General features: G+C 38.0%; 4 protein-coding genes and 1 non-coding gene across 9 annotated transcripts in view; 2 read left to right on the plus strand and 3 right to left on the minus strand.

Moving 5' to 3' along the window:
• LOC137715504 (probable magnesium transporter NIPA6) overlaps window positions 1-1,555 on the plus strand; it is a 4,070-nt gene extending 2,515 nt beyond the window's left edge. The window contains exons 8-9 of the mRNA XM_068454850.1: window positions 383-503; window positions 590-1,555. Coding sequence (XP_068310951.1) covers window positions 383-503; window positions 590-720 — 252 coding nt within the window. The 3' untranslated portion in view covers window positions 721-1,555. The remainder of the gene's footprint in view (window positions 1-382; window positions 504-589) is intronic.
• Window positions 1,556-9,731: 8,176 nt separating this feature from the next.
• LOC137715464 (mitochondrial fission 1 protein A-like) lies at window positions 9,732-12,685 on the plus strand. The gene is made up of 5 exons (XM_068454806.1): window positions 9,732-9,949; window positions 11,440-11,578; window positions 11,818-11,942; window positions 12,284-12,347; window positions 12,432-12,685. The coding sequence occupies exons 1-5, from the start codon at window positions 9,857-9,859 to the stop codon at window positions 12,515-12,517; spliced, it is 507 nt and encodes a 168-aa protein (XP_068310907.1). The 5' UTR covers window positions 9,732-9,856; the 3' UTR covers window positions 12,518-12,685.
• Window positions 12,686-14,751: 2,066 nt separating this feature from the next.
• Window positions 14,752-18,832, minus strand: LOC137715771 (serine--glyoxylate aminotransferase). Of its 2 annotated transcripts, XM_068455118.1 has the most exons (6): window positions 18,725-18,832; window positions 16,927-17,170; window positions 16,427-16,711; window positions 15,793-16,159; window positions 15,485-15,695; window positions 14,752-15,022 (listed from the first exon to the last, which is right to left on the minus strand). In XM_068455118.1, exons 2-6 carry the CDS (start codon window positions 17,129-17,131, stop codon window positions 14,885-14,887), a joined length of 1,206 nt encoding a protein of 401 aa, XP_068311219.1. In that variant the 5' UTR covers window positions 17,132-17,170; window positions 18,725-18,832; the 3' UTR covers window positions 14,752-14,884. The 2 variants fall into 2 exon arrangements, with proteins under 2 accessions (XP_068311219.1, XP_068311220.1); XM_068455119.1 differs by lacking the exon at window positions 18,725-18,832 and having other exon boundaries at window positions 16,927-17,185.
• A 2,688-nt stretch (window positions 18,833-21,520) lies between these two features.
• Window positions 21,521-41,883, minus strand: LOC137716421 (protein CHROMATIN REMODELING 5). 4 transcript variants are annotated; one of them, XM_068455876.1, is made up of 31 exons: window positions 41,576-41,883; window positions 39,888-40,672; window positions 39,669-39,736; window positions 38,804-39,217; window positions 36,742-36,966; window positions 36,491-36,574; window positions 35,745-35,804; window positions 35,550-35,653; window positions 35,281-35,332; window positions 34,574-34,637; window positions 32,584-32,677; window positions 32,391-32,478; window positions 32,114-32,248; window positions 31,843-32,034; window positions 31,690-31,757; window positions 30,495-30,588; window positions 30,256-30,380; window positions 30,104-30,167; window positions 28,906-29,118; window positions 27,625-27,867; window positions 27,392-27,502; window positions 27,151-27,237; window positions 26,666-26,845; window positions 26,319-26,399; window positions 25,989-26,225; window positions 24,073-24,228; window positions 23,764-23,941; window positions 23,482-23,663; window positions 22,841-23,191; window positions 22,663-22,756; window positions 21,521-22,427 (listed from the first exon to the last, which is right to left on the minus strand). In XM_068455876.1, the coding sequence occupies exons 2-31, from the start codon at window positions 40,624-40,626 to the stop codon at window positions 21,985-21,987; spliced, it is 5,226 nt and encodes a 1,741-aa protein (XP_068311977.1). In that variant the 5' UTR covers window positions 40,627-40,672; window positions 41,576-41,883; the 3' UTR covers window positions 21,521-21,984. The 4 variants fall into 4 exon arrangements, with proteins under 4 accessions (XP_068311977.1, XP_068311978.1, XP_068311974.1 ...); XM_068455877.1 differs by having other exon boundaries at window positions 39,669-39,733; window positions 41,489-41,883; XM_068455873.1 differs by having other exon boundaries at window positions 41,489-41,883.
• A 15,955-nt stretch (window positions 41,884-57,838) lies between these two features.
• LOC137716651 (small nucleolar RNA R71) lies at window positions 57,839-57,949 on the minus strand. Its single transcript, XR_011065716.1, has one exon. It is a non-coding gene; the product is annotated as a small nucleolar RNA R71 (small nucleolar RNA).
• Between the last annotated feature and the right edge of the window lie 14,140 nt (window positions 57,950-72,089).

Consider the following 72,089-nt stretch of genomic DNA (forward strand, 5'->3'; position numbering starts at 1 on the left):
GTAATATTTCAACCGGAGTCAAGCAAAGATTACCACCCCAATTAAAAACCCATGCTTTTTGTGAACCTAAGACAAGTTCATTATGTTCGTTGACGTGAAAAAAAATGTTGTTTTTTGAATGGATTGGGATCGGCAAGGGACTTAATAGAAAACCTGCTAAAGGGTACAACAGCAGTGCGCTACTGTCTATACTTCAAAATACCCTATATCAGGATCCTAATTTAGATACTCGGTTTTTTACTGCTGAACTGTGACTCATATCTACACTGTGAATAAAAAAGAAACAGTCTAGCGGAATACTTTTCGTTCTTCTAAAACAACAGGTTATTAATTGCATATTTAGTTGATGATTGTAATTACATGCTACAATTTATGATCTTAGGATTGGGATGACCAAAGTGGGGCAGCCATCATATCAGAAATATGTGGATTTATTGTTGTATTATGTGGAACCATCGTGTTGCATTCGACGAGAGAGTTTGATAGAAGCTCGTCTTTTCGAGGTATAAGACCAATCTGCTATTTATTTTTGTTTTTTCTGTTATCTAGTATGATATATTTCCTAACCACTTTACTCTCTTAAACGCAGGTAGTTATATACCTGTGTCGCCTTCATTATCCGCGCGACTTTGTAATGGGAACGGAGAACTATTGAAGCATGAAGAAGAAAACGGCTCACCTTCTGAGGAAATTTGCTTAAGAAGACCAGAATTGTACTAGATCGTATCTCCTAGGATGACACCATCTCATTCCATCATGGGCAAGGAAGAAGAAAACTAAACCATTCTTTCACCATTGTCCATTAGATAGATCTAAACTTGCCCCGTTCTGGTCAAGTCCAGATATAAAATGGCAGAAGTTGTTCAGGTGGTGGACGTTTCTCAACTGCTAGTGGTTTTGCTGTGTAGACTAGAGGGAGGAAGAATGGAATGACAATTGCTGCTGACTTTCGCCAGGGCTTCATATACAGTTTGTCCAAGATTCCTGGCTTTAATGGGTGGTTTGTTCACTCTATGAAATAAGGAAATATAGCTTTTAAATCAGATGAAGCCCCAACAGACACCTGGATTTTATAAAGGCTGGACATTGTCCTTACCAAGATTATCAACTGCCGTGAAAACTGATTGACGGAGCCCAGGTCAGTTGAGATGTTGAAGTGCCTGCACAATTTTGCAGGTGTCTTCGGAAATGGACTATGGTAGCTTTCGCTTGATTCTTTTTTTCTTTTGGAAGAGCGTGTGGTGCTACTTTCTCTGTTTTTATGTCTTTATTCTTTTATTTATTACAGGACACGTCTATGTAGAGTTGTTATCAGATTTTGATTGTACCTTTCGAAGATTGACTGAGTTGGATCCTCAAATCTTTTTAGGGATACAATATAACTTGATGTTTGTAGGGGCCAAAATATTTGGTACTTGTAAGAACGGTGTTGTAAAATGGGATTAGGATAGGGTTAGGTTACGAGAAGATTTAACCACCATGCAATGCCTCAATAGTTAGGAACGAATTTTAGGTTTATATTTCATACGGCATGTCTTGAATTTGGCCAAGGGGAGATTGAAATGTCTATGTGAGTCTTTTCGACGTCCAAAAGGGTGGATTGCAGTGACGAAGTTACCAGCAGGTCTCTTTGTCTTAAAAAAAAAAATAAAAAAATAAAAAAATAAAAAATAAAAAATAAAAAAAAGAAGCTGATAAAAAGTTACGAGAAGATTTAACTACCCACCCAATGCATGTTGTACAGAAAGAGCAACCATTTCACCAACTCGTCACTCGTGCATGGCGCACAAGTAGTGGGGTGCGTAATTTAGTGACATGTGAAAGGCGCGGTTCATGAACTTTTCCATGACGCAAAGAGGGATGCAAGTTCCGGAAATGGGACTTGCACCCGAACTATTTAGTTACTACATAAATGGAATCAGGTCAATGGAAGAAGGTCAACGATTCACACGATACAGTAGAGGACCTATATACGGAACTGGATTTTCTCGAGACTCAAATATACTAAGCCTATTGAGTAAGGCATTCGGGTCGTTGAAATTTGATTCAACGGTTATAATTATTATAATTTTTAGAGGGCACCCTATTTGTAGCCGTTAGATCAAATTTCAACTGCCCAAACCCTTTGCTCAGCAAGCTCAGTTTTATTGGGTCTAGAGGGGATCTGGTTCTATGATAACTGAGTTGAGCTATCTAGAGTGATTTTTGCAAGTACACCAACCCCCCCCCCCAACAAGAAGTTTCGAAAAGCGTTTGGAGTTCGAACACCCAAAAGGATCTTCTCCAGATCTTCTTTGTGAGAACTCTAAGGATTCGTAAATCGTGTTCGTTCATCGTACATCGTGTGGTCAATTTTTATTAGGTACTGTTTGTGTTTAATTTTAAATAAAAAAATTTAAAATAACTTCTGACCCCACGATATACGATGAACGAACATGATTCATGGATTCTCGAGATTCTTACAAAGATGATCTGGCCAGGATCCGAATTTGTTCCACGAAATGTGTCGACTTCAATCATGATATATGTGGTGGTATTTCATCATGATAAAAAAAATGTTAAACACACAAACCTAGATGTATAAGGAAGAACCAAATGAAAGGAATACAATGATGCTTTCTTTTTAAGGGTAATGTTAGGGAGTCTAAATTTTTTAAACTAAATGATGTGTTACTAATGAAAAATAAGCACGTTAATAACACTCAACACTTAAGTAATAACCTCAAAAAATAATCATTAGTCTATTTAGCATTACCCTTCTTTTTAATAATGGTAATGCTAGGAAGACCAAATTTTTTAAACTAAATTTGTCAACCAAATGACGTGGATATTTACTTAAGTATAGAATAACATGCTTATTTTCTAATTGTGACACATAATTTGTTTTTCAAATGGAAAATGTTATTAGCACTCCAAAAATCTTATTTTGCACTTTTTATAAGTATATTTTTCTTAGACCCGGCAGTTTCTTACACGACACAAAAACAACATGAAAATAACGAGTTTCGAGTCAACACGATAACTAATATGGTCATTATCGGGTGACCCATTAAGAACCCATTAATAATGGATTCTTAACGAGTATACACATTGGTAACACGTGGGTAATCCGTTTTGATCCGTTAAGAAAAATAAATTATAATTTTAAAGTTTAATTACCAAAAAAATTATTATAAAATACAATAGCCATATTGTATATATTGGTATATTCTATATTAAATATATATTTTTGTATTATTATTCTATACAAGTTAAAAAAATTAAGTTTTATTCATTTATTTATTTTTATTATGAGAGTTTCTTATTATCATTAATAGGATAAATTTTACTTAACATGTTGTTGTCCAAAATTAAAATCAACTAGTATAGTATTAGTATATGCAATAAGACATCCCTACAAGTATGAAAAATGTGAAAAAATATATAAACACTCGTGATTCATCATTCCTCCACAAGTAGACAATGGTTACACTTACATTATCGTTTAGATTTTTAAAACCCTTCAAACCGTCATGAATAGTGTGACATCCCACATCGCCCAGGGGAGTGATCCTTAAATGTATATTCTCATCCCTACCTAGCACAAGGCTTTTTGGGAGCTCACTGCCTTCGAGTTCCGTAGGAACTCCGAAGTTAAGCGAGAAGGGGGCTAAAGCAATCCCATGATGGGTGACCCACTGGGAAGTTACTCATGAGTTCCCAAAAACAAAACCGTGAGGGAATGGTAAGCCCAAAGCGGACAATATCGTGCTACAGTGGCGGAGTGGGCCCGGGAAGTGATCCGCTTTGGGCCGGGATGTGACAATTTGGTATCAGAGCATAACCTTGGTCGTGGTGTGCCGACGAGGACGTCGGGCCCCTAAGGGGGGTGGATTATGACATCCCACATCGCCCAGGGGAGTGATCCTTAAATGTATATTCCCATCCCTACCTAGCACGAGGCCTTTTGGGAGCTCACTGGCTTCGGATTCCGTACGAACTCCAAAGTTAAGCGAGAAGGAGGCTAGAGCAATCCCATGATGGGTGACCCACTGGGAAGTTGCTCGTGAGTTCCCAAAAACAAAACCGTGAGGGAATGGTAAGCCCAAAGCGGACAATATCGTGCTACGGTGATGGAGTTGGTCCGGGAAGTGATCTGCTCCAGGGCGGGATGTGACAAATAGTGTTTTTTATTTGAGTGTAAAATTAATAATAATTATTGTAGAAGTGTAAGAAATGTAAAAAAAAAAAAAAAAAATATATATATATATATACACAATCACTCGTAGTGACAAGTTTTACAACTAATAGTCGTTTAGGCTTTATTCTTTATATTGAATTTCATTTTTAAAATTTTCTTTTTTGAAAACATGATCTTCTAGGGGATGTAGGAAAATGAACGGTTCGAATCTTTGATATCACGTCCAGATATTTACGGTTAATAGAAATATGAGTCGATGTTATATAGTTTGTAGAGACTTTATAAACATCAAGCAATATTTTCACTAACGGTAAAACTCTGAACATAATATCAACGATTCGAACCGTTCATCTTCCTATATCCTCTAATAGATCATGTTTTCAAAAAACAAAATTTGGTGAGAAAAATGAAGCATAAATGTAAACAACAATCGACGGTTAAATTTTGATCTATGATTTATATAATTATAGTGGCACATTTCAAAGTTAAGTCTTTCACGAAAGTTGTAAAGCTTGTCATTACGAGTTTTTATATATTTTTTCTATATTTTTGACACTTTTACATTAATTAAAAAACTATTAAAGACTTTACTTAAACAATAGCCATATGATAAATAAGAAGAAAGTGCTAATGTAGAAGGCCTCATTGAAAATATCATCAATATAACTCTTGGAGACAATATATCAAGTCAAAGTTCCAATACCGTTTCCCATGGTGATTGATGAAAATTGAAGAGTTTGATTGTAAGAAAATGTGCAAGGTTCCAAACCTTGAAACATAACTCCCTTAATTTTGCAAATCTTTTGAACATTTGATATTTTGTAATGTTCTAATATTTTTTTTAATGTATTATGCTCTTATTTTGGGTATGTAAATATGTAATACTTGAAAGACAAATGCGTTTTTATGTTTTGAATGTAATAATATGGTATGTATATACTTATTTAGTATTGTGTTTTCCATTTAATTATCTATTGGTTTAAAATATATTTTCCTTAACGGCTAACGGGTTGGGTCATATTACCTATTAATATTATCGGGTCGATTTCGGATCGGGTCATTTTACCCGTTTATTTTAACTGGTGTTACACGACATGACCCATTAAGATATCGGGTATGACATGAAAACGACACGAACACGGGAAACACGACATGAATGCCAGGTCTAATTTTTCTTTCTAAATATAGAAAGATTGGAGTGCCAAGTGAGAATTTTGGAGTGCTAATAACAATTTCTTACAAATTTGGCTTTAAATCTTGATCTTCCTAGCATTATTCTTTTAATAATATTACATAGTTTTATCATTAATTTATAAATTCCTTAAAATGATTTTTATGGTTAGTGGCGAAATATAATTGGATCAGTCAGATCTACACGTGCTAGAAAAATATAGTAATAAAATTTTTGACTAAAATTGACACACCCCAACCTAAATTGAGGCATGCTGGCCGTCACGTGATGGTGACGTAGCCATGTGCGCAAGACAAGTAAACAAGTGCAGGAAGAAGTGTTAGAGTGTAGATACACATAATCAAAGCGTAGGTACCAAGGTGCAGCCCATCAGGCTAAATACTAATTATGCAGGGATTGAAAGAAAACCCTACACTGATGGATGTCTGCCAGAACCGCTGCAGAGTCCTCGTGAGCCACCAACACGCACTTCTATCTAGAACCTGGAGGGACGCAAAACAGAAAACGTGAGTGAGCAAAAACAAAGCTTTTCAAAACCATTTCTCTTTCCAAAAGTAATAACCCCTCACCGTAAAACCTGTATAGTTTCCCAGAAAATAAAAATACATACGTATATAAAAATCACACTCAAGAGTAGTGAAAATCAAATATATGCCATGTCAAGTGTCCCAATATGGAAATAAGTAACCAGGTGAAATAAATCAATCTAAAATGATATGCTAGCCGAAGTCACCTAACGTGACCTGTACGGCTGAACCTATAGCTCATCAGATATGCCTGCACACAAGTCAGAAGCACCTATTATGGTCTGTACAACAGGGCTAGGTGCAAATAAGTACGCTCAAATGTTACGATCACGTGAAGGCTATGCGAATAATCACGTGTCATCTACGAGTCAGAACCACCTAATGTGGTATGTATGACAGAGCTCTGCACCAAACTTGGATCCAAGGTGAGCGTACGGTGAGGGAGGTGAACATCACATGAAGGACTGTGCCCTGGTCACGGGCGGGAGCACTAGCACCGAGGTGCAGGATAATGAGCTTTAAATGCATCTATGTATAACCACAAACAATGCATCCACTATCATCAATATATACTCACCTGAAGCTTACCTGGGCGTCAGCAGCATCAAACAACAATGTGCATATCTATACTAATGCATACTCTAAAGCATAATGCAACTGACATGGCATTTAAAATCGTGACTCCATTCAAAACAAATTTCTGGGAAAATGCAAAGCATATATATGTATATATAGAAAATCAAAAGCCCACTCATTGGCATGTAGCTGGATCGTAACCCCCGAGTCTCACCTGACTGCGCCCGTCCTCCCGAAATGTCTCACCTATATGTGAAACCACTATTTTAACGTTAATTTTAAGTACATAACCAAAACCGTGTAATAGCTTCTCATACATTGCTCAATTGGGGTGTTTGAATATACCATCTTGGCCTACTCAACACCACAAGCATCCCCATATTTTTAGAATAATTTTCCGACGTCCCACAAGCCTTCACGAGCCGGCCAAGGCACGGCCAAGCGTAGGCACGTGCCTAGCCCACTGACGGAATCTTTAACGCCATTAGGGAATATTTCGTTAAATAGTAGCATATACCGTTAACTTTACCTGACGTCGTTAGCATATTCTGTCAAAGTTGATGGAATATTCCCCTTTCATCTCCGGCGGTTCGTCGGATTCCGGTGTCAATCGCCGCTGCGTCGCAGGAAACTGGAAAAATCTTTCAACCTTAATATCTTCGTCGTTTTTCAACCAAATTTCACAAACTTTATATCAATTTGAAGCCCTGAACGAGTAGAACATGTTCTTACCTTTTAGAGGTCCTAAAACTGACGAGAAGTTGTCGGAAAATTCCTCGAAATTCCGCCTAAACCTGGAAACCCATAGTCGAGCTTATTTTGACGCTCAAACTTAACCAAAATTAGTCTAAAACACTAAAGGAGTTGTAGTAATACCTTTATAAGTCTCAAGAAAAAGTAGAACCTCGACGATCACGTCAGGGAAACAGGGTACTCTGTCGGAGCTTCTAAGTTCTCAGGTCCCTGTGAAATGTTCTTCGTCCCAAAAGTGTCACTAGACTTGTGAAGTCACAAGGAATATGATGGTGACCTCCAATCACTCGATCTGTGGGTGATTGATGGTGTTTGAGGGCTGGAGGAATCAGATCGTACGAACGGAACAAATTTTCAAGAGAGAGAGAAAGAACAAGGTTGCACGTGTGCATGTGCGTGTGCGTGTGTGTGTGTGTGTGTGGGGTTTACGAGGTTGGTCACCTAAAACAACCTCAAGCCTTGATTGGGCTACCAAACCCAAGATCCATGTAATTGGATCAAACTAAAAGAACCAACCTAATCTCCCTTATTTCAACATAACATTTTCTCTACATACCTGACTCAGCCTTAACTTGCATCCACGCTCTTGTAACGTCGCCCACGAGGGCAAAATAGTCATTTCCATGCACTCGAGGATAAAATATATTTTAATTCGGGACAGGTCGGCACAAAAATTGGACGGTAGGAATATGCTCAATGAAACTTTAAAACCACATTTCAAGACCAAAATGAGGAGGATGAATTTGAAGGAACAAATTCGAAATGATACTTTGTTTGTATATATTTGTAGGGGTTCGTGAAGAGAACTTAGATCTGGTGTCTATTATCTCGATTCAGAATTTAGTTTTCTCTAAGGATATGATGGCGTCAGGTGTATGCTAATTGAGACTAGGGGTTTTTTGTTGTTTGTTATTGCAACCTACGGGCCTAAGTTTGTGAGGGTCTCCCGTTGTATCTTGGGTTGCAGCTCTCACTTTGCTTGGGCCTTTTTCTGCTATTGTTTATCGAATTCCTTTTGAGCCTTGTACTAGTTTTTTAATATAATGAAAGTTCTAGGGTAAATTACATTTTACCCCATCAAGTATCGATGCAATTACAACTTCATACAACATCTTTAAAACATTTCAATATCATACATTTAGTATTGTTTTGTTTTCAATTTCATACAACCGTTAAAAAATCTGTTAAGTTAACCGTTAAGTGATGACGTAGCAAATATGGGGTCTCCATTTGGGATGACGTGGTTGCCACATTTGTGCCACATGGCTAAACACTTAATAAAAAATTTAAAATATTAAAATAATTAACTACATAAAAGTGTAAAAAAAAAACCAGAAATCGTCTTCCCACCCAAACCTTTCTTCCCTTTGACATCGTATCGCCTTAACCAGGCTCAGATGGACCCTCGAGTTCCAAAGCTCCTCACCTTCTCCACCATTGTTCCTCTCATTCTCCACCATCGCTCTTGCGTTTGCAAGGACCCAGATCCGCCACACCATCGCTCTTCCTTTTCCTCCTTCTTCCTTCTCCCTCATCTTCTCCCTCCAAACCCCCATAAATTTCTGCACTTCTTCCAAAACCCACAAATCAAAATTAGCAAATCTTGAAACCCCATTTGACACGGAGACCTCAAAAGAGAATTGTAAGTCCATACACTACTCAAATTAACCCTATTGAGCTCAAAGAATTTTAACCCTAATTTTGGATCGTTTAACCGTTTAATAACCTCAAAAACAATCAAAGGGGAAATGGAGATCTTGGAGTCTCAAACCCAGAAGGTAAGACAGGCTGTGAAGAACAGGAGAGTCATCTGCAACACCATGCCAGCTAAGCTTGTTTGAGGCGTGCAACGTCGACGGGAAGGAAGGGATGAGTAGGTGTGCTGGATAAGGGTGGTCGAAGGAGAAGGTCGAATCGTTGGAAAACCAGATAGTGGTGGAGGTTAAAGAGAGTTGGTGTTTTGATGGGGAAGATAGGTTTTTGGTTTTTTTTGGATTTGAGAATGAGTTCAGTTTTAATGGGGGAATGGATGGGTGATGGGGATAGGCGAAGGGGTGGTGCTCGGGTGGGAAAGATGAAGACGATTTCTGGGTTTTTTTTTATTTTTTATTTTTTTTATTATAAACTTTTCTTTAGTTAATTATTTTAATATTTTAAAATTTTTATTAAGTGTTTAGCCACATGGCACAAATATAGTAGCCACGTCATCCTAAATGGAGATCTCATATTTGCCACGTTATCACTTAACGGTTAACTTAATAGATTTTTTAATGGTTATATGAAATTGAAAACAAAACAATATTAAATGTATGAGATTGACATGTTTTAAAGATATTTTATAAGGTTGTAATTGCATCGAAATTTAAGAGGATACAATGTAATTTAGCCAAAGTTCTACTGACAAAAAAAATAAAAAAACAAAGTTGGCCCTGAAGTAATTAAATCGATCAAATATCCCTATATGTCAAACTCAACGGAGTCCCTACCAAAAAGAAAGCGAAAGAAAAATAGGGAAAGCGTTTCCAAAAAAAAAAAAGAAAAATAGGGAAAGCTCAATTGTGACGTTTGTGGGTTTTAGTCGCCTTTCTGATCCTCAATCAAAAACCCAACATCGCAGAAGAAACGAGAATGGCAGATAACGTTGGGAAGTTCTTCGACTCGGTTAGCAATTTCTTCTCCGGTGACGATCAGATCCCATGGTGCGACCGCGACCTCATCGCTGTAAGCACTTTCCCTGCTATTTTTGTATATGTATTAATATTTGGTGTTTAATTTTTGGTATACTTGTGATTTGAAATAGGATTGCAGCTTTAGGGTTTCAGAATTCGATCATTTTGTTTTCTCTCAGTGGCTTGCGAGGGCCGTGATTTTTTATTTATTTTTCTATTAAGATTTGTCTGTTAATACAATTCTTTGGTTATTTCTTTGAATTATTTGAAGAATGGAAGAATAGTAATCAGTTGGGGATTAAATCAGATAAATATATTATTAATATTACAAAATCCCCTCTTACTGTTAGGCACCTTTGTGGGATAGATCTATTAGAGTTAAATTCATTTGAAAGGAACTTTCAGCCGCTGATATGCCTAACAGCACTGTAAATCTCCGCCTAGGCGCTAGGTGACTTGCCACTTGCCCAATTAATACCTAGGCCTTTGAAAACCAAGAAAGGCGCTCTCCTTAGTCGTCCGCCTAGCCCACCTGGCGCTCGCCTAGACCCTCCTAGGTCGCGGCTCACTTAGACAGAAAATCGATAACTTTGGTTTTACATTTTATTTTTGTTTAGTGAATTGTAAGAGATTTTTTTAATACTTTGATGAACACTCACTACATGTTTTTTCTCCATATTTTCAATATGTTATAGTACTTCAATCTATATGTCATTTGATTTTGCGATTTAGCATCTCAATACAATTATATATTTTTTTTAAGTATAAATGGGTACTTATTTTATATGAAATATAATACATTTACTTAAATCCGCCTAGGAGCCTGCCTAGGCCTCCCCTAGCCACCTAGGCGCTAGGCCTCAGCCCACCATCCGATTAACGCCTAGCGTCTTTTAGAACCTTCCTAATAGCAAGCAATTTAGGGTCCAAACAGCTTCTACAGAAACCACCATCTTTTGAAGGTGTAATACAAGTGTACAACTTGTGGTACATGATAGCTTCAAATTACTTTACTACTAATAACAGCAATGCATTTCTTTATGTCTGAAGTGCGACGATTACTGTAAGCATCTGAATGTTGTTACAATTTTAATGCTTAAGTAACTACTTCTACCGCTCCATGATCTAGCCATTGAAGAGTAGTGACTGGTTCTTAACAAGTGGTATGAGCCAAATCCCATGTCTAGGGTTGAAGTTGGTATTATATACTATAGTGCTGAGTTGTTGCATACTAATAGATGAGTGAAGCTACCGGTGTAGATGGCTTCCACCTTACCAATGGTAGAGCAGCCAACAGAAACATCAGGATTTAAAATCATAGTGGAATTTTACGATATTAAAGGTTGAGTATTGGATGGTTCATAATAGAGTCCTAATCCGGTCAGATGGGGAAGTAAATAAATGACTAAGAAACATCCTAGAAAGGAAAATGATTTGTTGACAAGTTGATGAATTGATGAGATGGCAGGAATGGTCATGCTGCATACCACACTTAGCAGATGTTTGCACGTGATTTATGTTTTTGAATGCATGCTATGACAGGGTATTGAAAAAGAGGTTGCTGATGCTCAGAATGGTTCCCCTGATCACGTTTTCAAGGAATGTCTCATGCGATTATCATGGGCTCTTGTTCATTCAAGGAATCCAGAAGACGTGCAACGTGGCATAGCAATGCTTGAAGGTTCTCTCTCTCTCTCTCTCTCTCCCCCCGACACACCTATACGCCCTCACTCCCATTAACGTACAATATATACACAAACACTTTTTTCCATAGGTCTTTTTAGATAAGCCAATGTGCTTACCGTGACTCTTTGGACCATATGATGTCTTTTCCTAAGCACTTAACACCGCAACCTCCTTTGTGCTGTTCAATTTATTGCTTTTTGTTACTTTTTATTTTTCTGACTTGATATATTGCAGAGGTTATGAGGGATCCAACTAAAGCCCCACTGGAAGCGAGAGAGCCGCCATATCTTCTTGCTGTTGGGTATTACAGAAGTGGTGACCATACCAGGTGCAGGGAACTTGTGGAACAGAGTTTGATGGTATGATTTTGTTTAGATTTGATTATGCAAACATATCAGAACTTAATGCATGACTATGTACTTTGAAAGTACTTGCTCTGCACGTCTCTTATCGTTGAAAGCATTAATGGTCAATATTAGAAGGAGATGTAGAACTGCTCCTCAGGAGCTATGGGTGGAAAACACTTGGTTATTATCTTCTGTTTACCGTCTCTTTCTATATTGTAGTCCAGATTGCATTAATTATGTTGATGCCAGTACTTATGCGTGCTTAAGGAAGTGTTGGTTTTTTATTTATCTCTTATCCTCGAATGTGCTTGTATGGTCTGCACTAGATTTACCATGATATGGTTCTTTTGTAGATTGCACCTGATTGGAGACAGGCACTGAACCTTAAGAAAATGAACGAAGCCCGGATCAAAAGAGGTAGAAATCAATCATTTCTCTCTCGCTTTCCTCTCTCTGAAAATGAAACTGAAACTGTCAATACTCTCCCTTCTTTGAATGCAGATGGTGCGATTGGCATAGGAATTGCAGCGACTGCTGTTGGACTGCTTGCTGGTGGAATTGCAGCGGCTGTGGCTCGGAAGAAGTGATCCAGTATGCTTGACCTGTGACTTTCCTGTTCATATAACTTTCCTGTTCATATAAATTTTACATTAGATGTAAAATTAATACAAGTGTTCGCTTAAACAAATTATCGTGAAGAAAAACCAGGAGTCAGATAATCATTGTTTTTCTCTCTTTAAGAGAGTTTATGCCTTTTTTTATTTTTTAACGAACGATATTATTTGTTAGTAACAGCCCAAAATTTGTAGTGGGTGAGTATGTGACACGGGTTAGATGTGGGACTTGGATCCTCTCTGGATCCTTAACAAGAAGCCAAACGCGCCTTTCCTCCTCTTTCACGTTGGCGAACTTGTGTCTCCCCTATTCACCGATCTCCCAGATCTCCAGCAAGAAGAAGAAACAGTATAAGCCTCCGTCACTCGGGGAAAGAGTCACAATGGGAAATAGGTTGCGGGATAGTCGGGTTTGGGAAATCAAGTGCAGAGTGGGCAATGGGAAATAGCCTAAGGTCCTATTTGGTGAGCTGGATAAGATAGGTTGTGATCAATTAAAACGGATTGAGTCCAATCCGTTGTTGCGTCAAAATGAGAAATAAACAGGACTAAATATGATATGTTATGAATCCGCAATAAAGTGAATCATCAAACTTATCTTCATACATGAGTTACAAGTCGTTTTCAATTCAATCATATTCTTATCGCCCAATCCCATGTAGCTAACCAAACAAGAGTTTACAATTTTTTTTATGAACAAACGATATTTATGTACACTTAATTCATCTCCAATGAGTGGGACAAGCTTAAAATTTAAGCTTTAAATCCCATCAAACCATCTCCAATTATTGGTCTAAAATAAGCCTTAGAGAGAAAATAAAACTTTGGGCTAGATTTTCCTCAGAAATTATACTTAGCTTAAATCATTTTGGGTCCACCAAACTGTTATATTTCAAATATTTTTTTTTTAACTTATAATTCAACGGTTGTGATCAAATAATATCAAATCTAATAATATAAAAAAGGATCAGAGACCCAAAATTAAATCTAACATCCAGATAATTTAAAAAGGATTATTTAAATCAAATTTCATACAATACCAATGTATTTGTATTTGTGTGATTTTTCATTATTTATTGAAATTTAAATATTTTTATGTTAAAATGTTCATAAAAATAAATTAGGATAATTTGGGCTGGTTCAAGGACTGGATTCCGAACGGAAATTCAAAGTCCGAATCCCAAACAGACTCTCTTCGGGATAGGATTGTGAAACCCGAAACCGAACCAAAATTTCGGTGTTCCCGAATGTCAGGATTCCCGAAATTGTTTCGGTTTTTCGGTTCGGAATCAGGAATGAATGCGGTTTTTCGGTTCGGAATCAGGAATGAATGCAGTCAGATTTAGGAAGATCGAATGAATGCAGTCCCCAAATAACAAATTTCCAGTCCCCTAATCCCAAATTTGCAGACAACCCTCAAAATCAAAGAGTCAAAGATCGAAGAAGCCGTCGATCAAAATTCAAAAGCAGAAAACCAAAAAGAAAGAAATCAAGCAGTAATTGAAATTAGGGGATTTTCAAAACAAAAATCCTAATTTTAATTCTAAATCCCCAAGTTGGAAGTTCAAAATCCTAATCCTCAAATTCAGAATCCAAATCGAAATCAAGGTACAATAATTTCATGAAGTTTGGCACCTTCAGATTTGAGAAGCTTCGATTTGGAGTTTGTTGGAGGTGGAAGCGTGGAAGTCTGGATCTGAAATATGGTGTAGTGGACTCGACGGCCGACGTGTTGAGCATGTTGACAGAGGGAGGAGGAGGAGAGTGCATGGTGTAGTGGACTCGACGGCCGAGAGTGCAGAGACGTTTGGATAAACCATCTCCAATTATTCGCCCGCAATTATGCTGTTATGTACTGCTACCAAATACAAAAGCCATCTTTATGTCTGCAGAAAAACTTTCATAGCTGCTATAAAAACCTTTTTCATTTAGTACTGAGATACTTGTATAAAAGTGAGTATCAAAAAAAGTTTAGCTTAAAAAGGTGTTTGATAAACACTTAAAAACAACTTATTTTAACAGTTTTAAGTGAAAAAAAAGTTGAAAACGTGAAAAAGTAAAAATGAACTTATTCTCACAGCACAGCAGAAATAGTTTTTTTTTAATACCAAAAGCTTGATTTTCAAAGAGGCCTAATTGTACACACTTCACTACGAAGAAAATTCAAAACAAACACAAACAGTAGATTGTACTCGAATTGAATCAGATATACGAACATTCAAAAGACCATGTATTAAGTAGGTAATTTTGTTAGCCTCAAAAGAGTGCAAGAGGAGGAACAAATATGCATTATTTACATAGCATCCTGAAAGAAAATGAATTACACAGATAGACTGTGAATCAAATCCTGGAAGGGATCAGGGGGGTATTGTTCTGGAAGTATGCACTGGCAGCTGCAACTCCGCTTCCGAGCTTAACAGGGTATCCGACATCCTTAAGCACCATCTCCACACCAGCAAGACAACCCAACAGTTGCAACTGGAAACAGAATAATTATCAGATATCAAAAACTGAGAAAGTTACTACGTAAACCTTGTACTTCATTATAACCGTTTCATTTTACTTGCATTGCAAGCTTTCCCCAATGATGTTCATATGTATCGTTAAGTTTAACTTTTGCCCCATTCTCTTTACACAAACAAAAATGCAAAGCATATGGTATATAGCACAACTTCGAGGATGATAAATAAATGAATTGGGTGCTATAAACAAGCCTCATTGAAGTGATGTTATAATTTGTAGATTTTTGTGTTCTCCCATTTTCGTATGGAGCGTAATTGACAGAGGGAGGTCAAAAGGCTAGTTTCTACCTACTTTATTACATGATATCCAGTTTAAGCCAAGAAAAGAGGTCCACTTCCTTTTGTACTTCCATTCCAACTGATGTCGAATGGTGCTTGAAATATGTAAATAATGTAAGATGCAAGGGATTGACATTACCTCATTCAGGTTGCCAAGATGCCCTATTCTGAAAACCTTGCCGGCTATTTTGTTCAGGCCTAGGCCTAAGCTCAAATTGTACCTTTTCCATGCCCTTTTCACAATTTCGGTACTGTCAATGTATGGAGGAACAAGAACAGCAGTCACTGTGTCACTCACCCATTCCTCGCTTTGGGTGCAGTTCTTCAACCCCCATGCCTCCACAGCAAGCCTGCACTTCCAAGTTGTAAACAACGTTCAAATACCCCGTTTAATGCAATACAACAGTAAGCAATTGGGAGACGAATAGTTGTAACCAGAAGCTATACCTTGTTGCTTTGCCCAAACGGCTATGCCTTGCAATCACATTGTCAAGTCCTTCCTCAAAAACAAGATCGAGTGCTGTACGCAGCCCATACAGCAACTGGATGGAAGGGGTGTAAGGCCAGTATGTTCCCAACTTATAGAACTTCAAGTAATCATTCCAGTCGAAGAACACCCTCACGGATTTTGCAGTTTTAGATGCCTCCAGAGCTTTGGGGCTTGCACACACAATCCCAATTCCAGTGGGGAGGGAAAGAGCTTTCTGAGAGCCAGTTAAAGCAACATCTACCCCCCACTCATCCATACGGAAATCAAGAGCACATATGGAAGACACTCCATCGACAAGGAAGAGAGCCGGATGCATGTAGTTATCTGAGAGTTCAATGAAAAAAGCATGAGAAGCATTCCGTGAAGGTAACTGACAAGTAAGAAAAGTAAGTATCCAGAGAAAGGAAGAAAAAATGACTAAGATTAACTGATGCCTGCAAGTACTCTGTGGCTCTGCCTCGGATAGATAATGGAGAGCCACATACATAAGCATATAGACAACCATTTTAGAACTGATAATAGAACATGTACACAAGCAGATTACGGATATAAAATGAAAGCTAAATCAGGCATAGAAGAAGACAAGCCTACCAAGTATTTTTCTGACTTTAGCCAAGTTGTTGGTGACTCCGGTGGCTGTTTCATTGTGAACAATGCATATTGCCTTTATAGTGTGCGCGGTATCTTCTGCAATTTTTGATTCCAGAACGTCAAGGTTGGCACCTTGGCCCCATTCACTTTCTACAACATCCACATTGAACTTAAGGCGCTGCTGCTGATCGATCCACAGTAAACTGAATTGGCCAATCAGGAAAGATACAATCCGGTCTCCAGGAGATAATGTGTTTGTAAGTGCACTCTCCCATGCACCAGTGCCTAAAAAAATTTAGAGAAATGTTATAAAGAACTTAGCCATTCACACTCAATTCACCTAATTATGAACGTAAGATCGCTTCTAGTTGTCCAAACCATGTATAATACTGAGACACTACAAACAACTTTTCACAAGATGTGATAAAAGAAAGAACTGATCTGAAAAGTACATTACAACTGAATGGAAAAAACTGAGACCATAATGGTTATTGAGATACCTGTGGTAGGGATCATAAATGGAGTTCCAGATGTAGTCTTGAAAATCTTCTTCACATCCTCGAGCAGAGTTTTGGTCATTGCTGGGACAGCGGGAGAACGGTAATCCTCATTGTTCCTGTTCATGGCCCGAAGGACTGGCTCCGGAATATTGACCGGGCCTGGAACAAAGAGGTGGTTCCTTCCTGGTCCATAAACGTAGTCCATTTTCACCTCCCTGCAGGCTCACAATGAGCCGAACCTCAGCTGCAAACCAACTTAAAGATTTAACCTCAGCCGCACCGAAAAAAAGCAGTCTCCGTCTGTGCAGGTTTCTAGTTTGAAGTTTGAACTCAGCCTCAGACAAACAAAAAGAACTATTATGTTTTCACACACACACACACACACACACCTATGCACGGACATACTATGCACCAATCAGGGAATACATTTCATATGCATTTTCCACAATCGTAAAATACACAGAATCATTTGGACTGAGTAGTAGTACGAGGGTTTTAGTCCGTCGACTGTCGATGCTGTGAAAATGATACTGACAGTGTTTCGGAGAAATATGGCAGTGGGGGTTAAATCTTCCATTCTTTTCTGCAGTGCAGGCTAATGACCTTGATTCTTTTCTCCCCACCAGCCAAATTTAAGCCTTTTAATTTCCTTAATTTCCTCTAGCCTAAAACCAGAAAATATTACTGCTAATGACTTCTTGAGCTTCGTTTTCTCAACTATTTTCTTAAAAGTAGTATCGATATTGAGCCTGCAATAATTTAAGGTTGTACAGAGAGTAGAGCGAGAATCAACATACCTGTGTTATTTACTAGACATACATACACGTCGATAATTTAAGTTTTATACAAAAACAGTAAAAAAAAGTCCAACTGAAGTTTAAAAATAACAAAATAAAAAAACAAAAAAACATTCATCCATCCACTTGTTATGCTTTAATTGATGCTTAATTGTGAAAATCGTTTGAATTTGAATTTGAATTTGAATTGAAAAACTTTGTAGAAATACAAATGATACATATATCAGTGCAAATTAACATCTGTATTATTTGTTTACCATGAAGAGAAACATCGGTATTAAGAGAATTATCCATTACAATCTAATCCTAGACATCAAACGCGACCTCAAATTCCTTACATACCTGAACCATACTGAAATTGAACTAAGAACACCCTTAACATAAAAACTAAAAACTGAATTAGGAGTATTAATCTGTTTATTTTTTGAATCAAAACAAAAGCTAATATAGAACTATTCAAATTTGGGGTCATACAAAAAACACACTCACACACACTAAACTACACACACACACACACACACACGTGTATATATATATATATATATATATGTGCGTGTGTGTGATAGGTGCATTATTTATCATATTTTCATGTTAATTATTTCTAGGTTTTGTAAGGAATTGATTATAAAAGAGCTTTATTGCTTTCATTTCCTTAATTTCATTCAATTTGTGCACTTAGAATGTTTTTGGTGATAAATCGACTTTGCGGAAGAGTTGTCATGCAACGCCAATTGGAGAAGGAGGCTATGAGGCTGAAGATCAATATATATCTTGTATTTGATTAAGAGACAAAAGTGATGTAGAGGAGATTAGAGGTAAAAGCATGATAACAAAAGTGAAAGCAGAAAATTCAGAAAACAGATATGTAGTATAAACACCAACTGATCATCAGAAATATGTCCATGTATAGATACATATATATATATATATGTATGTATGTGTGTATGTGTGTGTATAATGAATGAAAAGAGAAGAGAGGAAGAAGATGAGTTTTTACGTACCCAAAGGCAGCAACGAGTGGAAGGCAAAACAGAATTCTCTTCAGGGTGTTGATGGCAAAGCCAAAGCACAAGACAAGTGCCTGCTCTCCTCTTTAAGCTTATTTTTTTTATATTTCTACGACATGAGGTGGGCGGGATGTTGACGGGGACCCACTTTTCTCAAAACGTGGCAGATAAGAGCCACACCAATGAAACCCTCTTTCATTTCATTTCTGCATTGGATTTCCACTTCGAAAATTTAAAATAATAATTATGAGTTAAGGTTTATTTTAATTTCTCCACTGTCATCGCAGTCCAATGGTATGTCTCGTATCATTTGCAAGTGAGATTGTGTTCAACTTTCATAAATGGCGAGCTCGAAATTAAATTATTGCTTTCATTATGTGTCTTATTCTAATTTCTTATCCAAATGTTGTGGTATAAAGATAAAGTTTATTTCAATTCGGTTTTTTAGTTGAGTAATATTCTAATCTAAACGACATTAGCATTATGGTTTACTGGTATTAATTTTGTGAGAGAAGTTTTGTACAACCAACAAAAAGTGAGAAGTTTTATATTCGACTTTCGTGGATCGCCAGTTTGGAACCAAATTTCTGTAATTGACTCATTTTATGACTTACCGTAAATCCTTATTTCTTTATTTTTAATATAAATATAGAGAGCGTAAAGCTTGAGTACAAAAAAGAGTACATTCTACAAACCATTCTTTTTTTCTTTTTTTTCTGTGTGTAGAGTGAAAGCGTTAGTGGGTTGGATAGTTAGTTGTTAGCGAGGGAGGAGAGTCGATGGGATCAAACCCGTAATAGAGTACAAGGCATAATTGATTTCTGTCACTGAGTTAAAGCAGCATCTGCTTGTGCAAATCAACTTAAATGAAAATGAAAATAATAATAATAATAAAAAATTAAAAACCAAAGAATGCAAGCCAAACAAGAAACTAGGATAATGTAGGAGTAGAAAATGTAGTTATAAAAATATATTTAAAAAATGTATGGACATGAATTACTAGAATAATTCAATGAATTAAAATTTTGGATGATAAAATGAAGGTTGAGGTTGAGAAAGGAAAGTGAAGGATAAAGTGATAAAGGGAAGCTGCAGACCACACCTACTTTGTGGGAAGCAACACCACACACGCCTTTTTCATTTGTTTTCTTCCTATGTTTCTGTTTTCTTCCATATTTCATGTCTCTCAAACTTTTATTCTGTGGGCCATTTCTTTTTTGTAATCTTATTTTTTTCTTTGAGTTAAACTATATTTTTGTTCTTCATTTGTAAACTATATTTTTGTTCTTCATTTGTAAGTGAAAGGTCTTAAATTCGATTAATGGTTTCTTTGAGTTAAACTATATTGCATTTTTTTCTTTATAATGGTTGAGGAAACATCATTAACAGGCTTCACCACATGGGCATGATTAATAGTTTTTTCATCACCACTTAATACTATGGTCTAGTAATATTCCTCTTCATTTGTAAGTGAGGTTTTAGGTTCGAGTCTCACGAAAGGCGAATTTGAACCACATTGTTAGGTACTCAGTACTACGGTCTGGTGGTATTCCTCTTCACTTTTAAGTGAGAGGTCTTATGTTCGAATCTCGTGAATGGCGAATTCGATACAAAATTACATTGCCCATTGTGTGCTTAGCCGAACTCTCCCCTCCCCTTAGTATAAAATATATCGTTGTACTAAAAAAAATAGTTTTTTTTTTTACTACAGGAATCAATTCAAATTAGTGCCTCGCCACAAGGACCTTGAAAAATAAAATTAGGGAACTTTCATAAAAATGGCTTGGGCTAAGTTTATTTTAACCAAAAATCATGCTATAACTTTATTTAATGAAAAAATCTTAAACTTTAATAAAAAGGACAAAAGAACTTAAATTTTAATGAAAAAGACATAATTTAAATATCAAAAAAATGAAAAAGAAATTGATGCGCAGGACCGGCACGTCGTCACACATACTGTTTACAAAACTTACTACACTGTTTATGAAATTTACTACACTGTTTATAAAACTTACTATATTGTTTATGAAACTTAATGGTCCTACACTGTTTTTGAAACTTAATGATACTACACTATTTATGAAACTTAATAGCACTACATTGTTTATGAAACTTAACATTAAATAAAGTTATTAGACTACTTTTGGTTAAAATGCAAAGTTTTGACACTCTTATCATTAATTTTCCTAAAAAACTTATAATCAAACCATATGTACAAATTCAATAGCTCACAGAGCAATGTGAGAAAATAAACTAGATATTTTTTTTGTAAGAGGAAAATGTTGCCTCTTATAATGGATTCCATTCCACAAGACATGGGGCGTAATGTACGAATGTGTAGTTTGCGTTGGTTCAATGAGGTTGTCTGCATCACTTCATAAGAAACGGAAACAGAAATTGCCGAGAACAATGAAAACGAAGGAACCAAGCAGTCTGAGAGACGTCTCTTAAAACCGGCCACACGAAAGCATTCTTTTTCCAGGGGCCAATAACTGTCACTATGGGGCAGAATGGGGGAGGAATCTAATGGGTCGATAAGATTTTAAACACTAGTGAAGGTGAAGGTGAAGGTGATGGTGAAGTTGATGGAGACGTTCTCCTTCAACGTCGTGTTCAAATGCAATTTGAGCACGCATTCACCAAGGAATCGCTAGTTCGGAAGGTAAAAGGGGAAAATAGAGCGAAAGAGATCGACTATGATGTCCAAATGATCCTTCTTCGGAAGATTTTGCAATCTTATTCTTGCTATACAACCAATGAACCATAATATAGATATTGGAAAGTAATAACTATCAACAATTCAATATATGAAATAATGACATAAATAATAGTCTCCAGAACTACTGGGGAAGAGGAGAATACCAAAAACTACTTCAAAATTGATAATGTACACCTGCTACATTCTCCTTCTGTATGTATACGTTCGATGAGTAAGAAAATCGTTTCACTAACTGGCCCTATTTACGTCAACACAGTACCAACCGAACTCATCTTGGGAAGAAAAATAAAATGCTGCAGAATTCCACCAGCCTTGGATCGTCAGCTCAGCGGCTCAGCCACGTCTTGTTCAATGGTGCCAATCCCACTTGGCCGATAACCTGTTCTGATCATCTCAGAAACCCAAGTCGGGTCTCCAAAAATTTATTCCCATGGTTGAAAAAAAAAATCCAGAGAATATATATGTATGGGCTGAAGTCATAAATGCCCCCAAGTAAACGAGAACCAGCCACTTTCCTACCAATTTGTATGTAGAACTACTTAATACCTGATGTGAAACCTTGTTTTGTTGGTAAACCTGTCTGCCGTGTCCTATAAGGCCTTTCATTCACAGTGCGTTTATTTTCTGATGGTCCTGCACCAAGAATCCCTAATGAGCTTGGATCAGTTAACCGGGTACCATTATTCATATTTCTTTGAGATGGGGCCTGAACTTGGATATTGCTATCAGCTTCCCCTCTCCTCCTTCGTTTCCATGCTTCAAACTTCGCTGTATCAGGACCTCTTTGCCTGTCCAAATGGAAGGAGAAGGGAGAAGGGTCATTGTCTCTGCCAAAGGGACCAGAAGCAGAGCCATTCATGTGGGAAGGGCCAGCCTCCACATCCTGGTGCTGTTTAAGTTTTGAGTATATTTGATGAAGTCTCTCCCCGGACAGATTTGAAAAGGTAGAAACATAGTTCCACAAGCGCATGCTCATCCCTGTAGAGGCACACTTTGTTACTCTATGACCTATATTGACTCCAATTTAAAACATGCCCCGTGAGCAGGAAAAACGAATTTGTCACCTATGCAGTCCTAGGGCTTGTCTAATGTAGGATCAAGTATTCACTTAAAGATGATAATCTAATCAATTAAACTTGAAACATCCAACAATCGTAGATACAGAAGCAATCAGGGATGACAAAAATAAAGCATACAAGGATGAAGCACATACTATCTTGTCCATACGGTTCCTCCTCATTTTCTAAAACAATTTGATCTATCGTTCGTCCAAGAAGCTGTAAATAACTTCGAATCTTGGAAAGCACCTGAAAAAAACATGAAAAACTATACCAGCATGAGATTTATGATCAAACAATGGCAGAAATACAAATTTATGATCTAAGCCACACCTTTTCCTTCGGGAGATTGGCACTAATCGTCTGCAACCGTTGAAGACGATTTAAGGTTTTAGTTTCATCCTTCATCATCTCTTCACACCATTCCATCCATTTCTCCTCCTTAAACTTCTCATACACTTCATCATCGTCTGACATTTCACCCTCCTCTTTCACTAAAGGTTCAACTTTCTGGGGTTTCAGTGGTCTGTCCTTGTTCGTTGGAAAATTAGCTCTAGAAGAACTGGTTTTTCCTTTCTTTGGCCCACTGCGAGCTAAAGAAACATTGCGAGTAGCTTCCCTCTCCTTTGAAGCCTTACGACCCACTTTAACATTTGCATTCTTTCCACTAAGAGCTGCAATATCCTGGTTACAGATGTTTTATTCATCAACTCATGCCATATAGGAGCCAAATCATTTACTTACATTATTCAAGAATATCAATCACATTCAGAATGGATCAGCTTTGACCATGGAAGGGTTAATCTTAGACCTAGCATTAAGTTTGACAAAGTCACATGTTCTTAAAACAACAATCATCTCGGCACACTCATAAGGTATCTGCTAAATCACACGCAAACCGGTCAAGAAAGAACCATTTTCTTTTCCAATCCTACTTCAGAAATTATAAGCACGATCATAAGTTTATTGCATACCATTTCCAAAAGAGCGTTGGCTCGATCTCTCAAATTTGGAGCACGGGGTAAAAATGTTTCATGGTGTTGAAGTTCCACTGGAGCAATTTTCTTTGTAAGGCCAAGCCTTTCATCTAAACGTATCTTTTCCCAATTTCCAAAGCCGTGGTAGTATATTCCAATGAGCAATCTTGCATCATCAACTATCAACAAGGTAAACATCAGCAAAAGGTAACCAAACGGTAACCGCCTTTCTAGATGGAAAAGGAAAAAATAAATTATAAGAAAATATGTAATACATACTTTGATTCCAGCCACAACCTTTCGACCAATTTGAAGGTTTGAGGTACATCAAGACACGAAACTGAGCAACAGGATCGTCATATCGACTAATGCGTTTTGCCAGGTGTTGAAGTTCACGAACACGGTTGAGCAGATCACCAGCTTTGACAGGGACACCATAAAAATCCAGCAATGGCCCCTAATAAGTACCACAAATTTGTAAAATTCATCAGCCAGCAAGTACTCCCCCCCGCAACAAAAAGAAAAATTATTAAACATAGGCATTCAAAAAGTTCAAAACAAATATGAATAGACATTATCCAAAACAACCTTCGGGTCCAGACTCCCCACTTCCACTGCTTCTGTGCAGCCATCAATCAATGCCTTGAAAAGCTCAACCTGTGCATCAGTTGAAGCTGCTGCAACTGCACCACCGACCTCCTCAACTATCAACGCAATTTGGCTCTCATTCCCAAATTTCATAACCTAATTTAATAAGAAGAGGCAGTATTAAGATAATGATGCATAAAAACATAAAGCATAAATTTATAAAGTAGCAGTTGACCAAATCTATTTATAAAGTTGCACAAGTAACATTTTTTTAGCAGATGGGCTGCCTTGCCCTCCTTTTTTTTAATGGATTATCATCGCATGGTGAGACTGCTGTTCTTGTCCAACTATTCCATTTTTTTTTTTCTGGCTTTGTGTGGTTAATGGTTTGCAAGTGTTTTTCCTACTTTTTCGTTGGTAACTTCATGCTGCTTGTATCTTTGATACTTATGCCTTCCTTGTGAGATGGCAGTACTCTGGCCTTCTGGCTTTGTATATGAATTACTTACAAATAAGTAATTAGACCATTATAAACAATATTTGAGAAATGTTGATAATTTATTCTCTGTAGCAAAACAGTTTTTGAGTAAATATATCCTTAGAACCACTCCTATCGTAGTAGTTTCCTTCTGGCTCGGAGTGGTTCAATGCAATGCGCTTTCCTCCGTTAGGAGACTTGCGACACACTATCCACAACAAACCACAAAGAAAAAGTAGAAGCAAATGCACTTATTTCCTTGTCAAAATATATATTATTCACAAGTTCCATTTTTCTTCCAAATTCCAATGTTTGCCTCTTACACTTGATACTTCAGTTGATATTTCTGAGTTTCCAGACCTTTACTATTTCAGGTCATACTTCTTTTCACAAAACCTGATTGATGAACACAACACTCCTGCCCCCTTATTTTACTCTAAAAGAGAAAGACAAGCCCAACCCAACTATTATTAAGTCTAAAAATGTTCCAAAACAACTCAAAATTAGAAGGCAAGAACAAAAAAAGGTTCATCATATATTACTCCAGCCTGAAAATTTAGCAATGAAATAGCAAATTATTTATTTGCTATCGAAAAGGAAAGGCTAAAACCATATAAAATGCCAAACAATAGTTCTCAAAGAAAGTGGACTTTGATCTTAGAATCAGCAAGAATACATCGACATAAAACCAGGGTACGTTGTCTTGCTGCTTCAATTCTGAAATACAAGTATATCGGAAACAGAACAATCTATAGATATCTATAATTACGTAAAGGAAATGTATTATAACAAAAACAATGAGATGCACCTTAAAGAAACATCTGAGAACAATAAAACCATTTGCGAGAAGGTGTCCACTCAGATCAAGTCTAAAAAAATTTCTGTCATTTGATAAATCATAACATAAAGTAAAAAAAAAAAAAACAAAAAAAAATAAAAATAAAAAAATCAAATATCCAGGAGGCACGGATTAGTGTTGTAAAAAGTACCTAGCCATATCAATCCAAAAGTGATATGCTCCCACCTACCCCAGTGTATTTTCTTTTCCACTTTTAAACCAGGTACCTTTTCTGTTATATATATTTGGGTGCTACACATGTAGAAATATTATGAGCTTTCTCAACCCAAGCAAATATGTGGTTATGGGTGGTTTGGATGGAGAGAAGAAAGAAGGATTTTCCAGTTACTGCTAGGTTATGACTAAGGGCTCGTTTGGAAGTGTTTTTAAATGACTGAAACCGCTTTTAGAGAATGTTTTTGGGTTCCAAAAGTACTTGAAGTGCTTCCTGCTAGAAGCACCCTAACTTGCATTTGTACTAAGGATTGGTTTAAATAACATTTTCTCTTAAAAGAGCTTTTAGTCATTTAAAGGCACTTCCTAAATGAGCCCTAATACAACTATGCACAACATAGCTGAAACATAAAAGTAGGAGCTTACAGCACGAGAAAATCGCAATGCGTCTCTCTTAGATAAGTTCCCAGAAGACCATCCCCTAACTTGAGCAGATGCTCCGTCAATCATTGGCACTGAGGTGACTGTATAATCTGCTTTCCGTCTTTTCTGGACTCTTTCCTGAGGCTCAGATTCTTTCTTTTTTCTTTTATTACTTCTATCAGGCTGATCAGCTTCTGCATAGCTCTTAGTATTCCTAGTGGCACGAGGAGCAAGAGCTTCCTAAAAGGAAATAACAAATTGATCATTTTATCCTACTGAAAGACCAGTCCAATACTATTAGGTACGACAGTATATAACAGAAGAGATTCGTACTTCGGCTTGGGATATTGCTTCAGGCTTTATCCAACGACTCCAAAAACTACCATCATCTTCAGCAGTACCAAAATTTGCAACCTGGAAGTATACGTACCAAGGAGTAGAAGGTTTATTAATAAAACAAAGATGAATATGCTTTAAAATGAAAGCAGTAGCAACTATACAGCATCCCTCCACCACCATCTTTACCCAAAATTACCCCAAACCCGAGAAGTCCTGTGCCTTTGATTTTAGGCCACAGTGACATTGTGTTAAAGAAAAAAACAACCAACAAAAAGGGAAAACTCTTCTGTAGGAGGGGCTCAATCAAAGTAAAGGAACAAAGAACAATGGAAAAAACATGCCTTAAAAGCACTCAACAATTCATTCCCTTCCTCTGCAGTTTCCTTCTCTTCAACCTTTTCTGCTCTTTCAAGAATCTCATCAATATCCATACTTAAGAGTCTTTTCTTGCTTTCTTCATCATTTTTTTCTTCCTTGAAAAGTTCCTCAGCCCCAAATCGTAGAATAGAAGACAGCTCATTCTGCAATTACGAAATCAAAAAATCAGATATATTAGTTATGCTCAGAGAAAGTGAACAATTGGTGTACGGTAAAACTATATGTGTGTGTATTATATAAATATATGTACTGTCCCCTTCTATATATATATATATATATATATATATATATGTGTGTGTGTGTGTGTGTGTGTGTAGAAAGAGATCCATCTATAAATGGAAAACCACAGATAATCTCCAAATCTTTCTGCTTCCATTTTCCCCCACATTTATAAGTCCTCATGTAACCCAACTGATTCAGCATGATAAACAATTAACTAAGTCCTTACTTTGTCAAATAAAGTCCCTTTCTTAGATTCTTTCTTCTCCAACCTACCCTCTGCATTTAATTTTTGAATCACCAAATGGTCAAGCACCTATGGAACACAATGGAAAAAACAAAACATATTAGATTGAATAATAGAACTCAAGCAAAAAATTATATGCATAATGCATATGCAGATACTATATGTACAAACTGCACAGTTCAAATTTATAAATCATATCTCAAGATAATGTTATGTAATATACCATCTTTTTCTTAGCTCTCTCCAGGATATCTTCCTCAACACTTTTGCTTGTGACAAATCTATATATGTTAACAACTTCTTGTTGACCTATTCTGTGAGCTCTGCTCATTGCCTGATTCATAATCATAGAGAAGCGGAGGTTCAAAGTCAGGTCTTCAGTGTGAAAGCTAGTTACACTAACATGCAAAACTATGCCCACTGGTAAGGTTAAGAAAAAAAGTCTTTTAAGTAGACCTGCAGGTCGTTTTGTGGATTCCAATCTGAGTCGAATATTATAACCGTATCTGCTGTGGCAAGGTTGATACCAAGGCCACCTGCTCGAGTTGAAAGGAGGAAGCAAAAGTCTTCACTACCAGGCGCATTAAAATGTTCCATTGCTTGGTGGCGTAAATCGGCCTTCGTACTTCCATCAAGCCGCTGAAATTGAAAACCTCTAATTGACATATACTCCGCCAGTATGTCCAACATTCTTACCATCTGCAATAAATTATTTCAATAACTTAGTAGGCGTACTTGTTAGGTTTTTCCAACCCATGATAAGTTGTCCTAAGGAATTATAGTCTTAGAGGATTAAATAGTTTTCCCAATTGGAGTTGTTTACCCAATTGGAGTTAGTTTCTCGATTGGAGTAGGATTCATAACTAGATTCCAATTAGGATTACTAATCCTTAATGAAGAAGACCTTTATTATGTCTATATAAAGGGGCTATTGTACTAGTTTTGAATTTGAGGGAGCAAAACAATAAATTGTATACCACTTAAGGGATTAGAGTGAGAGAATATTGTAAACTATGTGCGAGAGAAAAGAAAAGAGATAGTGTATTTCTTGTTCTTGTTCCTTCAGGTTTTTCGTCAAGTCCTAGTTGTAGAGATTTGGCAAGATTATTGATTGTACTCATTATTGATATAGTGAAAGATTGTTGTTGCTGTCCCGTGGACATAGGCACATATTGCCAAACCACGTAAATTCTTAGTGTTATTTATCTTGGTTATTTGTTTTTCGCTTTCCGGAGTTTGTTCTATTTTTCCCATTCTTAAACGCAATATTCTCAACAATACTATCTCTGTATCAACCAATAACCCCAGTATCTAAGCTGCCTGAGTAACTTTCTAGTCGCTAACTATTTAACCCATATTCCAGCATGCAGCCAACTGCTACAGAAACAAAGACATAAAATGCTGACACAGACACAAGTCATGTTACCACATGAACAGCAACACTCACCAAATCAAAGATCAAGACATATAAACAAATAGACCATTGTCCTACTTCAACAGAGATTAAGAAAGTAGTAATTCTAGAAACTGTAAAAGCATGGCAAGAAAGAGGGCCAGAAGTGTTATATCCTCAAACAACCAACGGATGATATTGCCCTACACATAGCAACAGATATGGATTCCAATACTGAATAGAAATGGAGTAAAGAAAACTGTGAAGTTAGAAAGTGCATCAAAAACAACTCAACAAGATGAAAGTATCTGCAAACATTAAATCCAACTAAATAGTAAATAAACCTGGGAAAATATGAGAACACGGTGCTTTGTTTCATGCAATTTCATAAGAAGCTTATCGAGTATAACCAACTTTCCGCTGCTTAAAATAGTCCTCTCCAATTTACTGCCATCTTTACTACTTGAGTCCCCACCATAACCATAGTCAGCACTTTCAAACAGAAAGGGATGATTACAACATTTCTTCAATTCTACCACAATATTCAACAACGAAACCTGCAAAAAAAAAAAAAAAAAAGAATAAAAGTAAAAGAATGAAACTGCTATTATTTTTAAACAATCGTCACACAAAGAAGAAAGGGATGGTAAGGGTAAAGCAGGTATTCTTCAACTGATTATATTTTCTATCAGCTGTAAGCATAGTCCAAATTATATTAATCATTGCCCAAAAGTCACCTATAATATCTTTTATAAGGCAATATTTTGGCAACTTTAACTCATATTTATCATAATTTTTATATGTTTACTGCCAATTTTCAAAGACGGAATTTCTGTCCTAAGTTTTATGTAGTATCAAGTTTTAAAGGAAGAGGGTGTTGTGAAAGTTTCAAACCTAAGTTTGGTGCCGAATTTCTTGCTGTATTTAACTAACTTGGAGAGGTTTCAGTAATTACCGGACGTCAGAAGAAACTGAAGGCCGGCCTTCAAATGTTGAGTCAAGAGACAAGTGAAAATGTATTATGTCACATTTCAGTCTTTTGACTCTTTTCAGAGAAGTGGAAGAAATATTACTGAGTGAACATAAAAAGGCGGCATCAAAGTAAATAAAACTTGACAGAGAGAATATAATTTCTTCAAACAAACTATTTGTTAGAATGTCAGGCTTTTCCAAATTTATCTTTAGCTCCGACGATGTTTGGAAAATAATCATCCCTACTTAATGAGACAAACTATCAATAATTTTCACCACAACAGTTCGTTTCATGCAAATGATTGAGTTATTTTAAGGTTGAAAGATAAAACACAAACACAGATCGAGTCCAATTTTCAGTTTCAATGCCAAATTTTTTTTTTTTTTTTTGGCATATGCTAATTGCAACCATACAGTTACAATAAATTCTACTGTTCTACACAAGGCAGACACAAACACAGAGTCAAATTTTTAGTTAGAATACCAAAAAAAATATTGACTGGTATGCTTGATTGCAAACCATACAGTTACAATTAATTCCACACATGGCAGAGGAAAGGGGAAAAAAACCTGATTCCCACGAACTCCTTTGTTCAAGTTATGAAAGTTGCGTTCCAAAATCCACTTATAATACCTAAATAATCCCGAACCAAAAGAGCAGAATGTCAAATCACTGAAAAGAGTCAAAACAAGGCCACTTCATTACAAGTTCAATCACGTACTGTTTCTGAAGAGGAGACATTTCAACCCTAAGAATCCGTTCAATTTTAGGAGGTAAAGACTTTTCCACATCCTTGATAACTCTTCGAAGAATGTGAGGCCTCAATTCCATATGCAGATTAGCAAGCTAAACATAAACCCAAAGCAAACATATAGACAAATAATAGTTATCAAAACAAAGGTGAACATGAAAAATCCAAGGTGCAGAGAGAATGTAAAAAAGAAGTTCGCTGGACAATACCTCAATCTCATTGAAGGAACTGAGATTTTTGTAATTCTGAACAAAATCATCTTTATTCTTGAATTTATCAGGGTCAAGGAAGTGAAGCAGAGCCCTGAACAATTTTTAAAATTTACAGAAAAGAAGAAAGAAAATATATGGAAGGCATTGGAAAGCTCATGCATCACCCATGGCATCAGTGCTAATCAATCAACTCTTTCAGAAGAAGATAGGAAAAAGAAAAAACAACTCAATGAAAACAATGGGAGGGTCTCTTTGATGCCAAAGAATTAATCAGTAAACCATTTATTTTGTTGTAAGATTATTCAAAAAAACTTTATAGTTGCCAGAAAGCAATTCAAGAAACGATTATATTAAGGTCAAAGGAAACATCAAAGAGGTTGGCCAAGAAGACCATACCAGAACAGAAAACAAACACGACTTAGAAAACTAAAACAAGAAAACACAGCACAGACACTAGAAGCCATTGGAGAACAAATGCTTTCGACTCTTGCCCACAGAGACAGAGAGAGAGAGAGAGAGAGAGAGAGAGAGAAAACTCAACCCGAAAGCTCCACAAAACCAGCTCCCTCAAAATCCTTAAAGACCCTTCCCAGAATAAAACAAATTCAATATTTATTCATATAGGAAGAAAATTATCTCTATCCCTCTATTTTCTCCCATCCCTTCCATTTCATCATCACCCAACCCCTCCAGCTTCTTGGTATCCACGTTCTCTACCTCCAAACAATCGGAAACCAGCATCTCCCCTCTACTCATTTTCTATTTTCTTTCTCCAGCACTGAATCCAAGGGGTGGCCGAACACCTCGGATCAGGGCCACTCAAGGCACCAATTATATATGATCAAGAGTAAGAGAAGAAAGAGAGGAAGAGAAGAAAAAGGGGAAGAGAGAAGAAGGAAAGGAGAACAAGAGTAACTTTTGGGAGAAAATATGTAATGGTTAGGGTAAGTGATGCAAGCTGAGAGAAAACCGCTCGCAAACATGTTCAGGAAGATCCCATATGATATGAACATGTGCACACATTAATGCAATGCCCAAACCCCCACCCCTCTTAACACATACATAGGGGTATAGAGTCACCTTTGGACCCAAACGCTTGAGCAAGCACACACACGAACACAGGCACTTTAACGAAAACAGAACTAATGTAAGCACAAGCAGAAATATGAGGATAAGAAAACAAATCAATTACCATAACTCCTCTACGCTGTTCTGCAAGGGAGTACCAGTTATAAGCAACTTGTTCTTTGTGCTAAATTCCTGTCAAACCGGGATGGCAGCATTTAAAGTAAGACGAGATTAAACTCGATAAAGGTGTGAAAGAATTGATTGGCTGACTGCATACCAAGAGGGTTGTGTACAACTGTGCCTCACTGTTCTTTAATCTATGAGCTTCATCAACCATTAGATAATTCCACTTGATCTTGGAAAGAACAGCCTTATCCTTTAAAACCACCTCATACGTCGTCAATAGTGCATTGAATTTAATAGGCCGGCCAACTATTTTATCATTATTAAATTCATACTGCTGACAAACCTACAACCAAAGAAAATAACAAACAGATCAATAATTGATATATGAACCTCATACACATGTACAAGAAAGCACGTCTTACCTCTCGGCTTGCACGAGTACCAACATACACAATAATATTCATATCAGGGAGCCACTTCCTAAATTCTTTGGCCCAGTTAGACAACGTGGATAATGGTACAACAACAAGAAATGGCCCGTGGATCTGTTGAGCGTTCTGCAAAAATGCAAAAATAAAAAACAATAAATAAAAAGGTTAATATTTCATGTAAATTACAATCTCACATTTGTTTGAAATTACGTTAAATAATATAACACTTTATAAGCTAGTCGGCAAAGAGTTTGGATTTCATCTTCACCTGTAAAAAACCAAGCATTGAAACTGATTGAACTGTTTTACCAAGACCCATTTCATCAGCTAAAATGACATTGGTATCATTCCTCCAACTGCCACACGCAACAGCTGCTGATTAGAAACTTTCCAAGGATGGCACATTAAAATATCTGTTTTCCAACGATAAATGTGAGTTAGAAGTAATAAACAAGCCATGCCTATTAACAAGAAAATTCAAACCCTCAAGCTGATAATCACGAAGCTTTCCTCCCTTCAACCATTCAGGCTGTTCCTCGAGCTTCCTTAGACTTCCTAAACAACATTAACAACAATTTTAAAATAAAAGAACAATGATCACAATACGTCAAGAAGAGCAGCAAAAACAAACCAAAACAAAACAAAACAAAGCAAGAAAATGAAAGGGACGAAAAGGGAAAGAGCAAAAAATTCACAGCTGATGCACTAATTATATACCTTTATAATACTATAAAAATATTATATACCGTTATATATTCAAATATAAGAAAAAAAAAATACTTCAATAGCATATCCATTTCATTAATACTCAGAAGAATAACAAAACAAGAGGAAATGGGTTAGTGCCTAGTGGATAGGTTGCAGTACTCCACATAAAATCTTCAATTTCTACCCCTTTGGTTTGTCAAATATTGAATCCTCATCTATACAGGTATTCCTTGAACCACAGTGCAGTCACAACTTCCTCAGTTTCCTTTTCATCCACTCACGTGGACTCTATTTGACTTTTAATAGGAATTTAGCAATAAAGAATCGGAAAGATTTTCTGGTATATTGTCCCTCCTTAGTGATTCTCTCTTGCCTTCTGATGATCCTGACTAGAGTTCGGTGTGTCTCAGGGTGATGGTATTTTTCTTGCAACTCACTGCTTTTGTTGCTTGAGAACCCTAATCTTCCTATCTTAGGTTCCTTTAGATACTTTGCCTTTGGAATGCTAGGGTGCTAACCAAAATTCCGTTTCTTGCTTGGTATGGGATTAATGGGAACACTAATACTTGAGAACACCGTAAACATAATGCCTTACACTTCACTATCACCTCATAGGTGTACTGAGAATAGCTGCAAGCGATGTTTCAGTCATATTTTCTTTGTTGCTTATTCACACCCTCCATCTGGAGTCTATTTCTTAAGAATTTTGGTATGAACTGGGCAGCTCTGAGAAACAGTTACTCTTTGTTGAATGGTTTCTTAAGGGTCAAGAACAAAGCTCCAAACTAAGGATCAAATATCAAGTGAGATGCTGATAAGAAATAGAGCGAAGGAGGGGCATTTCCTTCCCGGGAAATCCGTGTATTATAGTCAGCATACCATATATCCTAAATACTGTATAGAATCAGAAGTCAATGAAGACATTTAAGATGATAACATATCAAAGGGTATTTCGCCAAAATGAATAAGAGGAAGAAGAAAAACAAATGTCAAACCCACAGAGTCAGAGTTGAAATACAAAAAACATTGACCAAGATAAAAAATGTGTAACTATGAAATTTCTAAGACAAGAAAGAGAATAATCCCTGAACTCATTCGATACTGATGCCCAGTATCTAACTATACCATATAGTTCATCTACTCCCACTCCCTTATAATCCTCAAAATTCTTACACTACACAAACCAAATGTTTCAAACTGCCAATGCCAAACAGCCCCACGAAGCTCTAGCTTTTTCCCCCTTCATAGAAATCAAAAATTTCTAAGCCAAGCAATTATCCACAACAATCATATATACTGATGAGGGGAAACAAAATCGAGCACTAATGTGTCAAATATGTATTTTAAGATGATTTTGGTATTTTAAAAACCACTTAAACTTTATACCAAATCTAAAACGAAACAGTAGCACACAAGTAATAAGGCCAATTAAGATTTAGGGTCAAAGATCCATGCACTGATAAGACATAACAAAAAAAACTAAACACTTCCTTAAGAATTTTAAGGTCATTGCCTTGTATAATTGATATGAATAAAGGGAAGTTATGAATTAACTGCAATGTTTTTCCAGCCTTTTCTGGTTATATGCTTAAAATTTGATGTTCCTATCAAAAAAAGGGAATGCAATGACTACCTTGCTAGCAAAAAAGAAAAACAAAAAAATGACATGACCCAGGCAGTGAGAATTAAAGGGGGAAAATGCAAAAAGAAGATATAAGTAAGTTCAAAAACTAAAACCCAAACCTTTGCTCCTCTTGCGCTGGAGATCCACCATTTTCCCTTGTACAGCCATTGCAGCTTCACGAACCTGCTCATAATAACAATCCACAACCAAGATTACACGCAAAAGAAAAATCTAATCATGAGCAACCATGTACACATAAATATAAAATAAAATAAAACCACCACAAGCAGAATTATCATATCATTATACTTAAAAGGAAACAAGAATAAGAAGACCCCCAAAGAGCTTGATGAGGAAAAGAAACCCAATGACGCAGCAAAAAGGAAGAGATAATTTCAAAGAATATTTTCGTGATTCCTAAAATATGCCTAGTCATAAACAAATAACTACCAAGTACCTTACAAAGAGTACTTTCAGTATTTCACCATGTCCGTATATGATAACTTCAAAATAACCATTAATCTCTTTCCGAATTCAATTACATATAATGTTATATCATTCATCACAATGATCAACATATCATATTGAGTAATCATACCAGATATTTAATGCCGATATCATGATCACATTAGGGTAATCATACCATATATTCACCACTAAGCATATATTCTCATATTTCAACCTAGCACATAGCAGTAACTGCACATCTTATCCATCACACTAGGACTAACAACAGATAAGTACTAAAAGAAATAACTACCAATGTTCAGGTGACCTTCAAATGCATGAAAACTAAAAAACATGAAGATTTAAGATAGCACACTACCTTGAACTCATCAATAGCATCTTGTGCAAACACAATATCTACATCCTTCTCCCTATCATCAGATACCATTGACAAATATAAGCATTCATTATTGCAATTAAAACAGAAGAAAAAACAAAAGCACCAAAGAGTCAAACAGTATTTAAGATAAAGCACTGGAAACTTGTACAATTAATTTAGCATGAATAGTGCAACTTATAACATCCTAAGCATATATGAAAGAGATAGGCATGAGAAACAAAAAAGCAAATAATCTGCATTACTCTTACCATGTTGCTTCAGCATAAGACAATCCTTGCCACTTGACTAGAAATTCTGGACCCACATCGCCAGAGCTATCTTGCCTGATGCGGTCTGCAATTATTCTCTCCACCTGAGAATCAATTACAAACAATTGTAAGCAAAAGAGAAAAATGTACGTTCAGAAAAGTAAACCAAAAATTGTGAAATGCATGAAAGCAAACCTGACTATTCTGCTTGATGAGATCTAAGTCCATTTCCTTGCTCACATCGTGAACCTCAATCTAGCAAGCATATACATCATCCCAAAAAAAATTAGATAAATGAGCTACTTCACATGTAAATAAAACAACTAAAAAATAATAACAAAAACCATAAAATCTTATGCGATCTATGATCCCACCTTAAAAATAAAAAATACAAAACAGAAAGGAAAAGGAAGAAATAGTGACATGTTCACTATCATGTTTTGTTTTCATCTACTGGTATTACTCACGCTATTTCTTTCTCAAGAATATTCCCATTCATTGCCTTCATTAAACAATCACCATTTGCCAACTACTGCATTCTATTAGAAACTACATAAAATTTGATGGTAAAATAAATAACTCTCCTACAGTGACATAAAAAGTCTACCTATCAAATCTCGACATGAAAAATGCTCTATATTTAAAACTGGGATCCCCTACAAGAATTACACAAACCAACCACTACTAGACAAGTTTCGTGTTCTCTATTTTGTGTGGCTTTTATTGTGGGCAGATTATGCAAACCCTGCGTCGGCATGACTGTCCTAGTATTACAATTTGTTAATGAGAAAACGAAACTGCATTATTATAGCTTAAAGAAATAGAAGTCATACGTTATTTTATTGAAATAACATATCATACAATGCAGATGAATCTTTTTATTGAGATATGATCAGTTCGGAAATAAAATCCATGTTGAAAAAGGGAAAAATAAAAAGTACCTCCTCACGTGAAATTGTGTTCCTGTACCTGGCATCTTCCATCACCTTTTTAGTGTAATTTAAAACCTTCTTAAAACCACTAAGCTGCAAAGTACAGAAACCAAAAACATAAGAGCATCTTTAACAACAGATTGTAGGAAAAAGCCACAAGATAATGTTAGAACACCAATTACATTTGACAGAATGTTTCTACTAAATTAACTCAATCCAATGCTTATGCATAACCAAGAAGAAATTATATAAAGCATTACATTTTGTAGCTCGGAAATTGATTTCCACTGACAGTGCAAATGGGACTGCCCTTTCCATTTTATCAAGAACTCCATATGATTCCAATCTGGCTCAGAATCAAACAAGTGACTTAATAGCACAGGATCCGTTGATTTATTGTTCCTCAGAGCATCTTCAGCCATGCCCTTAGGCTGATGCCAAAGCACCTTTTCAATATAGTCACCATCCTCTTCTTCAATCTCCTCCTAAAAGAAGAGATTACTAAATTAAATGAGTAAATTAAGCATAAGAAATAACAGATAAAAAATTTTAACGTACAATCAATGAGGGATGCCCAAACTAAAGCAGTTTGACACTAACAACTGTACACTCATGGAACACGAAGTGCAATAGTTCCCTGCCCCATTACATGTTCTTGATGGTCTGGAGCATTTCATTTTGTAAATATAGAAATGACTCACATACGCATGTCTGCTCAGACACATACATAGTAGAGGTAGCACCATTAATCAGATGGAAATCAGGATATATTGAATAATTATAACAAGGGATGATCAAGCTAAAGAACAAAAACCAGTAAAAAAATCATTTCAACTGAGGAAGAGCTGTTTTATTTTACTTCTGACATGAACTGAAAAATATAACGTAGTAGAGAAAGATGAGCTACAGAGGTCCGTCTCAGCATAACAGACTACCATAGCATGACAAGAATTAAATTAAGTTAGCACTCCTATCTACTCAATATTAATTATAAATTCACAATCAAGGGAATATCCTATTCAACCCCATTATTGTATGTAGTTGTATTTATTCTAAACGGTCCACATAAAAGCTGAAACTGGAGATCACCAAAGGGTAAAATCTTCCTCAAGGCCCCAGAACCTAATAGCTCCTTGACCAGCAAAAGGACCAAACTTTCATGGCCAAGCACCACTAAGTACAAATTTGCAATGTGGAGGAGGAAGGCCAACACTCTTGCCAGCATATTTGGACAAATACACCATGGTATTCTTTCTTGCTGCACATTGCAAGTACTAGTTTTCCCATGTGCCACCACATGCAAGAACTTGGACTTTGAAAGTCCTCCAAAGATGATTACTGGACTGGTTTAGCAGAGGATCATTCTAATTTAGAGAAAAGAAAATATTACAAAAGCTTCCTGAAAGCATAAACAGTCCAAGAACTACTGCTGGACCAACTTATGAAAACTAAATGGAACCCTAACATGCAACCATATTTCAAACTTGTCCAAAATTTTTGACTTAAATACAAAAGCTCTAGTGGAATTTAACCTGAATATCACCAGCTTCACAATTTTAATACGTCCCCATTTTTTATGAGATGGAGAGGACCAATTACATGACCTTGTCCTTACATTGCTGATTTGATATCCATCAATGCAGCATTAATAATTATCTGCCTAACAAATTTCTTAAACTTCAATGATACACAAATCACCACCCAATCTCAAACTCATTCCAAGGGGAACTCTGTTTAGCAAAACAGGCTAAGGAACCAAATTCCACTAAGACTAGACATTCTAACATTTAACATAATGGGAAACTTGAACATGAAGATTCTTCATAGAAATCTTTCAGTTCTTTCCCTTCCTTTCCTTTTTTATTCTTTTGCAAATGAAACCTTTGTCTAACCTATCTTACAATGAGCACAATTACACATCCATCCAGTACGTTCCTTCGAATGTTCTAGAAACAATCTGCCAATACATAGTAGCCTATGAGTTTAAACAGTTTTAAACTACATCTCCACTGCACTTTAGAAAACTTAATCAAACCAGAAAGAAATTCCACATTCATTTGCATTCTAATTTATGTGTTACATTAATTTTTCCAACTACAGCTTTTGACAAGAGATGAGTAGCAAAACAAAATATATCATTACATGACAATCCTTAACACAAAAACAAATCTTATGCCACTCGTTAGAAAATCTAGGCTTAGTTTCCACAAGTCGCATAATTTCCAACTTGAGAATCACACATGCAAATGAAAAATGTGATCTTAAATAGAGTATACCAAAATACATGGATGTAATACTAATATCACAAAAGTAAACAGATACCTTCTGGGACTTCTTTTTCTTTCCTTCTTCAACTTCATCACTTCCATCACTTTCAACATAGGAGACCTTCCTAACAGACCTAGTAGAAGTTCGTACCTCACCATTTTGTCCAGTAACATTTCTTCGGCCATTACCCTTGCGGGTATGTACACCTTTCCTTTTAATACTTTTAAAATCCTCGTCACTGTCACTTTCAGAGTACTCTGCTGAGGACTCATCATCATCAAACGATGACTTCCCTCTTCTTTGCCGACTAGACGAATGATATGATTTGCGTTCCCTTGTAGATTTAGCATTACCACGATACCTACTCTTAGGTTTCTTTCCATAATAAGAATCATCTTCATCTGAAACATCAAGCTCATCATCACTATCATTATCATCATCAGAATCTTCACCATTCCAATTATTATCCTGGTGTCATCAAAGAACAACTTCATTAGTGTACAGTACAAAGAAAAAATCACTAAATAATTCATCCAACAGAAAAGACAGAGAGATGGAGAAAGCGACAAGTATACATGAAAAATTAAACAAATAGAACATTACTCAATGTAAGTCAACAAATAATAACTGTTTTTCTTTGAAACTGTTCACTTGAAAATTATGCACTAAAATTTGCAAAAAGATCTTCAAGGTTAACCATATGGGCGCAAGTAAAGCTCTGTCTTTTATCAGTTAAGCACTTAAAAGTAAAAACTTCAAAATTGGAATTGGGAAAATAAAGTGAAAATAGCAGTTACAAGAAATGAGGATCTCGCAGAGCGTAGAGCCGTCAGAACAATGTTTTGTATACTAACTTCTGAAAACTTCAAACCAGTAAACTAATACTTCCAATGTAAATTAATAAAACTAGGCTTATAACCTTCTGTGCAGTGCGACCACTCCCAACACCAGAATCAGGTTCAAAATCGGCATCATCAGGATCATCTTCTGCGAGCAAGCAGACCGATGAAGAGAAGTAAAAAATTACTACATCATCAAAATATTAAAATGATGAAAGGTATATAAGAAATGAAGGATCCAAATTCCTGCCCAACAGCAGCAATATTCTAATAAACAAAAAGATTGCAGAGCAAATTACCATCTTCTTCTTCTTCATAATCAGCATCAGCAGCATCAAGATCTTCGTTGGCATCATCACCATCTTCAAAATCTTCAATATCATTTCTAGAAGTTCTATAGTGTGCACGGTCGCTGACTGAATTAGGCTTTGATTGTGGCCTAGAATTTGACCCAACAGAGTGATGAAACCCTCTATAGCGCATCAATTCATTCTGTTCTTCCCCATCCTGCTCATAATATTCATCAGATAACATTTCATCTGCAGGGATGTCAGAATGACCCCGTTGTCCCTTGCTTAATTTCGGCTTGCCCTCATCTTCAAAATCTATTCCATCTTCCCTGACATCCGAAGAATTATCTTCAGATCCAACAGCATTTCTGTAGTCCAACCCACTTTTAGTTTCCTGACCAGAATCAGACCCACCCTGTGAGCGCATAGGTTGACAGTCCTTCCAGAAGGTTGAACCCCACTTTCCAGCCACAGCTGTTCTCCTCCCAGAAGTGGGCAAATTGGAAACTTTTGTACCAATAACCTCATCTTCTGCTGCCTCATTGTGCAACCTACTAGCATCTTCATGTTCGCCCTCACTTTGATACTGAACATCCATGTTGATATCACATTCCTTTTCATAAGAATTTACATCCATATCTTCATTCCCTGTGGAGCTATGAATTCTTTCAACACTTTGTCCTAGGGTCTTTTCTTCCAGGACACTTCGTGAAACTGTGTTGTTAGAATAGTTCCTAAAAAAAGCCATCACTTCTCATGGGAATTCTATGGATTCATATTAATAATGTCTGCACCTGCAACAGGTCAAAGACATATTCATGTCAAGCTGGAAACAGTGTGTTACCGTCATTGCTCGATTCACAACAAACATATTTCATTAAGCGTAGGCCATATCAAATTAGGCTATTCACAGAACAAGAAAAGAAAAAATTATAACCCTCCACCAACCTGAGACAACTAAAGAAAACCCAAGAATGAACATCACAAACAGTTATTTAAGAGAAAATGGAGAACTGTAATGGACTAGGACCGAACATAACATCTTGAAGATGCCATGTGGAATTACATTTTTAGTAAAACGATGGTATACCAATTCGAAATTCCTTTTTCTTTCTTCCCCCCACATATTTTCAGCATACAGGTTTAGTTTTTCAGTTGAATTACACTGTATTGACTTTAAAAACACCAGGAATCGGTAAATACTTCCGACTCATTTCATAGACATAGAAAACTAGAAGAAAAACAAACTGAGTGTATACCGATACTCATATAGTAGACACAACTAAGCACCTAAACCCCTGCCTACCATGCGAAAACTGATTGAAAATTCTACAAAATCCAACTCGGTAACGAAAATATTTGTCAATGCCACAAGACCAATCATATAATCAAGCCAAACAAAGCAAGCAATAGATCAATGACCGAATTCGCAGACTGGAACAAAATCAACCGCCAAAAAGCCCCTTCAAAGTTCCACAAGAAACCCTAAATACGAACGGCAAACCTAAATTCATGCCTAGAAACCCTAATTTCAAGACAACTCACATCGAAATGAGCGAATCCAAACAAAGAGCCGATGATTGAGAGCATACAGAGAGAGCCAGACTCACGCAGTAATAGCTCCCCAGGAAACAAGGTCAATACGGGGAGAGAAATATAGAGGTGTGCCGTGTGCGCAGGTTAATGATGGTGCGCACCTTCTCCAACGTGGACTCGCCGGAGAATGACCCGCCGGGAAAAGGATACTGGTTTTTCCGTTTTGGTTCTACGAGTCCAGTTAGGGGTCGGATTTTGGGGTGGAAGTAAGCAGCGATGGCGGCGGCGGCCGCTAAGATGCGCCGGAGATGAGTTACGATTTTTTGAGACGGCGTCGTTTTCGGATTTATCGTCGACGACGACGATGACGACGGGGGTTGTGGTGGCGGAGGTGGTGAGTTTTTTTGAGAATTTTTAGAGAGAGAGGGATATTATCAAAATAAATGGTTAAAAGTTATAGAGAGAGAGAGAGAGAGAGAGAATGTGATTTTTCATTTTTAACCTGCCCCGATTTGTGAAGGAGCACAATGGTATAAATCCACCTGTCGTACATTCTGCAGGAAGAATTTTTTGTTTTTTGTTAGCGAAGAAAAATTTTCTAGTGTATCGAAATCCAGTTACTACATCAAGTATTCTAACATAATTAGTTAGAAATTTTTTTCAAGTTTTTAATTAATTGTATTATTACATTTGATGTACCGGATTGTATTTTCGACATGTGAAAAATCTCTCTTTACGCAAAAGAATATGTTTAAAAAAAAAAAAAAAAAAAACATAAAGCGAGTGGTACCTTCACAACCTTAAAAGAATGAGAAAGGGAATTCTATTCTTTCTTCAAGAAAGGAGATAAGAGAGTTAACAAATGATTACACAGCACGGGTCATTAAATTTACAATGTCATTAAATTTACAATGGTTCCTCGTCTCTAAACTATTTATTGCTATAATCACAATAGAATTGGAGGCTTTGCGGTCCCAAGTTCTAGTGGCTTTGGGCGATTGTGTCAATCTGGTGAAGTTCGCATTGGCAACGATATCGAAGGTGTTTCGGTGTGTGGTGAACTAAGAAATCCACCAAATGGATGAAAGAGGGAAATGAGATCGTGACATCAGATTTTAAGACAATTCAAGGGGCAATGGATGCGGTGTCGAAGAAGAGGGATTGTGATTGGGGTTTATTATGAGAATGTGTTGATTGGGGTTTTTATATGGGCTAATACAACGAACTCCATTAAAGATGTTGGAAATATTGACGATGTAGATGTTACTTCTTCTACAACAAATCATATGAAATTAATATTAGTATTATCACAATATTAGTACCACAATCTATCAAATAAAATGAACCAAATACGATAAAATACTTATATTTTGTAAGCTAGAAACTGTTCTACGTCGATACTTGATGTGGAGCAAAAAATAATCAAGAAAATTATGGAGGTTGTAAGATTCCACATTGACCAACGAAGAGGGGTGATGTGCCTTATATGTACATGCTCCCCTCCTTATAGCATGAGGCCTTTTGGGGACTCATTGGCTACGGATCCCATAAGAACTATAAAGTCAAGTGAGTTCGGGCGAGAGCAATCACAGGATGGGTGACCCACTGGAAAGTTCTCGTGTGAGTTCCCATAAACAAAACCGTGAGGGCGTGGTCAGGGCCCAAAGCGGACAATATCGTGTTATGGCAGAGTCGAGACTGGGATGTGATATAATGGTATCAGAGCCACTCTGCCATGTGGTGCAAGTGTGCCGACGAGGACGTCGAACCCAGAAGGGGATAGATTATAACATCCCACATCGACCAATGGAGAGGGTGTGATGTGCCTTATATGTACATGCTCCCCTCCCTATAGCACGAGGCATTTTGGGGACTCATTGGCTATGGATCCTATAAAAACTCTGAAGTTAAGTGAGTTCGGGCGAAAGCAATCCCAAGATGGGTGACCCACTAGGAAATTCTCGTGTAAGTTCCCAGAAACAAAACCGTGAGGGCGTGACCCAAAGCGAACAATATCTTGCTACGGCAGAGTCAAGACTAAGATGCGATAAAGGTGACATGTGAACTTTTGGGTGAAAATGACAAAATTACCCTCGAGGCACACCAAGATTTCCATGCGCATGCAACGGACAATAACGGCTCAATCAAGGAAGAGTTAAAGGTTATCAAAATGGTATTTATTCAAATCTTTCTCATCACTCCTCATCAAATCCTTATTCAAAAGGTAACTCCCAAATTTCCTATCTAATTTAGGATTAATTGCCATATTAATTGCAAGATATTATTTCACATAATATCTTGCAATTATTCACCCATTCACACCACATATGGCCGACCACTACTCTCCAAATAAGGTTGGCCACTTCCCTATAAATAGCCTTATTACCCTACTAAAAAGGTAGGTCATTTGTTACCCACAAACTCTTAAATACATTTTTTTCAGAATTTTAACTTTAGCATCGAAGATGCTTCAACCAAAGCCCCCAATTCATCGTGGGCGTGTGAGACTTTTGACCTTAATCTTAGGTGTTATTATTTTGCAAGTGCATTTTCGTCAAATGAGAAGACGGCGGAAACTTACATCCACAAATTGGTGTTTTCATCGAGAGTTTGATTCACACGCTTGAAGAAGACTCTCGCATTCAAAATTTCTCATTTCTCGTTCATTCGTAGATTTTTCGTACGTTCTTATTCCTAGAATTTTTTATAAAGTGCTTTGAAGAAACGTAAAAGAGAAGTACGATTACGAGAAATTCAGAAATCACAATGAACAAAACTTCCTACGTTCAAGGATTTGGACCAAGTGATGGAGATCATGACGTAGCCCCACCACGACGATCCACGAGGCTCAAAGCGACAACAAGAGGAGCGGCACCACCCACACGGGGCACCACCGTGGCTATGCTAACAGTAGCAACCACTCGGCAACTTATGGCGAAACCCAAGTCCACGATGAATGTGTCACTTTACAACTGCGAGCCCAGGCCTGCACTATAAGGGAGCGCAGCACGACCCAAGAGGTGTAAGTAGCGTAGCTTGTTGCCACTGCAGCAACCCATGCCCAGGAGTAAGCATAGTCCCAGACGCTAGCAGCTGCAGCCTGGCATGCCCAGACCAATGCCACAGAGCAACGCCAAGCCCAGGCACGTGCCACTTTACAATGTCAAGCCCAGGCCCAACGCACGCGAGCTCTAGCGGCCCAACCTGCTCCGGTAACCTGACTCGCTTCCATGGTCCAATCCATACCCGTGACTCTCTTACCAGCCCAAACAGATCCAGGATCGATTTAACCATCCCAACTTCAGATTTCTGGACTTACGATTGAACTGGGTGTTTTTTCGCCCCATTTCTCTGCAGATTTGACATATCCCAACTCAAATTTCGCGCCCAGAGTCTATTACACTTCCACTACTCAATGAGATGTATATCATCCAAACTCTTTCAACCCAAATGGAGAACAACACTTCTCCTGACAAGTCATAGAGTTGACAAGCGCCCTCGCGTAACAGACAACCTTAGTGAATCAGCTCTTGTAGCGCACCAAGATACAGCATGTTCCAAACGAGGTATCCCAAAGTAGGACAAGGCAGACAACAAACCTCTCCAACAACGTCCCGGTAAGTAACCACCCGACCAGCCACAAATCGAGCGTTATGGCAGTGTACACTCCCGATTGGGCCCCCGAGATAGCGTATACTATCATCTTAGCGCGCGAAGGAGCGTGCACTCTTGGTTAGGCATGTGGACAAGCATACATTTACGGTTGGGGCCACACTCTGATAATCAAAATGAGCAACTTTCAGGCAAAGTGTTTATTCGTGGCTAGGCTCGTAAGAAACATCATCCACCTCACATCAGAGTAGGCAGCACGACAGACAAAAGAAAAGCAGTCACTAAATCCAGCTTAAGTTCAATCGGCATCCTGCGAATAATTTGGTCGCCTACTAGGAACATACCACATGCATTGTAGCCGCGACATAAATAAGTCGAATACATGGAAGAGCATCTTAGACCAGCAGATCACAACTAGGGGTAACCGAGAACTTCGCTACCCCAGCAAAAGCAAATTGAGGAATAAGTATGGCTCCTAGTTAAATTCAGGCGCTCCGAATAGACATGACCAACATACACAGGTCGCCCTTCACAAATGAGATCGAACAGGTAGAGCCTCCACTCAAGTTTAGCATACCACATTTCACATCATTTAAAGGAGATGGAAACCCGGAAAGGTACCTAAAGCATTACCGAAGCGCAATGATCCTCTATCAGAACAATGACGTTCTCATGTGCAAGATATTCGCCACCACTCTACAAAGCGAGACGTAAGATTGGTTTCATACCCTGCCACCACAATCCATCCGGAGTTTCTTTGAACTTTCTTAGGTTTTCACTAAGGAGTATTCATTATGTCGCTCAATCAATAAGAAATTCGACCACTTGTTCAAGTTAAGAAGAACCCTAAGGAGTCGCTCTGCGACTATATGAAGAGGTATAAAGCAGAGAAGACAAAGATAGTTGGATACAATGAATCAATAGCTAGTACAACCTTCTAAAAAGAACTCTTAGCAAATCATTCGTTATTCGAAGAATTGATCATGAAAGAAGACCTAACTATGGCAGACTCATTTGCTTTAGCAGAAAAGCATGCATTTTAGGATGAGCCTCAGCGAGTAGACAAGGTACCTTAGCAGCCTAATCGGTAGTAGCTCAAAAGAATGAGGACGAGAAGTAGTATAATAACAAAAACAGGTAGGAGACCAAGCGCAGTGACCGATCTCCAACTAAAACGAGGCCTGGCGACCAAAAACTACTTTAAGTTCTCGATCCCGATCCACCAAATCCTCTGTGACATCAAGAGCGAACCATGGTTCAAGCTACCGAATGAATCAAATGGAGATACCTCCAAGTTGGACCACACCAAGAATTGTGCATTCCATCGAGGTCCCGATCACACAACTAATGACTACTACACTTAGAGGAACTACCCAAAAAGGTTGGTGAAAAAAGGCAAAATCGATAGATACCTAGACAAGCTAACCACATATCCTAGAAGAAACACAAACGTCGAAGAAAAGTCACCAACCAAGACAATTCGGATCAATGGCATTTTCGCCAAATCTAAGCACTTGGGCCCCACCCAACCTGGACCCATTGTTGGCTTCACTGAGCAGGATGCTGAAGGCGTCGACTTCCCACATGACGACGTATGTTAGCTTCATCGAATAGGATGCCGAAGGTGTCGACTTCCCACATGACGACACACTAGTGGTATTTGTCCAACTAACTCACGCTATAGTCGACAGAATAATGGTTGACAACGGAAGTGCGGTTAACCTACTTCAACTCTCAGTAATTCAGCAAATGAGTCTGGAAAGCACAATCATACACCGAGCGAATGTACTCACCGGATTCAACGGACACACCTCGACTGTCATCGGCAACATTATACTTAACGTGAGAACACCATTAGTTATCTCAAAGTAGATGTTCACGATAGTAAATGACCTGTCTCTCCTTACAATGAAATTCTAGGGCAACCTTGGTTGATAAAGTTGGATGCCGTAACCTCCGTCAAGTATCAAAAAATCTGATTTCGCACCCCAAGATATGGAGTCAAAGAAATCAAGTCTGATAAGGCCATATATCGACGATGCACTGTGCAAGTATTGAAAGAAAGAAAAAAGAAGTCATTTACCCTTGTAGAGGCTACAGAGGTCCAAAGGGGCGACGAAGATACCAAATAGCAATTACAGTAGACTGATCAAGAAGACGAAATATGATGGAAACCCGAAGAATACGCCAAACACATCATTCTTGATCCCCAACAACCGGAGAAGACTGCTAGAATCGACTCACGTCTGAGTTCGAAGGAAAAAGAAGAACTCACGACTTTCCTTAGGGAAAATTATGACATCTTTGCATGGTCACCTTTCGACATGCACAACATTGACCCTAAGATAGCTTTCCACAAACTGCATGTCGACCCCGTTGCCAAACCTGTGATCCAAAAGAGAAGACATTTCGCACTTGAATGAGTGGCCATCATTGAAGCAAAAATTGATAAGCTATTGGAGGCCGGGTTCATAGAAGAGGTAGCACACTCAGCATGGCTTACCAATGTCATGCTAGTAATGAAGAAAGAGAAAGGCAAATTGAAGGTTTGCGTATGCACATACCTCAACAAAGCATGCTTGAATGATCTTTATCTAGTTCCCTGAATCAATTTACTAGTAGATTCAACTTCTGGGAACCAGCTACTTAGTTTCTTAGACGCATACTCTAGTTACAACCAAATAGCCATGCACGAGCCCGACAATGAAAAAACTGTGTTTATGATCGAGCGAGGCACCTACTACTACAAAGTTATGCCTTTTGGCCTCAAGAACACATGAGCTACTTACTAACGATTAGTAAACATGATGTTCAAGAAGCAAATTGAAGTAACCATAGAGGTTTACGTTGATGACATCATGGTGAAGGGTAAACAGCAATCAGACCACATTGGCAACTTGGCAGAAACTTTCGACATTCTCATAAAGTACAAGATGAAGCTCAATCCTGCGAAATGCACGTTTGGAGTATCTTCAAGCAGATTCTTAAGGTACCTAGTAATCCAACAATGAATCGAAGCACATTTCAAACAAATCCGAGTAATCCTAGAGATAGAGTCTCCAACTACCTTGAAGGAGATCTAAAGCTTGATTGGACGAGTAGCCGCGCTCAACCGTTTCTTCTTGCGATTCACCAATCCATGCAAGCTTTTTTTCAAAGCAATCAAAAGGGTATAATGAGAAAAATGGGATGATGAGTGCGAGCTTTCCAAGACCTGAAAAAGTATCTCAGATTGCCTCTTTTACTATCTAAGTCGGAAGTGCGGAGGACTTATACATTACTTGGCAGTTTCAAAAGTAGTAATGAGCTCGACCCTCTTACTAGAAGAGCTAGGGGCCAAACTGCTGGTATTCTACACTTCTAAAACTCTTCTCAATGCAAAAACCAGATATCCAAAGATCAGGAAATTGATTTTGGTGCTAGTTGTTGAGCTCGAAAGCTCATACCATATTTTCAAGCTCATACAGTCATCATCATGACTTAGTATCCTCTACGATCAATCCTACACAGTCTAGATTCACAACGAGTAATGAAATTAGCATTGGAACTTAGCCAATACGGTAATAAAGGCTTAAGCCTTGGTAGACTTTATAGCAGAATTCACGCCTAGCCTAAGAGATGCAACAGAGCGACCCAACAACACCCCGAAAGCAACCAAGCATGCCCTAGTCACACCTACCTCACCTGATAGAGACTTTTAACATTTGCACATTGACGGCACATCCAACTACAAGGGTTAGGGAGCAAGAATGATCCTTATCACCCCAGACAGTTCGATGCACGAGTAGGCGATCACTCTAGGCTTCAAAGTATCTAACAACAAAATAGAGTACGAATCTCTACTAGCAGGTCTCTGAATGGCAAAAGACTTGGTGGTGAAAAAGCTTGCAATTCATTCCAATTCCTAACTAATCAACAACCAGACTAATGGGGAGTACGTGGCAAAACATCTGAAGATGACACAATACCTAGAGAATGTATGAAAGTAACTTGAGATGCTTCATACTTACACCTTCACTCAAGTTTTGCGGGAAGACAACGCCCACGCGAACGTGCTAGCCAGCCTAGGCTCTGCCTTCAACCACTAACTCAAACGCTCTATTTCGGTGGAGTATCTGGAGTCTGGAAAAACCAAGCATAAAGGTGGAGCCAGCAGTCAATATGTCATATGATAGTACAACTCCAAACTGACAAAATTTCATTATAGACTACCTGGTCAATGGCACACTCCCTATGAAAAGATTGAAGTTTAGAAAACTCCAAATAAAGGCAGCATGCTATTATATATGGAACGATATTATCATCCGAAGATCCTACACTGGACCACATCTCCGTTGCTTAGCATCTCCCGACGACCTAAAGGTTTTAAGTTCAATCCATGAAGGCGTTTGTGGAAATCACTCTGAAAGCCAATCCTTAGCACAAAAGGCTTTTAATGCAGGCTACTATTGGCCTACTATGCATCAAGAAACTAAGGAGTTAGTACAAAAGTGCGACTGCTGCCAATGCTACAAGCTAGTACCAACGCTGTCTGCCAACAAACAACACCCGCAAACGAGCCCTTGGTCGTTCATGCAGTGGGTAATCTACCTGGTAGGGCTAATGTTGCACGTTACTGGGGTAGACACATGATGATCGTAGTAACTAACTACTTGACCAAATGGGGGGAAGCAGAGCCCATGATAACCACAACTCAAATGGACATAGAACGCTTCATATAGAGGAACATCATCTATTAATTTGGCATCCTTCAATCCATTGTCACCAACAACGACCTACAATTCTTAGGCAAAGATTTAGCGAAGTTCTTCCAAAAATATGGCATTAAGCAGCACGTGTCTACACCAAGGTATCCTCAAGGCAATGGGTAGGCCGAAGCATCCAACAAGACGATTCTCGACTACCTTAAGAAAGGAAAATGGCCAGATAAACTTCCTGGATGTCTATGGGCATATTGCACAACCAAATAACGAGCAATCGATGTGACTCATTTCTCATTGGCATTTGGTATAGAAACAATCATTCATCCCAATGTCATCGTGTTAAGTATCAGCATTCTACTGCCAAGCATCGAGCAGAACGGAAAGGAGATTGCCACAAATCTAGATCTGGTAGAAGAGGAATGCGAGAAAGTCACCACCGGCATCGCAGCCTACCAGCAGCAGCTCTTCTCCAGCTACAACAAAAGGGCAAAGATTCGACAGTTTTAGCCTGGAGACCTAGTCCTAAGAAAAGTTTTCATCATTGCCCGTAGAGAAGGCTTCAAAAAGATGGATCCCATCTGGGAAGGTTCGTACCAGATCAGCAGAGTAAGCAGCAATGGTAGTTACACCCTTGCCACCATGAACGACAAATAGATCAAAAAACAGTGGAACAACTATAATCTGAGGAAGTACCATGCGTGACCTCCCGCAACATCAAAACCTGAAGGCTTAAGTAGCTCGACGGGCACCACTTTGCAAGCCGACGACTATCCAGTTGTTATGCAGTTTCTACCTTACAACTAAGTGTTCATTCATTTCATTTGTTTTTCAATGAAAAATTCAGAAGTTATTCACAACTTGGCTCGACTGCATGCTTACGACAACTGAACACTCTTGCACTTCAAAGAAGATTACGCCCTTCTTAAGAACTTATCGCAAGAATTGCAACCCTCTCGGGACCAACCATGTTCTCCAGTGCGAGAGGGTAAACTAATTCCCGACACTCACATGGGTTTATTCTCCGATGCGAGAGGATAAACTATACACTCTAAATATCTAGACGTGGATGAGTCAAGCTACCATAGTGTAACTAGGTGCACGATGGCTTGCGCCGGGATTCTTAGAAATACCCACAATTTCAAGGCTTAGCTAATTGAAGGATTTTTGGTCTCTTGGCCTAATCCGCAGGGAATCGGGCCTTAGAGACAGAGGAGGCACATTACACATTACGCTTTATGGACTGCTACCGGGTGCACTAAGGTAGCCTACAGTTTCTACAAGACTGTCTACGACTTGCCCTTTGAGCAATAAGTCGCGCAAACATATACAACTGCACATTTTTGTGAAAGGTTAAATAGTTAACGTGCATATACAAAGCTCTATCCACTATCAACATGTTATGCAATCGATAAGCTTAATCTCTGCCAAGCACATAATGATCATTCAAGATCTACACAAATTTCTAAAGTGTTGTGATACTTGCTACGCAACCCACGAAATTGATTACATAAAGAGCAAGGAGTTCTCTCGGACCTTTACCTACGAAATTCCATACAACCGCATACTTTTGATATGAAAGGTTAACAAATTTCATGCCCCAGAAATCTTTAGTATGTTGTGATGCAGGCCACACAGCTTAAAGGATTAAAGAAAGCTAAAGTTAACAACCAAGTGGTCACTTGGGCTCGTCTACTTCTATAAGTAAGGCGTCCTGCTGCCAATTCTATGGCTAACAACTTTGCAAAAGTTCTACACCAAAACATATAGCTACATAGGCTACGTAGGACTGTTTGCTTACAAAAAAATAGCACGCATGCCGAAGAAGTGAAGATGAATAAAAAGGAAGGAAGCAAGTTTATTAAATTTTCTAGCAAAATTGATAAACAAATAGCAAAGGTTGAAAAAGTTTAAGCAAAGGAAAAAGCAACAAGGAAAACAAAGAAAATCCTAAAGGCTACCTAGAAGACTACTCTTCAGCAGCTTGGACATCCCACAACTACTCCATCATCACACCTTCAGCAGCCGCTACACTCTCAGCAGCTACATCATCTAACGTTTTACCCCTGGCTGCCCCAACCTGGGCACTAACTTCCCTTACTACTTCACCAATGGAAGCCTCAAAAGTAAAGGTAAACAAGTTTTCCGGAGAAATAGACAATGTCTTGAACTTTTTCCTGGAAAACGCAAAATCAGACGGCCTACCAAAGAGATGATCTACATAACCCAGCTTGTAGAAATCAGCTTGATTCTGAACAAACGAAGCCTCAAGTCCAACTTTCTCACTCTTCCTCTACTCGTTCTCCTCGAGCAGCCTAACACGGACACGTTGCAGCTAGTGGCGGATCCAGGATTTCAAGATTGGGGGGTCCCAAGATAAAAGTTCAAAAAAAATATATTAGACTAGTTTGGTTCCATAGCACTATTTTTTATTGAATTTGGTTCATTGAATAATCAAAATTAATCAACCACATCAAGTGGCCAAGTGGTAAGAGTGCGGATTTTGGCTCTTAAAATACAAAAAACAGGGAGGTCCCGGGTTTGAGGCTCCAAGCTAGTGAGTCTGCTTGACTGTGGCCATGAGAAAGCTGAAATACCTCTGTGAGTCTTCTAGGCCCCTAGAAGGGGTGGATAACCCTGGCTTACCACTAGCTGTCCTGCTTTAATAATAATAATAATAATAATAATAATAATAATCAAGATTAATCTCAGCTAGAGGTGGTGGAACGGCAAATGGTAATGGGGGATGGGATAACTTGATTTTAAAGTTGGGAGGTTACGACAATTTGGAGGATTAAAACAAAAATTAGAAACTTCTTCTTCTTTTTTGTAAGCACTACTGCATGCACATCCATGGAGGCAACAAGCCTCTCCGCTGCACCTGCCCAAATTGTTGGAGGGTCCCAAAGGTCGATCACAAGTATTTCTTCGAGCTTCCGGAGGGTCTTGGGACCTCTTGGGTCCCTATATGGATCTGTCTATGGTTGCAGCTCATCCACTTCCTTCTTCAGATTTTTGTTGATCTTTAGCGCACCTTGCAGTTTCGACACTTGGGGTTCAAACCTATCAACAATCTTCTTGAAGTGGATCACTTCATTATAAGCAGCAATCAACTACTCATCCTTTGTGTAAGTAGCAGAACAAAGCTAAAAAAACAGCACGCTCAAGATCTTGAATATGAGGTATGTAACTGCCAATCTCGTTCTCTGCAGTAGGCAGACCCTCACGAGCAGCAGAGGAAGCCTTTGGTTTTTTCTTAACCGGCGTTTCTTGAGCAAGCAAGGAAAATATCTTATTTCCACCTTCATTCACAGCAAGCTCCACAACAGCAATCGGATGAGCCAATGCATCTGCCTTGATCTGTTTTACCTCTTCTCTAAGAGGGAGCCCATATTTCTCCTGGCGAAGAAGACTAAGCAGCTCATGTCATTCACAGTACTCAGCGGGGATACCTAAATCAGATGACAGCTTAACAAAAGCACAAAGCAGCCTAAAGACCAAGCAGTCTACTTAGCGGTGATGAAAATCGTCGGAACACGCAACTCAGGGGAAGAATTAAACTCCCACTCTCCACTTATCATTAAAGTCTCCTTGGCCCAATCATGATCTCCCTTGCTCGAATTATCGAATAACCTATGGCGAATCGCAGCTGCCTAACTTCATCAATATGACCTATGTCAAAGAAGTACCAGAATTCGTTGACAGTTAGATCATAGTCAAAGAATTGGCTTAGATTGAGGAACCGCACCATCACATGTACCGTATTTGGAAAACATTGAGTGAAGGCGCACTTCATGAAGCAAAGCACTTTTTAGAAAAAATGTGACATAGGAAAAGTAAATCCCAACACAAGGTAGTAGAGGTGAAACTTGATAGCTTTCCAAGCCCCACTACATGGCTTATGGCTATTACCCTCCTCGACATGCTTCACATGCACCCCGGACGGAATTTCGTGCCTATATGCTTCAAGGAAATATCTGAACAAGTCATCGGAATTAATTGTGAATTGAGCAACCTTGAAGTAGCCTACTTTACTCAAATACCCGCCTTGACGATTCAACGACGACACACTATTATCACCTTTATGGCTTAAAGAAGACATACTCAAATAAATTCTACAAAGACACAAAAAAGAATCATTAAACGGATGTACACAAAAGAAAAATAACAACGCATCAGACCCCATGACCTAAAGACTAGCCAACCATAGCCCAAGACCGCAAGAGCCTAACAGCCACGCTAAGCCCTACAACTTAGTCCATCTCTCATCTCAGCCCAAGTAAGTAGGAAAGGGGGTAGGCGCCCCCCGCCTCCCTTAGTTTCTCACTTGCATGGGCTAAGCCCAACAACTGACAAGCCCAAAGCCTCAATTTCCTTTCTCTCTGCATACGGGCCCGAGCCTAGCAAAACAAAAGGCATGTGCTTCCTTGACATCACCACACGGGCCCAGGCACAACGACCTAGACCCAAGCGCCCCAGCGCCATGGCCCATGCCAGCCACATGTCGAGCCCTAGACTCGTGCTGCCAGCCCTTGGCCCAAGCTAAGCCACCGCCGCACCAAGCCATTCACGGAAACAATGATGTGGCCTCCCCAAGCCACATTTTTCACACATCCTCGACCCTTGTCGTGCCAAATGTCAAGCCTCAAGGTTTCCAAAAATTACGAAGATAGGAAAAATTAATTTTTTCTTACCTTGATGCAGCATGAAGGCGAAGAAAGCAATGAAAGATGGTTATTTGCAAGGGTAAGTGTAGAAGATTGCTAAGGGAGGGGGAACAAATATCTTCTAGCTTTCATTCTCTTTGAAGTTGATTTAATCATCTACTTAATGTAGACTTAAATAGACTTTGGAAGTGATTTATTTCCCTTTCGTAGAAGGATCTAATTTTCAATTAATGTGGGAATCTACACCAAAATAGGAAACAATCTTATGTTTCCTAAAACAAGGGAAGGTCTCTTCATTTGCTACCCTTTCTTGTGAACAACCCAATAGGTGTGGGGGCATTTGTGGAGCTAAAAATAATCAAGAATATTATGGAGGTGACAAGTGGACATTTGGGTAAAAAGGAAAAAATTACCCTCAAGGCACACTGGGATTCCCACGTGCATGCAACAGACAATAACGGCTTAATCACAGAAGAGTTAAAGGTTATCAAAATGGTATTTATTCAAATCCCTCTCATCACTCCTTATCAAATCCTTATTCAGAAGGTAACTCTCGAATTTCCTATTTAATTTAGGATTAATTGCCATGTTAATTGCAAGATATTATTTCACGTAATATCTTGTAATTATTCACCCAATCACACCATATATGGCCAGCCATTAGTCTCCAAATAGGATCAGCCACTCTCCTATAAATAGCCTTATCTAAGAAAGTAGGTGATTTACTACCCATAAACTCCTAGACATATTCTTTTTAAAATTCTAACTTTGGCATCGGAGATTCTTCGCCCAAAGCCCCCAATTCATCGTGGGCGCGTAAGGCTTTTGTCCTTAATCTTAGGTGTTATTATTTTGCAGGTGCATTTTCGTCAAAGGAGAAGACATCAGGAATTTGCATCCACACTTGATTAGAACAATATTTTAGGTTAAGGTGTGTAATCAGTGACCTTAAGAGTAGATTTCGCCCCTCAAAGACAATGTCTCGGTGTAGTAGGTTATGGCTGATAGGAGCATATTTAGGCGACTTACTTAGCTTGTTTTCGTGCATCTATGTTGTTAATTCATAATTGTTTTAGTAGTTTAAGCCATTTTCGTGTGTTTTTAGGTTCATATGGCTAAGGAAGCAAAAAGATGCATTTTGGAGCATTTTGGAGCAAAATTGGGCTTGGAATGGATAGTATATGCTTGGAGCCAAAGTGTTGGACGAATTTGAAAGCCTTGTATGCACTTTGGACATAAAACAAAGGGCCTAGCCCAATCAAACAATCCTTTGAGCCATGCAAAACCTCTAGCCCAATCAACAACCCTTAGCCACATGCATTCACATGCATCACAACCCCAAAACCATCAAGAAACACCATTCACACACACATGCACTTACCCTTTCATCATTGCACCACCATTCACACACACATGCACTTACTCCTTCATCATTACACCACCTTCTCCATCTTTATTCCACATGCATTCATCATAATTCACCCTAACTACCACCATTCACACACACATGCACTTACTCTTTCATCATTGCACCACCATTCACACACACATGCACTTACTCTTTCATCATTGCACCACCAATTCAACACATGCATTCACACACCAACAACCTAGCTCTTTTTCCATCATTATTTCATCCACATGCATTCTCAATCATAACAACCACATTCACTCTTAAACAATCACCCACATATTCTCCCATTCCCCCTATAAAAACCCATGCATTCATACACAAAAATCACATCTCATTTTCATACACAAGACACCACAAACACATCCAATCTTCCCCTTTGCCGCAAATCCCCTTCCATTTCTACACAATCTCTTCTTGGCTTCATTCCATTCCATACACTCTCCCATTCGCAGAAACCATTCAACCTTAGCCGATCCACCTTCATTTACAACACACTTGGAGCACCAACACCGAAGGCAACTCTTAAGGGATTTCGACATCAGTTTTGCTTCAAGGGTTCTTTCTTCTTAATCCTATGTTCACACATGTTATATATTTTTATGTCAAACCTTTTGTAAACATGAAGTGTAACTAATCTCTCTCTAGGGATTCGATGTAGCCTTGCAAGATTGCCATGTAGTTAATTCAGAATTCTCATTTAATCTATCTATTTCTTGTTTCATTCTCCGTTTTAATTGTGACTTAGTATGTTGATTTTAATGCTTGATCATCATTTGAATTAACCACAGGTTGTTTAGCCAAGATTAAAGCACACATCATGCATAATCTTGGTGGATATGTGAATGAATGAAGGGAATGTTTTGCAAACATCCTGCCGAGTGTTCCCTTTGGTTTTGTGAAAGTTTCTTGTGCACTATATATTCTTGATTAGGAACCAAAGTTGCACATCACAATTAGGCTCATGATTAGAGACATTTGATCAAATCCACACATCATATGGTTGATCATATCTAAGTGAAACAAACTCAAGAAATAGGTAGATGGATGAGTATAATCTGATTCAACAAGCATGGCCTTGGGTTAGCAATGGTAAAATCGAATCCCTAGCTTCATCTCCATTGGTACTATCTCATTTTATTAGCTGTTGATTCATTCATTTTGTGTTTACTTCATTTCCTTATGCTTTCAAGTTACAACAACAAATCTGTCTACATTGATTAGTTTTATTTCTCTAGTAAAGAGTTCTTGCAAAACAAGTGATTATATAGGTCCAATTAGTCCCTGTGGATTCGACACCCTTACTTGTGCCATTATACTAAACATATTCTAGCATGAAGAAGGAAAACCTCAATCAAAATGGTGCCGTTGCCGGGGACTAATTTCAGTCCCTTATAATTGCTTGTTTTGATATTAAACCTTGTTCTTTTCATTTTAAGTAGATTTCTGATTTTTATTCAAACTTGTTTTATCTTGTTTCAGGTAGTATATGTCAAATAGACTTGCTGAATTAGGCCAAAGAATTGAACGGTTAAAGGGCAACACTTTGGAAAGCTTTGTGCCAACAAGTTCCTCCATTGTCCGTGAAGAAGAGGAAGGGAAACCGTCTAGTCCAACAAGTGAAGGATCTGAGCACTTTAATTGCGAAAGAGAAGAAGAGATGGCGGGCAACCAAGATGATCTTCGAGCTTTGGAGGATTTTGCTCAACCAATCATACCAAATTCACCTTCATGCATCTTGCTGCCCACAGAAGCTAGAAACTATGATCTTAAATCTTCACATTTCCATATGTTTGCTTCTTTTTATGGCTTACCTAATGAAGATCCTTTAGCTCATATTAAAGAATTTTACAATGTTGTGAGTGGTTTACCTTTACACGGAGTAAGTGAAGCAAATCTGAGGATGAGAGTGTTCCCTTACACCTTGAAAGATAGGGCCAAGGGTTGGTTGATGACTCTAGTACCTGGTTCACTCACCACATGGGATGCCGTGGCTAAGAAGTTTTTGGAAAAGTTCTTTTCCACTCAAAAGACAGCCACATTAAGGGGACAAATCTTCAACTTCAAACAAGATGATGTAGAATCTTTCAATGAGTGTTGGGAGCGCTTTAAAGGCCTTTTGTTGCAATGTCCACACCATGGGTTACCTCTTCACTTACAAATGCAAATTTTCTATGATGGACTAACCCAAACATGTCAATCAACTGTTGATAATGCAGCAGGTGGAGCTTTGAAGAAAAAGAATGCTCAAGAGTCATATAACATTTATGAGATGTTGGGATCTAATGCTCAACACAAAGATGTAAGGGGTAAGAGAGTTGGAGTATATGAAACAAGCTCTAATCATGATCTTTCTTTGCAGGTAGCTAACCTAGAAAAGAAGCTTGAATCTGTGCTCAACATGGTGCCAAAAGCAAGTGAAGTGTGTGCCATTTGCAACATACCAAGCCACCTTACTCATCAATGTCCATCTAGGGAGGCTTACCCCGAGTATGTCCAAGAGCAAGTGAACCTCATGAATTCTTACAATCAAAGGCCAAGGAATGATGTGTATTCCAATACATATAACCCAAGTTGGAGAGATCATCCCAATCTTTCGTGGAAGAACAACAATCAATTCCAAAACTTCCAACCAAAACCTACTCTTGAGGATACGGTTAAATTGTTAGCCCAAAATACCTTGCAATTCCAACAAACCACCAATAGCACTCTCCAACAACATTCGGCGGCTCTAACCAAAATGGAGAAACAATTGGGGCAGATTGCAGATGCCTTGAGCCAAAGAGAGGTTGGAAAGTTTCCAAGCCAACCTGTGATACTCCAAAGGAACCAAGAGCAAGCCAAAGCAATCACTACACTTAAAAGTGGTAAGGTTATCAATAATAGAGTTGGCAATGAAGTTACTAATGAATCTGATCATGTGAATGCAGGGGTTACTCAAGGAGAAAATGAGAAACCAAATGAGGAACCAAGCCATGCTACTCCCTCGTTTGAAGCACCAAATCTTCACAAGCCGAGAAACCTTACACTCCACCAATACCATTCCCTGGAAGACTTGCCAAGAGCAAGCAGGATAAGTCATTTAAAGAGATTTTTGATATTCTAAGTAAGGTAAATGTTAACTTACATTTGCTTGATGTCATTAGGAACATGCCAGCTTATGGGAAGTTCTTCAAAGAGTTAAACAACTACAAAAGGAAGTATGGACCACGTGAGAAGGTAGTGGTGTCCGAGAATGTAAGTGCCGTGTTGCAAAGAAAACTTCCACCAAAGCTCAAGGATCCAGGAAGTTTTTCTATCAACATCATCATAGGGGACAAGAAGGTAGAGAAGGCAATGCTTGACTTAGGTGCTAGCATCAACTTAATGCCTTATTCCGTGTACCTTCAACTAGGTTTGGGGGAATTGAAAGCCACCACCATCTCATTACAACTTGCGGACAAATCCGTGAAATATCCAAGAGGTATAGTAGAGGATATTCTAGTTCAAATTGATAAACTAATCTTGCCTGCGGATTTTGTAGTGTTGGACATGGAAGAAGCTCCTATACATGACCGAGAGTTGCCTATTTTGCTTGGGAGACCGTTTATGGCCACGGCCAAGACCATTATTGATGTGCAAAATGGACTCCTCACTATGACAGTGCTAGGAGAGACCGTTCAATTCAAAGTGTTTGAGTCTCTTTCACATCCTTCTTCATCTCTTGATTGTTATGCCATTGATGTGCTTGATTCGCTTGTTTTCTCTAAGTTCTTGCAGGCACAATCTAATGAACCATTACAAACTGTTTTGAGTCAATCTCAAGATGAGTTTGATGAAGAAGATGCACTTATGGAAGAGGTAGCTGCCTTGGAAGCATTGGCACTGTATCCTTTGAATATTTTACCTCTTTTAGAGCCTTTAGAACCATCGAGGTCACATTTAACCCCTTCCACTGTTAAGGCACCAAAACTTGAACTTAAACCACTTCCACCACATCTAAAGTATGCATATCTAGCTGAATTTGAAACTCTTCCAGTTATCATAACTTCTGACCTCACCCCAAATGAAGAAGATAAACTAATTAGGGTGTTAAAAAAGTTCAAATCAGTTATTGGTTGGTCTATTGCAGATATCAAGGGAATAAGCCCTACCATGTGCATGCATAGGATTCTTTTGGAAGAATGAGCAAAGTCAACCCGTGAACCACAAAGGAGGCTCAATCCACACATGAAGGAAGTTGTGAGGAATGAAGTGTTGAAGTTGTTAGATGTGGGGATCATATATCCCATTTCTGATAGCAAATGGGTGAGTGTTATTCAGGTGGTACCTAAGAAGGTGGGAATCACGGTAATGAAGAATGAAAACAAAGAGCTTGTGCCCACAAAGCCCACGGCTAGTTGGCGTGTTTGCACCGATTACAGGAAGTTGAATTCTAGCACTAGAAAAAATTACTTTCCTATGCCTTTCATAGATCAAATGCTTGAGAGATTGGCAGGTTACTCACACTATTGTTTTCTTGATGGTTACTCAGGTTACAATCAAATTGCAATTGCTCCGGAGGATCAAGAGAAAACTACCTTTACTTGCCCGTTTGGCACATTTGCATATAGAAGAATGCCTTTTGGACTTTGCAATGCTCCAGCAACATTCCAAAGATGCATGTTGGCAATCTTTTCTGACATGGTAGAAAGATTCATTGAGGTATTTATGGATGACTTTTCAGTGTTTGGTTCCTCTTTTGATGAATGTCTTAACCATCTCTCTTTAGTACTTCAAAGATGTTAGGAAACAAATTTGGTTCTCAATTGGGAAAAGTGCCAATTTATGGTGAAACAAGGAATTGTGTTGGGGCATGTAATCTCTAGCCAAGGAATGGAGGTGGACAAAGCCAAAATTGACATCATCACCAATATGGCAGCTCCCACAACCGTGAAGGGAGTAAGAAGTTTTTTGGGACATGCGGGTTTTTATCGTCGTTTCATTAAGAACTTTTCAATGATCACTCGTCCATTATGCAATCTGTTAGCTAAAGATGTTGTATTTCATTTTGATAAAGCTTGTATGGATGCATTCAATACGTTGAAACATGAATTAACCTCGGCCCCTATTATTATGGCACCAGATTGGTCTTTACCTTTTGAATTAATGTGTGATGCCTCTGACTATGCTATTGGTGCAGTTTTAGGGCAAAGGGTGAACAAGCTCCCACACGTGATCTACTATGCAAGCCGGACTCTAAATGATGCTCAACTTAACTATTCCACAACTGAAAAGGAGTTGCTTGCTATTGTTTTTGCCTTAGAGAAGTTTCGGTCATATCTTGTTGGATCTAAAGTTATTGTGTTTTCTGATCATGCAGCCCTTAGGTACTTGATAACAAAAAAGGATGCTAAGCCACGCTTAATTAGATGGATACTCTTACTACAAGAGTTTGACTTGGAAATTCGAGATAAGAAGGGAAGTGATAATGTTGTGGCTGACCATTTGTCACAGCTCAATGAAAACCATGGAGTTGGACAACCTTTGCCTCTAAATGAATCATTTCCAGATGAACAACTCCTTGTTATTCAAGAAAAAGAACCATGGTATGCTGATTTTGTTAATTATCTTGTTTGTGGTATAATTAGAAATGACCTTTCTTTTCAGGAAAGAAAGAAGTTCCTTGCCATGGTAAAGCACTACGTTTGGGACGAACCATATTTGTTTAAATATTGCCCTGACCAAATCATTAAGAGGTGTGTTCCAGAGAGTGAGCAACAAAGCATTCTAACGTTCAGCCATACATTGGCATGTGGAGGACATTTTGGTGCCAAAAAGACATCTCTAAAGGTTTTACAATCTGGTTTCTTTTGGCCTACTTTATTCAAAGATGCTTTTGATTTTTGTTCTAAGTGTGATAGGTGCCAGAAAATGGGGAACATTAGCCGAAGAAATGAGATGCCATTAAACAACATTTTGGTGGTGGAGCTCTTTGATGTTTGGGGAATCGATTTCATGGGACCATTTCCATCCTCTTTTGGTTACTTATACATATTAGTGGCAGTAGATTATGTATCCAAATGGGTTGAAGCCATTGCTACAATAACTAATGATCATAAGGTTGTTTTGAATTTTCTTAAAGATGTGATTTTTTGTAGGTTTGGAACCCCAAGAGCTATTATTAGTGATGGTGGCAGCCATTTCTGCAACAAACCCTTTGAATCCTTGATGAAGAAGTACAACATCAACCACAAAGTGGCAACCCCGTACCATCCTCAAACCTCAGGACAAGTGGAGATTAGCAATAGGGAGATCAAGAACATTTTGATGAAGACCATGAGCCCTACAAGGAAGGATTGGTCATTGAGGTTGAATGATGCACTATGGGCATATAGAACAGCATACAAGACCCCCATTGGCATGAGTCCTTATCGCCTTGTGTTTGGGAAAGCTTGTCATTTGCCAATGGAGCTTGAACATCGTGTATATTGGGCCATCAAGAAGTTCAACTTTGATTACAAGGATGCTGGAATAGCAAGGAAGCTCCAACTTAATGAGTTGGAAGAACTCAGAAATGAAGCATATGAGAATGCCAAAATCTACAAGGAACGGACTAAGCTCTATCATGACAAGGCCATCCTACGGAATGAGTTTCACCAAGGTATGAAAGTACTGTTGTATGACTCACGTTTGAGACTTTTTCCAGGTAAATTGAAGTCTAGGTGGGTGGGACCATTTAAGGTGCTGCAAACATTTCCCCACGGAGCTATGGAGATAGAGAACATGAAGAATGACACCTCTTTTAAAGTCAATGGGCAGCGATTGAAACCATTTTTGGAGAAAGTGGAGGAAGAGCAAGTTTATCAAGTTGTAGATTTTCTTGAGTTTACAACACCGTGAACAAGCTACCATGTCTTGCCTAGACATTAAATAAAGCGCTTACTAGGAGGCAACCTAGTGTGGTTTGTGTTCTTTCCTCATTTTGTGTTTATGTTGTCACCATTCCATATTCTTTGCCTACTTGCATTACATACAATTTTAAGCATCGAGGACAATGCTTTGGTTAGGTTTGGGTGTGGGATGGAAGGTTTTTGTTTTTTTTTTGTGTTAGTTGGTTAAGTGTGTTTTTGCTTACTAATACGAATGTATATGAGGGCTATGTTTGTAGACAAACTATTGGGTTGCTATGAAAAAGGGTTTTATGACACGAGACATGTCATAACTTTCGAAGGGGTGTTTTTAAGTTCATGTCGGAGCACAAAGGTAAGCCGCCTCCCCGAATTTCAATTTTCTTTTATACTAATATGTTGTTAATGATTCAGGCATCCACTCTAGAATTTAAACCATTACCGGATCATTTCAAGTATCACTCTCCATTCAAAGATCAATTCCATGCCGTTTGATTTGATTAAAAAAAAAATAGAATAAAAATAAACATGGCAGAAAGATGGAGCCTTCACAAAGGATGTTTACGTGAAGCCCCACTACGAGGCGTCAGAGCAGAAGGCGTCGGAGCGGAAGGCGTCGAAGCGGGAGGCATCGAAGCGGGAGGCATCGGAGCTAGAGCATTCCAGACCTCAATACTTGGCCAAACGCTGGATGACCCAGGAAAAAGGTGCCTCTGGAGATAAGCCGCAAGCCTTTGACGGTCACTGTGAATTCGACCCTCAGATTCTTGCAGCTCATCAAGCTTCATCTTCATGCCCGACGAATAGTTATTTGCAAGCACATGCAAACTTCTATTCTCGTACTTAAGCTGCTGTATCTCTTGCTTAAGACTTTCCACCTCTGCCATCAATGATTCCACCTGACGGGAGCGGGCAAGCAGGCGTTGGCCCATGTTGGACACAGAGCTCGCACACTGAACACTAAGTGCGAGGGACTCTTGAACGACCAACTCATCGGACCGTCCTGACAGCAGCCTACTATCTTTTGGAGTAAGGAGGTTCCTAGCTACTATTGTAGCTGTTGTGGCGTCCTGCATCACGGAGTCTTCACCTATAAGAAGACCGTTAGAAGATAAAAAAGAAGGGCGTCATACATTACCTTGACGGGGCGTAACCGGATCGCTTCTGAGACTCAAATCTAAGCTAAGGTTCGATGAGTTTGCCATTTTTTTCAAAAGTGTTCAAAGAGAAGGGGTGGAGGGAGTAAATTTTCAAAGGGCCGGAGACGATTTTCAAAGAATGGGAGATCTTCAGAGTGTGTATGTTGGCGGTGATCGATAGCTCTATAAAAGCCAAGGCGACGCGTCCACCAATTCAAAGAGCCGGATTTTCCGGCGTAAGTTAGGCGACGCTCCCTCGGCTTTTCAGAAAACGCGTTCAACTTTGTCAAAAGATTTCTGACAAAGCTAAAAACACGTGGAGGCCATCATCGCAACTACACATCTTTAGCCGACAAGCGCAAAGTCCGGCGACGCTTTCTCTGCTTTTCAGAAGACGCGTGCAGCTTTGTCAAAAGGAGCCGCATCCGCACTACTACGTGTCGTTCAGAAAGCAAAGGGGCGTTTGCTCAGAAATCGAAGGGGCGTCGTTCAGAAATCGAAGAGGCGCCTGCTATTTCAAAAAGCCGGATTTGCGGGATCAAAACGTTTGTCGACAATGGTAAAAGAACAGTACCACCACTTGATATTATCTCTATATATGTCGACCTTCGTCTTTTATGGCAAGGAAAACCTGAAGAAAATGCCCAACTCTCCCTCGCCTCTGAGGGCGCACTCCCAGCAAAGCCTTTCGAAATACTCAATTCTTTCTTCTTCCCCAAAGATGATACCAGATGCCTGGAGTACAGATGACCCAGGAGGAAACGGCGGATTGAAGTGTGCTGAGTCATTCACCGCTTCGTCAAAAGCAAAGGTATCTCATATCATCAAGGTCAAAAGCAAAGGTATCTCATATCATGCTCTTTCCCTGTCTGTTTCTTTGTCCTTGTTCTTACTCGCATGGCAAAGTAAAAGAAGCAATCAACCGGCACTTGGAGTCAGTCTTCTGTTCTGGGGCCAACTGCCTGGAATCTATTCCTGATTGCTTACCTAGCATTGCTCTCGAGTAGTCATCTTCAACGGTTGATACACTTCCAGAGAAGGGACCACTTCTGCAAAGGGGAGTAAGTAAGGCAAGTGAAAGTAGGGCATTGAAGCATGTAGAGACAAGCAATGCTGAGCTATCCTCTAACCCTCTTCAATACGAATTGGAGAGATTGAACAAAGAAACAGATAAAAGGAGGAAGCTCAGACCTTCGGGGGAGACCAAAAGATTCCTGCTGCCCAGTTCAAGAGTAGCAAAAAGGAAAATCAACGAGTTGGAGGAGACCAAAAGAATCCTCCAGCCCAGTTCAAGAGTAAGCCTGTGGAATCACAAAGATCAATGCCTCAATGCAATTACCAAGGAGAATATGGAATTTACACTCTATAACCAGATTTGCGTCCCTAAACTCTTCTCTTTGTTAGTTACATTCTGCCATGTTTAGTATGTTTAGTGCTGTTTGTGTGTTTACTTATGTTTTGTGTAAATCTATGCTTAAAACATTGAGGACAATGTTTGATTTAAGTGTGGGGGGGTAACTAAGTTTGTTGATGCAAATTCGTTGAATTTTATCACCCATAACTTCAAGTGTTGTTCCTTGCTGTTTTAAATGTTTTTAAGTTGTGTTTTAGAATGTTTTGTTTTTATAACTCCGAAAATCACATAAAAATTAAAAAAAAAAAAAAAAAAACATGTTTTGAAAAGCCTAAAAAGAGTGTTTTGAGTCGTTTTTGTGTGTTTGTGTCTTAGGGTACCTTCCAACACAATGATAAGGATTTGGTTTGTAATTGCATGACTGTTAAAGAGAGTTATAAACATGGATGAAAGTTTGATTTACTCTTGGTATATGCTTGGTTATGGTTATAATGTATGACTTCACATGCAATCATAAAAAAAAAAAAAATTTGGTGACATGCTTGAAGGAAGGAACTCAAACAAACGCTACAACCCTGTGAGACTCGAGCCATTACCTTCTTTGGAGAGTTATTTTCTGTGATTCTTTGTTTTCTAAAGTTGTTGCATGATCTCATTATTCCTTGCTTGGTTGCTACTTAGAATGCAATTGTATCATGATAGAACTAAATGCTAGAACTTATATCCATTTCATTCAAAGCATGACATTGAATTGCATAACATATATCAAGATAAAGTTGTGTAGTTGCCACCATAGCCAAATAGCCTTACTTCCCATATTTTCGTATTTGTTGTAAGTTTTAACCCCTTTGAGCCTTGTTTAACCTATGTTCTTTGTTAACCCATGTTATCCTTACCTAGCCTAGAATAGGACCATCCATGCCTTTGTTCTTAAAGCATAGTAAGCATGACGGAAAATGAATTCCTTTTTGATTAATATGTTGCAGAAAATAAGTGTGGGGGAAGGATTATTGATGAGAGTTGTTGTGCCATAGGCAAGGCTAAAAAAAAAAAAAAAAAAAAAAAAGAAGAAAAAAAAATTGAAAAAAAAAATGAAAAAGAAAAGAAAAATAAGAGTTGTTTGAATTTCCCCTATTAGTCTAAAAGTTGTTTTCCGCGCTCTAAAGGGAATTCTAAGTGCCTAATTCAATACTTTGCTCACTATTGCTTTAAGAATGTTTGTTTATCCTTCACCTTTCATTGTTAACCAGTACCCTAGCCCCGTTACACCCCTTTGACTTCTATCTTGATCGTTATGTGTTCAATAATGTGGAGTTTGGATTTGATATGAGCTTATGGAATCACTGGTTCTCATTCTAAGTAGTAGCATTCCATTCATGAAATCATATTCATGTCATTATCGTAAATCCAGAAAATGCTTTCTTTGTTATAACATATGTGAGATGCTAGTCTTTCATGTTTACATCAATCTCTCACATATAACTAGTGTAGGGTGTGTAGTCAGAAAATCTGTGTGAAAATAGAGTGCATTCTAGTAAGGAATTGAGTAAATTCTCTAAAGCATGTTACTACATTTGAAATGTGTTTTAATTGCTTAATTGTGAACTAGTGTGTGGTGACTATGATTAAGAATGTACTTAAGTGTAAAGATGGCTAAAATCTGTGAGAATAATGATTTTTAACTTGTCATGTGCATTGGAAATCCCTAAGACGGTTGTTGGAAGGTTTAGGTTGTGTTTTACTTGTTTAGTGTCGTTTTGTTTATTTGTTATTATTTTGTTTTGCTAGAGGACTAGCAAAAGCTAAGTGTGGGGGAATTTGATAGGAGCATATTTAGGCGACTTACTTAGCTTGTTTTCGTGCATCTATGTTGTTAATTCATAATTGTTTTAGTAGTTTAAGCCATTTTCGTGTGTTTTTAGGTTCATATGGCTAAGGAAGCAAAAAGATGCATTTTGGAGCATTTTGGAGCAAAATTGGGCTTGGAATGGATAGCATATGCTTGGAGCCAAAGTGTTGGACGAATTTGAAAGCCTTGTATGCACTTTGGACATAAAACAAAGGGCCTAGCCCAATCAAACAATCCTTTGAGCCATGCAAAACCTCTAGCCCAATCAACAACCCTTAGCCACATGCATTCACATGCATCACAACCCCAAAACCATCAAGAAACACCATTCACACACACATGCACTTACCCTTTCATCATTGCACCACCATTCACACACACATGCACTTACTCCTTCATCATTACACCACCTTCTCAATCTTTATTCCACATGCATTCATCATAATTCACCCTAACTACCACCATTCACACACACATGCACTTACTCTTTCATCATTGCACCATTCACACACACATGCACTTACTCTTTCATCATTGCACCACCAATTCAACACATGCATTCACACACCAACAACCTAGCTCTTTTTCCATCATTATTTCATCCACATGCATTCTCAATCATAACAACCACATTCACTCTTAAACAATCACCCACATATTCTCCCATTCCCCCTATAAAAACCCATGCATTCATACACAAAAATCACATCTCATTTTCATACACAAGACACCACAAACACATCCAATCTTCCCCTTTGCCGCAAATCCCCTTCCATTTCTACACAATCTCTTCTTGGCTTCATTCCATTCCATACACTCTCCCATTCGCAGAAACCATTCAACCTTAGCCGCTCCACCTTCATTTACAACACACTTGGAGCACCAACACCGAAGGCAACTCTTAAGGGATTTCGACATCAGTTTTGCTTCAAGGGTTCTTTCTTCTTAATCCTATGTTCACTCATGTTATATATTTTTATGTCAAACCTTTTGTAAACATGAAGTGTAACTAATCTCTCTCTAGGGATTCGATGTAGCCTTGCAAGATTGCCATGTAGTTAATTCAGAATTCTCATTTAATCTATCTATTTCTTGTTTCATTCTCCGTTTTAATTGTGACTTAGTGTGTTGATTTTAATGCTTGATCATCATTTGAATTAACCACAGGTTGTTTAGCCAAGATTAAAGCACACATCATGCATAATCTTGGTGGATATGTGAATGAATGAAGGGAATGTTTTGCAAATATCCTGCCGAGTGTTCCCTTTGGTTTTGTGAAAGTTTCTTGTGCACTATATATTCTTGATTAGGAACCAAAGTTGCACATCACAATTAGGCTCATGATTAGAGACATTTGATCAAATCCACACATCATATGGTTGATCATATCTAAGTGAAACAAACTCAAGAAATAGGTAGATGGATGAGTATAATCTGATTCAACAAGCATGGCCTTGGGTTAGCAATGGTAAAATCGAATCCCTAGCTTCATCTCCATTGGTACTATCTCATTTTATTAGCTGTTGATTCATTCATTTTGTGTTTACTTCATTTCTTTATGCTTTCAAGTTACAACAACAAATCTGTCTACATTGATTAGTTTTATTTCTCTAGTAAAGAGTTCTTGCAAAACAAGTGATTATATAGGTCCAATTAGTCCCTGTGGATTCGACACCCTTACTTGTGCCATTATACTAAACATATTCTAGCATGAAGAAGGAAAACCTCAATCAATGGCGCTCTACCATCCAGGATACAACAACCTATGATCCTTGTAAGTGTACACTCGCAATACTTGGATCAAGTGAACAGCTTAATTCTTTCCCTTGATATAGAAGTGAACAATGAAGTAGAAAGATTGAAAATGTGGAGAAGTAAAGAAGACTTCACTAGAACTACCATTCTCCTTTTGAGTTATGCATAGTAATTTATAAGGCTAGTCACATAGAAAAATGTTTGGCCAAATAATGGGAATTCAAGTAGCATTATTCCATAGTCAAATAATAACATCATACACCCCCTTTAATGCATCAGTTTTGGTTTTACAAATAAAACTGAAATTAGGACTTTAAAACATATTGAATAATATTAAAGTTATTAATGAAGAGTTGTATTTTGAAATACCCAATTAAAATTCTAACAATCCCCCACATATTTCAAAATACAAATCGATTCACAAGAAGAAGGGAATTAGAGAAACACAAGTATAATGAGAGGACAAAGAAGTACCAAAGGAAAGTGAGAATCCAACTCATAAGAATTGGTGTCTTTTGGACTATGAACCAGCCTTAAGACAAGCTAGCTGTAACTCATAGAAATTTGGTGACAATTAAATTTTTTATGAACCAAGATTTCTTTGCGTGATTCATAAGACTAACCACCTACATTGAATCCTTAGAATCAAGCTTGTTCTAGTGGGTTGGCGCGAATAGGCCATGCGCCCACTGGACATTCATGAGTGCTCTAAAGAACCTACCTAAGTTCTCATAGGAAGCGGCCCCACTCCCATACTTAAATAGGTGAATCCATCAAATGTACACTACAGTCAAGCACACTACTTACATATAGACTATGGTATTCATTAAGAACATAAGTCCAACCTCACATGCTGCAATAGTTGCATTATCTACACCATAGGGATAGACTCTCAATAAAGTTGATGATATAAATTGATAATGCATGCTCAATCAACAGGTGACTTGTTCTTACCCATATGAACCTATTTCCTGGGATCTCCATTCACATAGGTTGGGTTACCATCACTCTTGATTGATGTTATAGGCATACGCCTTATCCCCTCAATATCATAATCATCACTAGCATTTAGCTTAGTGGATTTGTCAGAAGATTAGCTAAATCCATTTTTGACCTCTAAATAATTACATCAAACGCAAATGCACAAGTTATTTAGCTTAATGCCCTCATAGGTATGATATCACACACAATGAACCAGCTAGTCTCTTCCACAAATAGTAGGATATCTCAAACCAAACAAAGTGGTCCCTTCCACAAATAGTGGAATATCTCAAATCAAACACAGTCACATCCATATAAAATGGGATATAACAAAGAGGTTGTTAAGTCTCAATATCTTTTTCAATGGATATCAACTCATGTTCCCATTCAAAATGACTGCATATCTATTTAAGATATATGTCTCCAAAATATGATATTAGCTTGTATAATATTTACCACAAGCATCGTTGTACTATAAACATAATTGATTGTATCTTAAGTATATTTAGTGCTCAAAATATACCTCTGCAATAATCTATGAGAGATTTTTCGAGTACTTCGTTTCCACCAATTAAGTGTTAGTCTCACAAGACAATTGAGATTAAATTTTAGGATCTCTTCATATGCTTATTAGTATTCCACATGGTTTGTATTTGAGTATACTTGCTCAATATGGCATCTGAAACATCTTGCAAACACATAAGATGCATAAAAAATGTAGTTCACATGATTGTTAGCACTACACAATGTAATATTACGATTATCACAGAAATACATCAGTGCTCAAGTATGTCCCTTCCGATAGCTTTTAATGAACCTTAGTGTTTAAATACCTGCTAAATTTGTCCCATGTGTCTCTGTATCAAACCTTTTTTTTTTTTTTTTTTTTAATGAATGGCTTTCTATCCCCCACAATTTGAATGATGTCAACTAGCCCTTCTCGATCTTAGTGTTCCCAATCCTCATCACAAAATGTATAATTTCTTCTTAATTTGTATCAACTCTAATGAAAACATCACAAAAACTCAAACACAATTAATTAGCTCCATACAAATTTGGTATTGCTTTCAAGCATTAAATATACATCAAACTAAAGTCTTATCATTTTAACAACAAGGCTAATATGTAAATCAAAGTAATTCAATTCCATAAATAAATTGAATAAATAACCCCAACAAATTAAAGATATCAAAGCATAACTTTCAAGTATTCAACAAATATCTCATCCATATTATAGCACCTACTCAAGACACCAACTTAGCATACCCCCACATTTCCAAATATAATATTCTCAAGGCCAACAATGACTTTTGCACCAAATTTGAAACCATTTACTTATCCTTCTTTAGTAGTTTGCTTGCCATACTTGCTAATAAAATTATTAGTGCAATCATAAGGAGTTGAGATCATATCCATTATATATAAACACTATAACATATAATTACCACACATGAAGCGTCAATAAATTAATATTATTATGCAAAACTTGACCAACCCCCAAATTTAGGAAAATCTCAAATAAATACAGGAATAATCACATACCTTAAAGTAGATGGTCATATCCCAAAAACGTCAATTTCTACAAAACCTTTCATCATGAGGGGATTTGATGACTTCCGAAAACTAATCTACTTGTTTTTTAAATCACTTGATAAAACTCATTGCTGATAAAATGAAAATTTCTTTTAGCTCCTGGAAACTTGTTTGAACACCCCCACAAATTCATAGGAATGAAATAATGTTAGAATATAATCTCATGTCATAACATGTTGTAATTCTCATTCAATATGAATACTCACATACTATATGAATATAATAATTCAAAATAATATTAATCAATATACTTAATTGGTATAAACGAATTAAAAATCGGTAACCCCCGCATTAAAGCTAGTTAACCAAAATGGGGACACCCCCCACAATTTCTAATTATATTTTATTCAATATGAAATTCATAGGTCTATTAACTCTTGTTAAATAATTATCATCATCTTAATCAATGAGAAAAACTCCATCAATAAAAAGCATGCCATATCTTAATAATTATCCATGAGCAAATAAGCAACCAATAAATGCTTGTAAATTTCGGCGTTAAACTGAAAGCAATCACTATGTCCAGCACGTTTTGGATGTGACAAAACCACTTATAAACCAATATTTATGTGCCTTTCCCGTTGGCTATAACTATAAGGTATCATGCTTACAATAAATCATTATAATTTTAACTTAATAGCTAAGATAATGCGGGTCACTTATCTGTAAATTCCATATATAATGAAACGAACTTCAAACCCAGCTCATCTGAATTCTCCAAGTAAGACCAATATTAATAAAGGAC

This window comes from Pyrus communis, chromosome 14, assembly GCF_963583255.1.
Source record: "Pyrus communis chromosome 14, drPyrComm1.1, whole genome shotgun sequence".
Classification (NCBI taxonomy): Eukaryota; Viridiplantae; Streptophyta; class Magnoliopsida; order Rosales; family Rosaceae; genus Pyrus; species Pyrus communis.

Bases quoted from the DNA above. Each gene is read 5' to 3' on its own strand.
- LOC137715464 (XM_068454806.1), top strand. From the start codon at position 9,857: ATGGCAGATAACGTTGGGAAGTTCTTCGACTCGGTTAGCAATTTCTTC. The intron at 11,943-12,283 runs GTATGATTTTGT...GTTCTTTTGTAG, and splicing joins TTGTGGAACAGAGTTTGATG to ATTGCACCTGATTGGAGACA. The intron at 12,348-12,431 runs GTAGAAATCAAT...CTTTGAATGCAG, and splicing joins CGAAGCCCGGATCAAAAGAG to ATGGTGCGATTGGCATAGGA.
- LOC137715771 (XM_068455118.1), bottom strand. From the start codon at position 17,131: ATGGACTACGTTTATGGACCAGGAAGGAACCACCTCTTTGTTCCAGGC. The intron at 16,712-16,926 runs GTATCTCAATAA...AAATTTTTTTAG, and splicing joins ATTTATGATCCCTACCACAG to GCACTGGTGCATGGGAGAGT. The intron at 15,696-15,792 runs GTATAGCTTCTG...TTGGAAGTGCAG, and splicing joins CGTTTGGGCAAAGCAACAAG to GCTTGCTGTGGAGGCATGGG.
- LOC137716421 (XM_068455876.1), bottom strand. From the start codon at position 40,626: ATGGCTTTTTTTAGGAACTATTCTAACAACACAGTTTCACGAAGTGTC. The intron at 39,737-39,887 runs GTAATTTGCTCT...GCTTGCTCGCAG, and splicing joins TTATGAAGAAGAAGAAGATG to AAGATGATCCTGATGATGCC. The intron at 27,503-27,624 runs GTCTACTTAAAA...ATTATGAATCAG, and splicing joins ATCCACAAAACGACCTGCAG to GCAATGAGCAGAGCTCACAG.